The sequence below is a fragment of the Corylus avellana genome, chromosome 1, assembly GCF_965113065.1.
Source record: "Corylus avellana chromosome 1, dhCorAvel1.hap1.2, whole genome shotgun sequence".
Taxonomy (NCBI): Eukaryota; Viridiplantae; Streptophyta; class Magnoliopsida; order Fagales; family Betulaceae; genus Corylus; species Corylus avellana.
In genome coordinates this window covers 26246769-26302088 of record NC_142490.1, presented here as the reverse complement: position 1 = coordinate 26302088, position 55320 = coordinate 26246769, and the positions used below count along the sequence as shown (strand labels likewise).

Below are 55320 nucleotides of genomic sequence, written 5' to 3'. Positions count from 1 at the left end.
AAATACAATACTAGACGGGCGGTGCAAGTCGGGTGTACATAGGAGAATGCTCCCCCAAACTTGAATGGCAGACACTTGACCAGAGAAACACAACAAAAACAAAAACAAAATGGACAAACAAGATCAAATGACAAGGAAAATAATGAGGCTTGCCTCCCACAAGCGCTAAGTTTTAAGTCTTCAGCTAGACTCTCCACAATAGACGACAATCACTCTGAATAACTCGGATCCTCCTTCAATGTCGTCTCAATCTTCGTACTCCTCAACTCCAAGAATGGTTTTAATCTCTGTCCATTCACCTTGAAGGTGTTACCATTTCTTGGATCCTCAACATCAATGGCCCCATAAGGAAAAACTGACCGAATAATAATTGGGCCTGTCCATCGAGATTTCAACTTGCCCGGGAAAAGATGCAGCTCTAAATTATAAAGGAGGACCTGACCAGGTTCAAAAGATCGTCTCAAAATGCTCTGGTCATGAACCTTCTTCATCTGTACCTTGTACATGCTTGCACAATCATAAGCATCATTCTGTAGCTCCTTTAATTCATTGAGTTGGAGTTTCCTTTGTGTGCCAGCCTTCAAAAGATTGAAGTTAGTTGCTTGATGGCCGAATATGTTCTATGCTCCAACTCCACGGGAAGATGACATGCCTTCCCGTTCACAAGCCGATAGGGTGACATCCCAATCGGGGTCTTGAAAGCTATTTGATACGCCCACAGTGCATCACTCAATTCCAGAGACCAATCTTTTCTATTGGAGTTCACTGTCTTCACCAAAATTCTCTTGATCTCATAATTTGAAATCTCCACTTGTCCACTTGTCTGTGGATGATAAGGGTTGGCAACCTTATGCGTGATGAAATACTTCTTCATCAGCTGCTCAAATATTCGATTGCAAAAATGCTTACCTCCATCACTTATTATCGCTCGAGGGGTACCAAAACAAGCAAAAATAGTGTCCTTCAAAAATTGGACCACAACTCTGTGGTCATTGATCTTGTACACAACCGCCTCCACCCACTTGGACACATAGTCCACATCAATCAAGATGTACAGATAGCCCAAGGAGTTTGGAAAAGGTCTCATGAAATCAATGCCCCACACGTGAAAAATCTCAACAATCATAATGTGGTTGAGGGGCATCATATTCCTCCTAGAAATACTCCCTAGCTTCTGGCAACGCTCACAAGATGTGCAATATGCATGAGCGTCTCGGAAAAGGGTAGGCCAATAGAATCCACACTGCAAAATCTTTGCAGCGATCTTCTTAGCACTAAAATGGCCTCCACAAGGATGATCATGGCAAAAGGAGATGACATTGGATTGGTCATGTTCAAGTATACACCTCCTAATGATCTGATCGGAACAATACTTGAACTGGTAAGGATCGTCCCAAAAAAACTGTTTCACCATGGACAAAAATTTGGACCTATCTTGTCGCCCCCACTGTGAAGGCAGTTTGCAGGTGACGAGATAGTTCACTATGTCAGCAAACAATGGTGCTGGATTATGAGCAATGTGCATCAATTGCTCATTAGGGAAGATCTCCGAAATGGGTCTGGCATCGTCGGTGTAATCCACAGTCAACATAGATAAATGATCCTTCACCACTTTTTTAGAACCCTTCTTGTCCCGAATTTCTATGTCGAACTCTTGAAGTAGCAAAACCCATCGGATGAGACGAGATTTAGCATCTTTTTTGGAAAAAAGATACTTCAATGCTGCGTGATTTGAATTGATGATGCCTTTAGATCCTAACAATTAGGATCTAAACTTGTCCAGTGCAAAAATGACTGCCAACAACTCCTTCTCTGTGGCGAAGTAATTGAGTTGTGCATCGTTCAGAGTCTTGCTCGCATAGTAGATAAAATGGGGGAGTCTATCGACACACTACCCTAAAACAGCTTCGACTACATAATCCGAAGCATCACACATGATCTCAAATGGTACATCCCAATTGGGTAGCTGAATAATGGATGTGGACGTCACAATTCTCTTCAGATCCCTAAATACTATCTTGCAGTCCTTCTCAAATACAAATGGGTCATCCTTCACCAACAATTTGCACAAGGGCCTGGCGATCTTGCTGAAGTCCTGGATGAATCGCCTGTAAAATCCTTCATGGCCCAGAAAAGGGCGAACCCCCTTTACCGTACGTGGGGGTGGAAGGTTGGAAATCAGATCCACCTTCACTTTGTCAACCTCAATCCCCCGATGAGATATGACGTGCCCCAATATGATGCCTTGTTTCACCATAAAATGGCATTTCTCCTAATTGAGCACCAGGTTCTTCTCCTTGCACTATACTAATACCAAAGTCAAACAGTGCAAACATTCATCAAAGGATGAACCAACGACAGAGATGTAACGCCTCAAATTCTAGAGGTAGAGCGACTGGGAGCAATTGTAACATATTTTTAATAAAAAAAATAAAAAAAAATTCTCCTACCATATGTTCACCACAAAAACATAAAATCACCAGAGTACTGTAAACTCTCATTATAAAATCATAAACACATAATGTGCTAGTATTCAATAATCTTATAAGCAATAAAGTTACACCGTCTATGCTTATCCAAAGCCGTCTAGTCTATAGAATGGAGTCCCAGACACTTCTACTACTACTGCTACTGCTCCTGCTAGTCCATAAAGTAGCGATAGGATCTTTAACAACTAAGAGGCCCACCGGTACCCATGTCTTCAGTACTATGATATATAAAGCAATCTGAAAAAGATGTATAAAGAGAAGGGGTGAGTTCGACAACTCAGTAAGTAGCCACAACACCAAGATGCTATAAAACATGCTATGTAGATTTCTATGTCAAAATCTCTGTCATGCACAATAATAATTTGTGCTGAATAACATAATTGACAAAATAAGCATGATAGTTGCAACATGAGTAAGCATTTCCTTTTATTTTCCTTTCAAAAATAATTGTTTTACCCTTTGACCCGACGCCACAATTTTACCGTGAGCAGCGCACGTTGGCTTGTCCCGAAGGACCTATATGCTCATCCTGTCGTCACAGGGGAGAGCTACCAGGTTGGGAACTTCCCTAGGTGAAGGCCACCTAGCCGGTAGCACACACCTTCTCGTAATAGTCCTTCGGTGTGCTTGCCATGCTACCCTATGCGGTACCGATCGTCACTATAATCGTGTCTCGGGTTAAACATTTATAATCATGAATGCACATATAACATTTCATATGATCTGTAAACTCATCTGTAACTGTACACTATGCCATGAATGCACATATAACATTTCATATAATGTGTAAACTCATCCGTGCCATGAACTTTGAGAACTCTTTTCATTCATAATTGTAGTCATGCATAAATCATGAAATATGGTAACTGTATCAAAATTCTTAAACAATGACATATGAATAAATAAAACTTGTCATTAAAATATGGAAGGAAGTGCAATTGAACATCATGTAAGTGAATCCTTTATAAAATCCCCAACATTTTATTTCAAGGATTTATAATAAAATTTGTTGAGGTTTTTGGTGTTGTGTCCCCTTACCTGGCATTGCATGCCCTTATTTTGAATCCGCATCCAAATCACAATTCCTTGGAGAATTCTTATGTTATTTTAGTTTATTTTATTTTCCTTCTTCCTCCTCTTTCTTTCTTCTCTCTTTCCTCTCTTTTCTTTTCTCTTTCTCCTCTCTTTCCTTTCTTTTCTACCTCTTTCTTTCTTCTCTTCTTCCGGTTCTCTCCCTCATCTCGCGCTCACTTGAGCTGTGAGCAATTGAGAGGGTTTGCTCTCCTTAAATACCCACCGTATGTGGGACATTTTCCCTTGAAAGCTTGCCACATGTTTGTCCCACATGCATCCAATTCCTTCTTAACCACAAGACAAGTGTCCACCAAGTGTCCCACATGCATTCAATTCCCTCTAAACCACAAGACAAGTGTCCACCAAGAAAGCCATAGAAGCACATGTTACTTTAAGTGTCAGCCAAGGAAACGATACAGACATGTTGTATAACACTTGTAGCTATAGGTGTCAACAAAGTAACTAAAGTTGGTCTCCATGCAACTTATCATGTAAGGCATGTGTTATCTTGAGCTTTGATGACTTGTCAAACAAACTCCTCAAGCATTTACATTAAAACTGATCATAAAAAATCTACAATTAATCCTCAATAAACCTAAACCTTTTTACTAACATATACCAAAAAAATCGTGGCTTACAGACATCATTAACACATCCAATTAATTTCCCAAATCGCAGGTACTTCAACTATTCTGCAGCTTGACCTATTAAACTTGGAAAAATCATAACTCTTTCAATTTAACTCCAAATGACACAAACTTTGGCTTGAAATTTTCCTCATTCAAAGATGCACAACATATCCAAAAATCATAGCAACCCATAACTGTTTGGTACCTCATCATTATATAAGATCTTAAAACAGTTTTATTTAAAGTCACTCATTGAATTTTCGGAGTCCAAAACAATGTGACTTTTCTTTCAATAACCCATTAAAATTATAACTAGCAATTTTCCATCATCTTTCACATTAAGTCTATTCACCTAACTCCATAGAAATCTTAATAAAATTGCAAATCCTTCTTATCCTTGATATTAAGATCACCTTTATTCTAGGTATAAATTTCGAGGTATTACAAGAGAAGTCCTCCATGAAAATCTCCAAGAAACGCTCCACTGCTGAAAAGTAGCGGGTGCATTGCATAACCTAAAGGGCATGCAACAGTAGGCGAATGTCCCAAAAGGATAGGTAAACGTTGTCTTCTCCTAATCTTCGGGGTCGACAGGGACGTGGTTATATCCAGACTAACCATCCAAGAAGCAATAGTATTCATACCTAGCCAAGCGCTCCACCATTTGATCAACAAATGGAAGTGGGAAATGATCCTTCCTGGTGGCAGCATTCAGCTTGCGGTAGTCTATACATACTCTCTATCCTAACTGAATACGAGTTGGGACCAACTCGTCATCCTTGTTCTTGACTACCGTCAATCTAAGCCGCTTGGGCATGACATGAATCGGGCTCACCCACTTGCTATCAGAGATTGGATAAATGATCCTTGCATCCAACAACTTTATATCACTTCAGTCCTCACAACCTCTTGCATAGCTAAGTTTAGCCTTCTGTATGGCTCCCTTGATGGCTTGGCATTCTCCTCCAAATGTATCTTGTGCATCAACACCGAGGGGCTGATCCCTTTGATATCCGTAATAGTCCAACTGATAGCTTCCTTGTGCCCTTTTAAAACTTCCAACAACTTCACTTCTTAAGCATCAACCAAGTCTGAAGCTACAATCACAGGCAAATAATCTGTTGGACGTAGGAACTTATACTTAAGATTGTCCGGTAGAGGATTAAGTTCCTTTTTGGGGGGAGTAGGTACTGCTATCTCCTCCTTCTCACTATAAACCAGAGGAGCAGCCTCCAAAATCGCATCTGCTTGCTCAAGCAACTTGTCCAAGTCCAAATCCTGTCCAAACTGAGCAAAGCATGCCTCCAGGGGGTCGTCCATGCTTGATTCTTCAATAGACTCCTCAATGATCTCCTCTATTAAGCATACCTGTTGCACTTCATCGTATTCCAACGGTTGCTTTTTGATATGAAAAATATGCAACTCCACTGTCATATTTTCGAAGGAAATCTTCATCACCCCCATCGTACAATTGATCAGGGCGTTACCCGTAGCTAGGAATGGTCGCCTTAAGATTACCGGTATTTGAATCCTAACATTCGGAACCGGCTCTGTGTCTAGCAGAATGAAATCCACGGGGAAATAAAATTTATCAACCTTAATCAAGACATCCTCGATTATTCCCCGTGAAACCTTCACCGACTTGTTAGCCAATTGGAGTATCATTGATGTGGGCTTGAATTCCCCTAACCCCAATTGCAAGTAGACTGAGTAGGGCAAAAGATTCACACTTGCTCCAAGATTCGATAATGACCTCTCAATACTATTGACTCTTGTCATGCAAGAAATAGTAGGACACCCAGGGTCCTTGTACTTGAAGAGAAACTTGCATTGCAAAATTGAGATAACATGCTCGATCAGGAACGTGTTCTTTGGGACATTAGTCTTCTTCTTGACAGTTATCAAGTCCTTCAAGAACTTGGCATATGATGGTACTTGATGGATAGCATCCCAAAATGGGATGTTGATCTGGATTTGCTTGAATACCTCCAGAATGTCCTTAAACTTCCCTCCTTTCTTGGGTGCTTGTAATCTCTTAGGATAAGGCGCTTTAGGTACAAACGACCTAGGAAGATCCTCAATAGTGGGTGTGGCTGTAGATGGCTCAGCATCTCTCTTCTCCTTGTTGCCACTATTTTCCCCTTTCAGCACAGCAGGGTCTTCTTCTGGCTCAATCACTTGATTGTCAACTTGTCTCCCTGACCTCAGTGTGACAATCGATTGCACCTACTCTTGCCCGCGTGCAAGATTTGTAGAATTTCCAACCATAAATTCTCCCTTTGGGTTGGGCACGGGCTGACTATGGAAGTTTCCCTTATCTCTCTCACCTAGGTCATTGGCTATCTAATCAATCTGCACCTCCATCTTGGCAATCGCCTGGGTGTTGACCATGGTGGCATTCTTCACTTCATTTATGGCTTGGCTGTTGGTCACAACAGAGTTTTTGAGCTCTTGTATGGTTTGATTGTTTGATTGTATGAATGCCTTCATTATCTTTTCCAGCGATGATTGTAATGAGGATGTAGAAGGTTGCGCTGGATGAGCCAAGCGACCATGATTTTGAGCTGGTGGAGGAAATCTAGGAGGATATTGATTCTGGGCATCATGCCTTGATTTATTGGTTGGCTCTGCTTCCATGAAAAATTAGGGTGGTTCCGCCACCCTGGATTGTAGGTCCCCGAATAGGGTCCGCTCGCTTACTTTTTAAAGTCGTTGAAATCGTTCACTTGTTCCATTGGGCACTCGAAGATGGACAATTTTGTGCTAAATACATAGGACTAGCACAGAAGGAGCAACTATCAACATTAAATGTGTTGGCAGCATGGATGGACTGACCCACAATGAGGGCCTCGACCTTCTTGGTGAGCGCATCTATCTTCATATTCAACTCAGTGTCTCCTCTTAACTCATAGATGCCTCCTTTCTTGGGGATACAGGCAAATTTATCCTGACAACTCAAAAAATCTCACTGTCGTGAGCTGTCGGACAACTTGTCCAATGCCTTGTATGCTTCATCCCCCATCAAACTTAAGAATGCCCCCCCATTTATTGACTCGATCATACTACGATTGGATTGGGTCAATCCTTGGTAGAAAAATTGAACCAGTCTCCACTTCTCATATCCATGTGGAGGGCATCTTATCAACAACTCCTTAAATCTCTCCCAACTCTCCGAAACTTTCTCGTCCTCCTCCTGAGTGAAGGAACTTATCTCCTTTATGCATTCATTGACCTTTGACATTGGGAAAAACTTGTTGTAGAACTTGCTTAACAAGCTTTCCTAAGATGTAATGGATCTGGGCGTGTTGGGATCCAACCATGTCCTGGCTTTATCGTGCAGAAAGAAAGGAAATAGTCTGAGGTGGACAGAATTTTCAGAAAAATTTTGAAATTTGAAAATGGGGCACATGTCCTTGAATTTCTTTACATGACTGTAAGGATTTTCAAGTTCTAGGCCATGGGATGATGGTAGGAGTTGGATGACATGTGGCTTCAAATCAAAATGGGTGGCATTGGTTGGTGGCAACACTATACATGAATGGGAATTAGTCGCAATGGGTGCGAACAAATTGCCATAAGAAAATAACTAGTAGAAAAATAAAATCAATTTAAACAAAAAATCAATTCTCACAAACAAACAACTCCCTAGCAACGGCGCCAAAATTTGATGTACAAATTTAAGTGTACTCACAAGCGCACTAGTCGTTTGCAATAAAGTGTGTGCAAGTCCGAGGTCGAACCACAAGGAGTTGTGTAGCAAAAACCAATCTTCTAATTTAGATTAACCCAATTTCAACCTAGTTCCAAATTTTTAAATTGTGTCGGGCAAAATAAAATAAACAAGGTGATTTAAAAACAATTAATGGAAAAGCACTAAAGTTTTTCGAATTATCCTCGCCAAATCAAACAACATATTCTTGCATTTTATGCATACACCCGACAAACAATTGGTTTTATACATTATTCAAATTTTGTAAACATGCATATTAAATCATTCGATGAATCCAACTGTTAAACGAATCACAACGAATATAAAATTGAGATCAAATCATCCACTGTATCCGTAGATCATAATGGATATATGTCTCAATCAAATGAAATTAATCAAGCAATTGAATTAAATTTGAATAACAATTTTATTAAACATCGAATTGTATACATAAAATGACATGAATATGAATGTTTATCAATGACGAGGCTTCATCTTCAACCTTAGTTGAAGGTTTTAGCCTCACATGATAACAAAAATCATAACAAAATGAATTGACATAATGAAAAAAAAATGTAAAACTTACAATGGAAAACGAAGCAAAGGCTTTAGAATGACAAAAAGGTCAAAATTTAGCTCTAAATGGCGCCTCCCCACATCGGGTTACAAGAAAAATATGCTATAAATAATAAAACTAGGGCTTCGGCGCTGCAAGGTCAGCGTGAGTGCACTCGATCGCACTCGGGTCTTCAGGGCTTTAACGGCGCAGCACTTAAGTGCCGCGTTCTAGGGCTGATGTGGATGTGCGCTCGAACATGCCGTGCATGGGCTCGAGCGTAGGTGTGCTCGATCGTGGCTCTGTGCACTCTATCGCACTTCTAAGGATCTTTAATATCTTTGCTTATTTCCACCCTCAAATCGCAGTTTTCTCTCAACAACCTGCAACACACCAAAACACCAAAACTAACAAAAAAACATCAAAAAATAACAAAGCTAAGAGCTTAACAAATGCAAATTAAGGGGTCCAAATATACAGTATTTGGCACTCATCAAGGACCTAGTCCACGAGTTTTGCACTAACATTCACATGAGGTGTGGCGGCTCTTTTCATACTTGGCTCAGAGGCAAGCCGATTATAGAGACCCCACTCTAATTAGCTGCATCACTGGGCACCACGAGTGCGCGACCCAGGGTACCCTTACCCAGTTGACGGCCTTCCCATTCGTGCTCAGTTGGTAGAGCATTTCTCCAACGAGTGTCCCCACCTATTGGAAATGGAGGGAGAAGGAGGTTTCCAAATGAGTGACCTCAAGGGCGACAACGATCGGTGCATCTACCGCATCATGGTCAGTGGGATATTTCCGTTGGTGAGCCTCACATCCATCACCATTGAGCGAGCTCACTGCCTTTTTGCACTTTTGACCGAGACCCCCATCGATTTCAGCTCCTTGGTCACGACAATGATGATGGGAGTATGGTTAGCGGAACAAATCACTGCCCTGTCGTATGAAGCCTTAGTCACTCGGATCGCCGAGCACGCCAGAGTGTCTACTAGAGGTCTGAAGGAGCTACCGCCATCCAAGGGAATTATAACCTTGCGATTCCTCAGTGCAAGTAACGTTCATCTCCGAGAGGCTAAGCAGGAGCAGAGACCACCACGACCATAGAGGGCGGCCCGAGCTGATGGAGCACCCTCATCTACCATTCAAGCCGAGCATCTGGACTGTATGGAGAGCACGGTCCGAGAGGTACAGCAGTCCCATAAGGAGTAGCACATGGCACGAGCAGAGGACCAAGCTATTCTCGTACAACTTTGAGACCAATTTATGGGATCCCTTGACATCAGAGACTACGGCATCCACAGTCAGAGCATCAACCGGGGGAGAGGGAGCCCGAGTGTGAGGGTCACACTTGGTTGACAATCCCGCTCATAGAGTACCTTTTGTTCGTAATGGTCACCTTCTTTTCGGCTGTTTTTCTAAGTCCACCTTGGTGGTGGCAATTTTGTATGTCTTGGTTACATTATAAGTCCACCTTGGTGGTAGCAATTTTGTATGTCTTGGTTACATTATAAGTCCACCTTGGTGGTGGCAATTTCGATGCACTGTTTTACTATGCTTATTTATATGTGCGATTGTTTCTTTTACTTCTGCGGATTTAATTATGCATGCCAAAGACCGTGTGTTTCGTTTTAAACCTTTAAATTGTTTTTTTGAAAACCCTCTCTACTAAGAGGATCTTGTTTATAACTAAAAGCAAATTTCGAGGACGAAAGTCTTATAAGGAGGGGAAAGGGCAATACCTCGATAAAAATAATACTTTTTACTAAGAGATTTTCTACAAGGAATGGTTAAAGTCCCGGTTTTATAACAAAGAATCTAAGCCTATACCTATAACCTAAACCTCCTTAGACGTTTTGAAGCACAAAACCGAGCTTAACCCTTTCTGATCGAACGTACACTCCTGTTTTTAGTAGAGGACGTACGTAGGGGGACCACCGTACGTACGCCTGCAAATAGTACAAGGGCGTACGATGGGGGACCACTGGACGTACACTACTTTTTGGAAAACCATTGGATAATACGTGTACGTATGATGCACCCTTTGGACCGTTGAGTAAACCGGACGTATGCACCAATAGTACCGAACGTCCACTACTTTTCAGGGGGTTGGTAGCACCCACAGCGCTACCAACATATTTCTCGCCTCTAGGCCCTCTGAAACCCCTTGAGTCAATATCTTTGTGGGTTTTGTGATTTGAGAAGAAAGGAAGCATTTGTGTGCGTTCTTGACAATTTCCAAGGTAACCCCTTGCCCGTTATATGCTTTCACTACTATTTTTATTGCATTATGAAATGTTGTAAGTTTTCAAAAGATGATATGTTAAGCTTTTTACTCTTTTCCTTACAAAACAAGAAATATTTTCAAAATAGTTTCGAAAGCTTCTTTGATTCATTGTATTGCATGACTTTGAGTTTTCTTACATTTCATGTGTTTATTTCTTAGTCTTGAAGGGGATATAGTAGCCTATAGATTTTATAGAAGCCTTAAAACACAATTTGGTGCTTTAGATGGATGGCCTAGCTCACTAACCGGACGTACACCCTCTAGCCCAGACGTATAGTCTGAAGGCCCGGTACCGGCCATTAAGCCCCACTCGTGTGCATTTTAGAGCCTAGCAATCCTTTTGTTAGATTAAGCTTAGTATTTTACATTTAAGAGTCCTCTCATGCGTATATCATACTCGTGGTCAATCAACTGTCATATCCCATGATTTTAAGGAAAAAGGTTCGTAAGTGTTTACTTACCTCGTACACTCACTTAAATCCTCTGACATCACTAAATCCTACTATAACGCAATACGAAAGGATTGCGTAACTACTTGGTAACTGCTTTATTAACTGATTAATAAGATGCATCATATGACATGGTACACCGGTACATGCGGTATAATGGCCATAGTCTTACGATATAAAATTCATTCTATGATCAAATGTGTGTGTTGTTATATGGGCCTCGGATCCAATGGTTGTTTCGTGGCCGGCGCAGCCTTAATAGGTGGTCATTATAGGAAAGATATCATTAGCGGTGTGGACCACCCAAGGTCGGACTCGGTTGTGCCGCTAGTGTTATGTACAGTAGTGTACAATGGCTAGGGCACCGGCATTGTATTACAGGTCCCTCGGGACGGCGCCAACCTTGCTGAGAAGAGGTAATATTTCGAGTAGACCATACATGAGAGTTATGACCTATAAAAGCATTATTCTTTCTGCATTAATATACTTAGGTGACTGCCGCCGGTAGTACACCATTCTTTTGTTAACCAAAATACTATTTTATGGTGTATTAACGAAGACAGTGCCTTCTTTGGAAAGATTACTAAAACTGCATGTTTATTTATGCTTAACTGGACTCATATCATACCTAATTATGAGGTTTACTTTCTAAGTCATTAGACTTATGCTCTTATTACCTTTCTAGGAAATATGTTGCTAGAACCCAAGGGTGGTAGGGCTGCCACTATAGACTTGTTTTAAAGATTATCAGGTGTTTTTATTTTTGTTATTAGTCGCTTCATGCCTTTGATTTCAAGGAATATACTTGTCCTTTGATGATTTAATAGTTTCTTAGATTTTATTTCACATTCCTATGCATTAACTTTGATAATGCTTAGAGGGGCGATTTCTCAGTTAGCCACAAGTTGGTTTAACTGGGGTAATTACCAGTAATCCTGCTAGGCTGGCCAAGGTTAATTTTGGGGGCGTTACATGTACGCATTGCATGTGGGATTGCTGATGAAATTATTTTGTCACTAAATTTGGCAATTTAATACCCAACAAACTTCTATGTAAAGATGTTAGAACTTTAACCAAATAAATATCTTCTTTCTTCATAGCATGTATAGATCAAGTATATGAGAGTAACATACCTCCAATGATTGAGGATAAACTTATTGAGAAATCTAAAGACAATGTACAATGGCTATTTTGAATTAAATTAATGTATTATTTACTGTCACAATTCTCATACATTACATAATTGGTTATGTAACTCTCATGCATTACTCTCATAATTCTCATATATTATATATTGATTATGTAAATTTTCTAATTCTTATATGTTACGTTTGTTAAAAAAAAAAAAAAAAACAAAAAATTCCATATGTTACATATTGATTATGTAACTCACATAGTTAACATAAGTTACATATTCACTATTTAATTATTGTATTCATGGCCTCATTTAACTGTAAATAGGCCATTATGTCAAAAAAAAAAAAAAAAAAAAACAATAAAATAAATAGCCCATTTTATTGTACTGTTTCTATTAAGTGAGGGAAATACGTAGTTAAGAAAAAGCTTTAACGTGTAGACTTAGGCCATAGGTCAAACACCTTAATTTGTGTCTTTCTTTCAAGCTCTCACTTTTTATATTTTTATATAATTTAACAAAGCTCTCCATCTCATGTGTGTGGACGAGACTAGTACCTTAATTATATTTTTCACTATTGACATAATGAAGTCTAATAGATCACCTTCACTTATATATAGAGGGTAAATGCTTCTTTAAAGTGTTTACAAATATTGGCCTAGCCCATTCTAAAAAACTAAATGATTATTCCAATCCATACGAAAGGAAATAAATACAACAAAAGATCCTATTTCACAGCACAAAACTCCTGCCAACTCTGCTCCATCACCTTTTGTACTAAAAATAACTCCATTTTTCCTAGATTCACCCTTACGCACGAAACATCTTCAAAATGCTCAAGAGAATAAGCTTATACGAAGAAGATATTCAGCATTAGCATTGTTGAAGTAGTTTTTGGCATGATGAATTCAAGGGAATCCAAGTCTTCGAGCTACGCCTTTCTGTAAGCCTTTTAGTAAATCTGCAAAATCAAAGCACGCGTTAAGAGGATGCGCCGAGTGTTGGCTAGCGGTTCCACCTCCGATGCTTAAGTCAGTATGTGTATTAGTTTAGTATGCGTATTTGCGGTCCCTCATACCTTCGGAGTGAGGCCTTTTATAGTTGAGCATGCGGAGATGGTTATGATGGCCTGGCAGAGGATCTGGGATTTGGGCGTAACAGCCGGAAAGGTTAATGTTTGTGTTCCCTTTCTTTATGACCGGTGGGAGGCTGTTACATACGTTGATCCGAGGAGGGTCTGTATTTGCAAGGTGTCTTTAAGAGTAGGATCATAACCGTCTTGGTGGTCTTGCTATGCGTGACTTGTCTACGTGGCCGAGCCTTATCCCTGATATGATAGGTGTATCCAGACGTTAAGCGCGGGAGGTTCACTGTGACCCCATACCTGGACTTTGGCTGTCCGAGTGCGTAGGGAACAACGTCGTATCCGATGCTTTACATTGGGTGTATTTAGTGAGCCCATTTGGATGTACCGGGCTTTCTTGGGCTTGTGGGCCTTTGACCCGTGGACTTGGGCGATGGGTTTATGTGTAACAGTTACCCCCCGAATTCCTTCTGCCGAGACTTCGGGAGGAGAGAATTCAAACTCTTGATCTTCTGGTGGTGTTCTTTTTCGAAGGTGGACCATTCAAGTGTCTTTCCCTGCTTGGTTCCCTATAGCTGTTTCTTGGCGTCTTAATCATTTATGGAACCTGACATTCGCACGTTCTGGATATTCCGAGATTTGTTGCAATCTTACGATTTTCAAATCTTTTGTCTTTATCCACATAAATGCGCCGTTGCTCGTCCATGTGTTATGCTGGGTGTGATTCAAAAACTGATGAAACGGATTTCGATGGGCAAACGGTGTCTATGGTTGCATTTTTTGAAGCGAAAGTTGGCTTGAGTCTCTTCGGTTCAGGCGTGACTGCAGGCTCATGATGTTCTTGCATTAAATGCCTTGCGCCTTGTCCGAGATTTCTTTTCCTATAAAGATTTCGCCATCAATCTTCATTGTTTAAGCCTTCTAGATTTCCATCCGTTTCTCAGGTCTTAGAGTATTTGATTTTCCCAGTGGCCATGACTTCTCAGAAACTTCCAGTACAAGTTGACGAAATCGCTGTGAGCAATCATCGGAGATTCCTCTGACCCACCGCTCAGGCGGCGGCTCTTCAGCCAGAGTGCGTCCAGTTGGTGAAGGATCTCTTTCATCCTTGTGCCTAGACTTTGCGCGCCGGCAGAGATCCTAATTCTCGGTGGAGGATGAGAGGGTGCTCCACCAAAACTACGACACACCCTCTTCGGTTTCGTTGCATTTTCCAGATGACTCCACCGAAATGGTTGGTGGTCCTGGGAAATTTGTGTTCATGAACATATGTTCATGGTGGGAGTTCGTCTGCCTTTCTCTCCCATAGTGAGGGAAATGTTGTCCTTCTAGGGGGTGGCCCTATGCAACTTATGCCGAATGACTGGAGTTATTTCATGGCTACCCTCATGTTGTGGCCTTCTGTATTCCCGAGAAAAACCCTATCGATCCCCGAATTCCTCAACATATTTGGGCCTCATTTTTACCCCACTTCTAAGACGGTTGCTTTTATGGTTTGTGAGAAGAACCAATTTATCACGCTCGGGAGGAATATTTTTTTTACATATACGGGACTTGGGAGGCGTAGACATCGGAGGCTCTGCCCTTGCAGCATTCCGTTCCCCGGGAATATTGAGTTTCCTGAGAGAGCTGTAGGTGTTTTTAGTTTTTCTTCTTTTCTTCTTTATCTTGCTTCACACGTCCTTACTTTCCTTTTTACTGCAGGGAAGGAATGTGCTGTACTAAGCCCAGAGCAGCAAGGCCTGGTCAACTACATCCTGGAGTATTCTCAGCTTCCCAAGAATGCAGATCAGATGCTTTTTTGGCAACATCGTTAATGATAACACTCTTCGGGAGCGCCTGGAGTACCAAATTCTAGTGGATAAGGTTATCTGGGATCGTTAGGGGAACCCTAAGAGACCAAATCCAACTGGTGACAAGATGGCTTCGAAGTCACCTACTCGGCCTCCGAGCAAGAAGAGTCGAGCGCACAAGAATGTCTCCTCTTCGGGTAAGCCGGCTGAAACTGCGGTGTCTGCTTCAAAAGATTCGGGTCTGGCTTCTAAGCCATCGGGTTCCCATACTCTGGGCCAAATTTCATCGGCTTCAGAGTCTGCAACGGATCCGTCGGTGTTGAAGAGGAAGGCTGATAGAGGTAAGGCACCTCTAGAGCCGCTTTCGAAGAAAGGACGTGCGGACAAGTCAAGGGACCTCCTGGATATATTGTCTTCCGTTTGGTCTAGTTTAGTACCGATTACTTTTGGTCCTCCTATCGGTTCAAACGAGGCTTTAGAGCCCATTTCTGCAATGGAAGCTACTCCCCTCCACATAGTTCCCTTGGAAGGGCGACCTTGGGAGCCGGGAGAGCCAGTGGCCACTTGTCGTGAGACCCGCATTGCATTTTCTTCCGAGGATAGGCTTCTAGACCCTTTGGTTGGGTTCTCCGATCAGCCCCCTGTGTATCGAGGATAGCCACTTTGGGGGCATTCTGGAAGGAGTTTTCTAATTATCAGATCCTTGGCCTCGGGTTTGGTAGGAAACCCATTGTCGGCAGTCACCAGGTTGCTTCAAGCGGATTACACCCATGGGGAGGGTCGGCTGACTCCAGAGATGTTCGTGGACAAGCTGATCCATTGTCACTATTTAGGTAAGTTTTTTTTTTTTTTTTTTTTTTGAGTGCCTTTACTGTTTCTGACGTGATTTCCTTTCCTGTAGAGCTCCACTCTTATCGTGAGTTGGTATAAAGAGTTCCAGGAGGGCCAGTGGGAGTATGCTGATGAGAGAGTTGAGCTGCGAGGCTTAGTTCAAAAGTTGAGCAAGCAACAAAGGGCCTCTAGTTCTCAGGACCCTAGTTCCAAGGTGGAGAATCTCCGTCGTCTATTAGCAAGGACGGAGGATGAGCTTTTAGCAACCCAACAGGGGCTTAGTGAATCAAAATTGGCCAATGTTCGTCTTTAGACGCACCTCGACATTGCTGACCGGGACGGCCAGGAGTTGGCAATGATTTGGAAGCTTCCTGAGCCAAGTGTGATCGGTTTCGCCAAGGGTACCGCTATTGGAAGGCCAAAGCAGTTCGTTATCTTGCGAAGTTGTCATTTGTTCCTTGCCTTCGGGACTTGTTGTGGGCCCGCAAATTTCATTGGGGTTTTGAGAATCATCGGTACCTCACCATCTGTAGAGATTAGTTTGGCATCGACCCCACCACAGTGGAGTCAAATTTTTTGGTGGTGCCAGCTGCTGCTGTTGACAAAATGGTTGATATAGGCAGGGAGTTGATTCCTGATGCCTAGGAAGTCAATGTGCATGGGTTCCGTTCGGAAGCTAATTTACCCCCCGAGCCTTTTGGTCCCGAGATCCTTGTAGATGACGATACCAATGAATCCCATACTTAAACATTTTTGTTTGTTTTGTATAAGGACTTTTGCTCTTATTTGAGTTCTTGTTGGTCTTCTTGATATTTTTGGGTTGCTTTGAATGCATATCTAAACTTTTTTTGATCTTTCAATATGTTTAGATGCTTTGATATTTTCGTGCACCTTTAAATGCCCATGTTGTTGTATTCTGCGGTCGGGTGTCCTACCCCCCATGGCCGAGGATTAGAATGTATTGTGAACCTCGGTCTTTGAATTCTCCGTTAGTCTTTTGGTATCTGTCGTTTCAGGTTTTGGAGTTCATCATTATTACAGGCACGGCCTTCAATGGCAGGACACGTGGTGCGTCACTGTTTGGGTTTCCTAGGCGATTCTGCGCGGGATGTCTCTTTGCATTTAAAGGTGACCTTTCATTTTCCAAGGGCTTGCGCACTATAAATAACCCTTTGGGATGAAGGAAATTTCATTCAACTGACTGCGCTTCTTTCTCTTTGTTGTGCAAATTTATTTAACTCGCAAGTGCACGAATCAATTGTAGTTTAATGGATTGCAAGTGCGAGGTCGATCCCACAGAGAATTGTATTTTTGAAAGAGCAATTTATATCTAAACTAATTAAATCCTAATCTAGTTCCAAAAGGGTTTTGATTTTTGAGTTTTGAAAATTAAAGGATAAACATAAACTAAATAAAATAAGTAAATCTAAGAATAAAGGTACTAAGGTTTTGGAATTCACACTCACCAAATCATAACAACATACTTTATGTTCATCAATATTAATCCGAAGTTCTCACAAATTAAATCATAGATATGTTTTACTATGCTTCAAAGAATTAATCAAAACCATCCCATGTATCCATTCATTGACCAAATCATAAAAGGAATCCAAATTCAATTGAAACACCAGATGTATCAGTAGAACAAATCACAAGGGATATCCAATTTTTATGAGTTAAAAGCCAAGCAATCAATCATATGAAATTATCTCAAATCATCACATGTATCCTTGAATCACAAGAGATATCCAAGAATCACTCCATACAATTGATTAGAAGTAAAACAATTGAAATATAAAACCCGATAAAATCAGAATAATAAAAACTTACATAAAAGTATTGATGTTCTTCATCGGTGAGGCTTTATCCCCAACCTTAGTTGGGAATTTAGCTCCACATAAAAATAAAATCTAAACCTAAACCTAAACCTAAAGAAAAACTAAACAAAAGAATTTTGCTCTCTGGGATTGTGTATCTTTTCTTGAATGCAAAGAAGTCTATTTATAGGCTTAGGGAAGTCCTAGAAGCCCAAGTAAACCTAGATAATTCGGAGGTCTGTTTCCCAGTTAAAATAGAAGTCTGAAATCGGAATTGGATTTGTCCAGATTTGTGTCCTTTAATTGCGGGGCGATTTTGGCATAGAAAATTTCAGAATTACGAAAATCCTATTTCACAATAAATTGTAGTATTTTGAGCTAGCTTTCTAATGCCATTGGAATCACTTCAATCCAATATTTGAACAGAAAGTTATGGTCGAAATACTAAGATATGTGCAGAATCTGAATTTGAATCCGATCCGAAATCTTATTCAATCTGAACTTGAATCTGATTTAACCTTTTCTTGGATTTGGTTAGACTTAACCACACAATCTAGGTCTTCTCAAAGTATGCTTTCTTCCAAACTTTGTATTTTTCCCATTAAAGCTGCAGTTTTTCTTCAATGACCTACAAAATACTAAAAACACAAAACTAACACAAAATATTAAATAACGACACAACTAAAGGATTAACTAATGTAAATAAAGGGGTCCAAATATGCAATATTTGGCACTGATCAAACACCCCCAAACTTACATTTTGCTAGTCCCTTAGCAAAACAAAACAAAAAATAAAATGAAAGCAAGAAACATAAATCCTCTTTCATGGGAGAGACGATTGCATTTAGCATATGCAACAAGCCTTTTAAACCCCTAGGCATCCCTAGTGGACGAGTGAAGTCTCGTGAAGGCTTAACAGGAATGATACCCACAAACATTGTGCACTATGTTGTTAACAAGAAAGAAATTTCACATAAACCTTGGTTCTTATTCATGAGCAAACTTAAAAAGACAAACACCATCATAACAGTCAAAAGGAAATCCAAAATCAAATTACTCATAAATGGACAATTGAGACCTCATATGTTCTAAAAAGTGTAAAGTGTAATTAGCATACAATCATGAAGCTTTCTGCTTAAACTCAAGACAAGTTCCATAAAATTTGAAAGAATCCCTAACAAATGAAACAACCGAGGCAAGATATGCATTTTTTTTTTTTTTAATAGGCTTTGCAATGTCAAACTCCCTTAAGCTTTCTAATTGACTCATGTAACAAGTGTTAGGCCAATGACTCCCATGCCAGGTGGCTTTAGGGCACTAGATGTAGAACATCTCTAAGGGCTTATTAACTTAAGTCAAAAAGGCTACGAAGTCAGATTAGCCATATCATAAATCAACACTGAACTTCACACCTTTTGACGCGAACACTCAATGCTTAACGAGGCAAGAGGTCCGGTTACTCAGTGAAAAACTCAACATGATCTTTATTTTCTTTTTCCTTCTCTTATTTATTTTTTTATTTTTTTATATATATATCTTGCAAGCCAATGGTTATTCATCAATAGGTCATCCAACAAATCTCAAAGAGAACAAGCTTAAGCTCAAACATCATACCTCACAGAAAACATGTTAATGTGCCCATAAAAATTTATTTCAAAACAAATGAAATCTCTTTTACCCAAAAATAAGTCAAAGGACTCAGACTTCTAATGACATAATGATGATGTTCAACCCTTTAAGCAAGCTAATGGAATGCAAATCACAGTTATAGTTTAACTCAAACTTGACAACAACATAGCACAAATTTTTTTTTTCTTTTCAAATTTTTTAACACAAAATGATAAATAAAAATAAACAAATAAGAACAAAAATAAATAGACAAAGTGTTTTTCCATAACCCCAAACTTGAATTACACATTGCCCTCAATGTGTAGTATAGAAATAGATTACCGGAAGTAAGGAAATCGGAGTGTGAACAAGGCTAGGGCATCCCCCAAACTTAAACACCAAAACACCTGTCAACAAAAACTAACAGCAATATATATATTTTTTTCACAGAACAAAACATCAAAAGATTAATTGCTGTTAGAAACAAAAACAAATAAAAAGAAATGCAATATAATGAAAAAGGAAAGAAAGAATTTGTGGAGTGAAGTGCAGAAAATAAACTGGAAGAGAAAACTTTACAGCGCTTTCCCCGATCATGCGGATGTCCAACCAATCCCTTCCACCCCTTCTTCTTCAAAACTTCATACCCCTCTGGAAGGAGATTTCGCCATCTTTTGTAGACTAGCTTGCTTCGAAGGATCTTCTTAGGAAAATGGTTCCTAGATTTGTGTGCTTGTGTGCACAAGTCCTTGAGTATCTTGACATAAGATGACTCTTTGAGACATTCAGGCGATGAAGCTTTGGGCTCTTGATATGTCTCAAGAGGAACAGTGATGCAGGCAGGAGCTTCAGTACTCATTTCCATGTCACTGGGCAGATTATGATCCATTGGGGGCTCACTATTTTCAGGGTGCTCAACTTGCTCAGGGTGCTCAACTTGCTCAGAGTGCTCAACTTGCTCATCTTTCTCTTCCTCTTCTTTGTTATCCACAATTTCCTCACTCTCAAGTGTGATGGTGACTTGGGCATGCTCATGATAAGAATTTTCGGAATCATCATCATCAATCATATAGTGCCTTTCAGCCATCAGCTGACTTTGAAGTTCTTCTTCCTCTATTCTGTTGAAGTCAGCAACAAGATGACCGATTTGTCCTTCTATCTTGGTCATGGCCTGCTTAAGTTCTTGTATGTCTCTGCCATTAGCCATGTTGGAATTCCTTAGCTCCTGTACAGCTTGATTGGTAAAACCTTTTAGCTCTTGTATAGTTTGAGAGTTGGAATTCTTGAGCTCTTGTATAGCTTGAGAGTTGGACTGGTCGACTTTTTCTATTAATGTTTTCATCATGTCTTCCAGTGATGACTGTGGTGCAGGTTGTGGCTCTTGAGTGGTAGACTGATAAATAGGAGGTTGAGCTTGATGATCGAACTGCGGATATTCTAAATGGCGCAATTCATCAAATTGGTGAGCATAATTTCCTGTAGCTTGAGCTGACCATGAGAAATTAGATTGGTTGCTCCAGTCCGGGTTATAACAATTAAAATTTGAATCAAACCCCAGGCTAGAGAAACTGGTGTTCATTTGTTCATATGAAAAGTTAGATCTAGCTGCTCTGATTTGGTCTAATTTGTCCCGTAAGTCATCGAGCTTAGCTCACAGATCTGGACAATTGTTTTCCTCATGATAAGGATTGAAACAATATGAACATGGTTTATGTGGGTAAAAATTTTGAAGGTAGTTAGTAGGAGCTGGTGTCCTATAACTAGGAGAGGCATTAAAATCATTAAAATGAAAATTCATACTTCCCCCTCACTTTTTAACATGCAAATATCCCACATAAAACATTAACCATTTTTATTTTTTATTTTTTTAAAATAATAATAAAAAACAACTAACTAACTAAAAAAAATAAAACTAAAATTTAAAAACTTACAAAAATGACCAAAAATAAATTTTTGGCAAAAATCTACAGAACTGCTGCAGTTGCTGCTTTTGCTGTAGGGCTGCGCAGAAGGTGCTGCGGCAAAACTGTAAAACAAGCCAAAACAAAACAAAAAAAACAACAAGAAAAATCTTTTTTTTTTTTTAATTTTAATTTTAATTTTTATTAGTAATACGAATAAAACAAAACAAATTGCAGAAAAATAAAATCCTAATTATAACTAGTAGAAGAATAAAACTAATTTAGAAATAAATTGGTTTAAAAAATTAAACAATTCCTCGGCAACGGCGCCAAAAACTTGTTGTGCAAATTTATTTAACTCGCAAGTGCACGAATCAATTGTAGTTTAATGGATTGCAAGTGCGAGGTCGATCCCACAGAGAACTGTATTTTTGCAAGAGCAATTTATATCTAAACTAATTAAATCCTAATCTAGTTCCAAAAGGGTTTTGATTTTTGAGTTTTGAAAATTAAAGGATAAACATAAACTAAATAAAATAAGTAAATCTAAGAATAAAGGTACTAAGGTTTGGGAATTCACACTCACCAAATCATAACAACATACTTTATGTTCATCAATATTAATCCGAAGTTCTCACAAATTAAATCATAGATATGTTTTACTATGCTTCAAAGAATTAATCAAAACCATCCCATGTATCCATTCATTGACCAAATCACAAAAGGAATCCAAATTCAATTGAAACACCAGATGTATCAGTAGAACAAATCACAAGGGATATCCAATTTTTATGAGTTAAAAGCCAAACAATCAATCATATGAAATTATCTCAAATCATCACATGTATCCTTGAATCACAAGAGATATCCAAGAATCACTCCATACAATTGATTAGAAGTAAAACAATTGAAATATAAAACCTAATAAAATCAGAATAATAAAAACTTACATAAAAGTGTTGATATTCTTCATCAGTGAGGCTTTATCCCCAACCTTAGTTGGGAATTTAGCTCCACATAAAAATAAAATCTAAACCTAAACCTAAACCTAAAGAAAAACTAAACAAAAGAATTTTGCTCTCTGGGATTGTGTATTTTTTCTTGAATGCAAAGAAGTCTATTTATAGGCTTAGGGAAGTCCTAGAAGCCCAAGTAAACCTAGATAATTCGGAGGTCTGTCTCCCAGTTAAAATAGAAGTCTGAAATCGGAATAGGATTCGTCCAGATTTGTGTCCTTTAATTGCGGGGCGATTTTGGCATAGAAACTTTCAGAATTACGAAAATCCTATTTCACAATAAATTGTAGTATTTTGAGCTAGCTTTCTAATGCCGTTGGAATCAATTTGAATCCAATATTTGAGCGGAGAGTTATGGTCAAAATACTAAGATATGTGCAGAATCTGAATTTGAATCCGATCCGAAATCTTATTCAATCTGAACTTGAATCTGATTTAACCTTTTCTTGGATTTGGTTAGACTTAACCACACAATCTAGGTCTTCTCAAAGTATGCTTTCTTCCAAACTTTGCATTTTTCCCTTTAAAGCTGCAGTTTTTCTTCAATGACCTACAAAATACTAAAAACACAAAACTAACACAAAATATTAAATAACGACACAACTAAAGGATTAACTAATGTAAATAAAGGGGTCCAAATATGCAATATTTGGCACTTATCACTCTTCAATTTCTTTCCTCATGGCTTCTATTTCTTCATCTGGGAGTTTGCCTGAGACAGTGTCATCGGTTGCTTCTGCCTCCTTTTCGTTTCCCGGGGGTGTGGCATCTTCATCCTTCCTGGCAACTGAGCGGCCTCATTCTCGTGCTCTTGGCTATTTTGAGGCAGAAATTGCCGAATGACGCTTGCTATTGGAGGCACGGGAGCAATGCTTGGCGGATCGCACCAGTTGGCGAAGTTGATGGCTGACATTGAAGTGAAGGATTACCAGATAGCCTAGAAAGACCGGCAGCTGGAGTCACGAGATCGATGGATTGCGGATTTGGAGGCTTATCTCATTACTATTCACGAGAAAAGACGGGAGAAAGCCTCTGATTTTTACTTTGCCACCCAACTGTTTCTGAAGGAGGAAGAGAAGTACCAGAGACTTCGCAGGAAATACCGGTTCTGAAAGGCTAGGGCTCTTGAGAAAAATGGTCCACCCTTCAATATAAACGGCAATGGCCCTTTCGGGGTTTTAGTTTTCTTGTTCTTCATATTCCTGGGTGATTGCTCAAATGTGATTTGTACAACGTCAATTTGGATGTAGAGTACCAGATCGAACCCAGATGTGATGTCTTTGATGTAGTTAGATAAACAAGTAGCCAACTGTCCATTGTAACTTGACCTTTCATGCAATTGTTTTGACTTGATCTTTTTGTAATTGAATCTTCTTGTGATGTAAAGTCTTAAATGAAATGGTTACCTTTGACTCATTTGCTATGTTGTGCTGTGTCGTTTTGGTTTTGTTTGTTTGTTTATTTTGCCGTGCTTGAATATCTCAGGTTTGATGAATCCTCGGTTTTCCTGGTTGAGAGCCTAGTCGGATTTTGCTAAGGGTTTACTCCTTGGTTCCCGAAGTGGGGATTTTTTTTGCTGAGGGTTTACTCCCTTGTGCCCAAAGTGGGAGATTTTTTTTGCTGAGGGTTTACTCCTTATTTCCCGAGATGGGAGATTTTTTTTTGTTGAGGGTTTACTCCCAAGTTCCCGAGATGAGAGATTTTTTTTTGCTAAGAGTTTACTCTCTAGTTCCCGAAGTGGAGGATTTTTTTTTCGTTAAGGGTTTTCTCTCTTGTTCCAAGGCGAGGAAATTTTTTTTCGTTAAGGATTTTCTCCCTTATTCCGAGGCGATGAAATTTTTCTTTTCGTTAAGGGTTTTCTCCCTTATTCCGGAGATTACTGTAAGACAGGGAGTTTATCACCGGGCCCAATGGTCGTTTTGACCAAGGGTTCTCCGACGCTCAAATGAGTTGCTATAAATTGATCTTTATAAATAATCCAGAATTACAAGAAATGAATGCAATGGAAAATTTACTGATAATATTTTTTTAGATGCTCAGCATTCCAGGGTCTCGGCAGTGGCTTTCCTTCTGCATCTTGTAGGTAATAGGCTCCTTGTCTATGGCTTCGAATGACTTTGTATGGTCCCTCCCATGTTGGTCTGAGATTTCCTGCTGCTGGATCTGGGGTGGCTATGTTGACCTTCCGGAGGACCCAGTCCCCAATCTTGAACTGTCTTGGCTTGACCTTTTTGTTGAGATATGTGGCTGTTCTTTGTGGATAGGCTGCCATCATTGCCTAAGCATCATCACTTTTTTCTTAGAGCAAATCCAAACTTAGCTTTATTCTTTCTTCGTTCATCTCGGGGTTATAATGCTTCACTCAAAAACCGATCGAGCCAACTTCAACTGAGATGACTGCCTTAGATCTGAATGCCAAGGAAGAAGGGATTTCTCTAGTTGGTGTTCGGGTGGTTGTTCTGTATGACCATAACACTTCTGGAAGGATCTCTACCCATGCTCCTTTCTTGTCTTCTAGTTTCTTCTTCAGAGTTTTCCTTAGAGTCTTATTTGTGACTTCTACCTGACCGTTGCCCTGAGGATGTCCGAGAGACGAGAAATAATTTCTGATATGGAGTTTGGCGCACCAACTTCGGAAAGGTTCGCAATCGAATTGTTTCCCGTTGTCAATTACAAAAGCATGCTGGATACTGGACCGACTAACAATTGCTTTCCAAAGGAAATTCCTTATATTTCCTGTGGTTATGGTGGCCAATGCTTCTGCCTTTGCCCACTTGGTGAAGTAATCAATAGCCACCATGACGAACCGACATTCTCCTTTTCCGGTTTGGGAGTGGGCCCACTAAGTTGACCCCCCATTGTGCGAAGGGCCACGAGGCCGAAACCGGGCTTAATTCTTCGGGTGGATTGGCTAGCATTCTGTCAAAGCGTTGGCATTTGTCGCAATGCTTTATCATTTCATGGGAATCTCGGTTCATTCCCGGCCAATAATATCCTGCTCGGATTGCTTTATGGGCTAACATTCTCCCTCCCAAGTGGCTGCCACACACCCCCTCGTGAATTTCTCTGAGCACGTATGCAGCCTCGTCTTTGGATAGACATTTGAGTAGAGGAAGGGTGTAACCCCTTCGATACAAAACACCATCAACTTGCATGTATTGTGCTGCTTGGATGCAGATCTTCTGCGCTAGTTTATTATCGGATGACAGCTTGCCTTCCTTGAGAAATTGTAGGATGTCGCGACCCCAATCTAGATACTATTCTTTCTCCTCAATGCACGCTACTTGATTTGTTTGGCCAATTGAAGGTTCGGTCAGCTCCTGGACTAGGCAATCAACTATTATGACTTCTTCCTCGGCAGTGGAGCCCATACGAGCTAAGGTGTCTGCTTGCGAGTTTTCTTCTCTGGGACCTTTGTAAAGGTTATCTTGTCGAAAGATTCCATGATCTCCTTCAGCTTCGCCAAATATTTCTTCATTTTGCTTCCCCGAGCCTCGTATTCTTCTCGAACATGTCTGACTACTACCTGGGAATCGCTTCTGACCTCAAAGGTTTTCACTCCCATTTCCCTCGCCATGTTCATATCGAGAATCATGGCCTCATATTCAGCCTCATTGTTGGTGGTGCTCAATTTTAGTTGTACAGCTGCTTCACATTTTTCGCGATTGGGTCCCTTGAGTACAACTCTGATCCCGCTACATTTTCGAGTTGAGGACTGGTCTACAGATGTTACCCATGTCTCTCCCGGATTGGTTCCTTCTTCTTCGGAGACGTCATAAAATTCGGCCAAAAAATCGATTATCACTTGCCCTTTCAGGGATGTTCTCGGATGGAATTCTATGTCGAATTCTCTGAGTTCTATGGCCCAATTGACTAATCTCCCTGACAAATCTGGCTTTTGCAGGATTTTTCGTAAGGGATACTCAGTCAACACCTTGATTGTATGAGCCTGAAAGTGTGGCCTCAACCTCTAGGCTGATGTGACCAAAGCGAATGCTAACTTCTCGATCTGCAGGTATCGTCCCTCGGCACCGTGCAGGGCTTTGCTGACGAAGTAGGCAGGCTTTTGTACTCCTTGCTCTTCTCGGATTAAAGCCGAGCTTACAGCTGATGGTGACACCGCTAAATATAGGTATAAAGCTTCCCCTTCAACCAGTTGGCTCAGTAGCAGTGGGCTGACTAGGTATTCTTTCAATTCCTAGAAAGCTTTGTCGCATTATGGACTCCAGGAGAAGGATTTCTTCAGGATTTTGGAGAAAGGAAGACACTTGTCAGTTGAGCGAGAGACGAACCGATTCAGTGCCGCTATTCTACCTATCAGCTGCTTTGTGCTTGGAGGCGCTTGCAGGTCCAGGATCGCCTTAATTTTTTTGTGGTTAGCTTCAATTCCCCTTCAGGAGACGATGAACCCAAGAAACTTGCCCGAAGCTACTCTGGATGCACACTTGAAGGGATTGAGCTTCATCCCAGAGTGCCTTATCGTATCAAACGCCTCAGCTAGGTCCGCTACGTGATTGACTGCCCGTATGCTTTTCACCAACATATCGTCTACATACACCTCTATGTTTCGCCCAATCTATTGTCGAAACATTTTGATGACCAACCATTAGTATGTAGCTCCCGCATTTTTTTGTCCGAACGGCTTGACTCGGTAGCAATATAGATTTGTGTCGGTCATGAAAGCTGTTTTTTATTGGTCGGACTCATGCACGGAAATATGGTTATATCCCAAGAATGCATCCATAAAGCTTAGCAGCTCATGTCCCGAAGTTGAGTCTAGAAGCTGGTCTATTTGAGGCAAGGGATAGTTGTCTTTGGGGCACGCTTTGTTGAGATCTGTGAAATTAACACACATCCTCCATTTCCCATTTGACTTTTTCACCAGCACAATATTTGCCAACCAAGTGGTGTTGGATTTCCTTGATGAATCCGGCTTCACGTAATTTCCCAACTTCTTCAGCGATGGCTCTACTTTTTTCAGCCGAATATCATCTTCGCTTCTGCTGTACCAGCTTGAAATTAGGGTCGGCGTTTAGCTTGTGCACCATGACTGAAGGTGCTATCCCAGGCATATCGTCATGACTCCAGGCGAATAGATTGCAGTTACTGTGGAGGAAGGACTTGAGTTCTTTCTTTGTGGTTGGGTCTAGTTGGGACCCAATCTTGATAACTCTGTCAGCTTCGCTGACTAAGAATTCCTCAAGATCTTCGACTAGTTCACCGCCCTTTAATTGCTATCTTTCCTCCTTGCTAGCGTTCCTCGGGGTTGGGGTTTTCGGGCATTCTTTCATAGAAATGTTGTAACACTGTCAAGCTGCAAGTTGATCACCCTTAATTTCCCCGACTCCATGATTCGTCGAGAATTTTACCTTGAGATGCGGGGTTGATGTGATGGCTCTTAGTTCATTGAGAGCCGTCCTCCCGACAATGGCATTATACGCGGAAGGTTGGTTGACCAACAGAAAACGTACCATTATGGTTGCCTATCTTGGATATGACTCGGTTGTGACCAGTAGCTCAATTGATCCGATCGGCTGTATTTGTTCCCCTGTGAATCCCATTACGGGGCAATTGGTTGGGACGATTTTCTCCTATCCCAGATTCAGCTTCTTAAATGCAGATCAATACAGGATGTCTGCCGAGCTCCCATTGTCCACCAAGATGAGATGGACATTATGATTTGCCACTATTAGGGTGATAACCAAAGCGTCTGTCTGGGGGTACGAGACACCCTGGTAATCCGCGTCCGAGAATCCAATCACCATCTCGGTTCTTCGGTACTACTTCACGGGCCTTCCGACAGTGTAGACTTCGTGAGAGCCTTCCAGTTGTCAAGCGTAAGCCTTCCTCGCTCTCCCTGATTCTCCTCCTCCTACGAATCCACCAATTTTGGTGCAGATTTCTGGGAGGTTAGCTTGATGTTGGGGCTCATGGGTTGGGCGCACTGGCCTTCCTCTGTGCTCTTCCCGAGGATACCTATTCCAGTTTCTGCGGTTGGAGCTTCTGCTTTGGTACCGTTCTTACGGCTTTTGATCCTTGGGAGGATGGTAGTTTATTTCTCGGACGTAGTTTTCCCGAGGTGGAGCCACTCTCCGATGTTCTCCCAAGAATCGCACAAGTTTACCATTTTGGATAAACTTTTCAATGAAGTGCCACAAGGAGATGTGGCCTTCTATGTAATGCCTGTTCATCTCGTGGAACTCGCAATAACGATCTGAGTTCTGATTCTACGGGGCCCCGGGAGGTCTTTGATATTCTGGATCCTTCTTGATCTCCATCACAACCTCAGAAATGTTAGCATTGAGTGGAGTGAAGTTGTGATTATTAAACTTCTTCTTGAAATGCTTTGGGGCGTCAAACCCCTGTGGATCTTTCCTCTTCTTTTCTTCCAGCTTCTTAGGAGTCTTCCGGGCCGACCTCATTGCCTTCAAAGTCTCCTCTTCATTAATAAACTCCTCTACTTTGTCCAGTAGCTCCTGGAGGGTGTTTGGCTGCCTTCTCGCGATTTTCCTCGCCGCGGGCTCCTCGGGCGAGATTCCGTTGTAGACAGCTAAGAAGATTACATCGTCCATGGGATCTTCCACTTTCAATTTTTCGGTGTTAAACCGAATCATGAATTCCTTTAAACTCTCCCCTTCTCGTTGGTGGAGTGTCAATAGGTACCCGGACGGTTTCTTCCTTTCTTTAGAACCCAGGAAATGGGTGAGAAAAATCTGAGCTAGATCCTCGAAGGTAGCCACAGAATTAGGTGTCAAGCTTCGGAACCATTACCTAGCGTTTCCCAAGAGCGTAGTCGGGAAAGCTCTGCATGCTATCTCGTCGGGAATGGCTTGTAGCATCAGATGCATCCGATAGTTCTCCAGATGCTCAGTTGGATCTTCGACCCTATTATAGCTCAGAATTTGTGGTGTTTTGAACTTGTGGGGGAGTGGATGATCGATTACCTATTTGGTGAAGGGTGTTTCTGTCCCAGCGAAAAGCTTGCTCACCACTACAGTCTTGTACTTTTCTTTCTTCTCCATGGCTTCCAACTTGGTTTTAAGCTCTGCCAATGCTTTGTCTACCTTCCCTTGCGGGGCCATGATTGGTAATTGTTTCGTCGTTTTGCGGGAGTTTTCACCTTTGCGAGTATGACTGCGTGAGGGAGGGCAACTCTCGCCCTTATGGCTGTGACCGTCAAGGTGGAGGTTCTGGTCATCGGAGTGATGATCGTGATTTCTTTGCCCATCTGACTGTTCATCCTAATTAACTTGGGATGGAGACGAAAATCGAAATCGCAGCTCCTCATTTTGATAGATCAGAAGCGCCATTTGTGCTTCAAGAGAAGCAATGCATTCCTTGTTGCTGGCATTCTGATGCGCCGATAGGGGCCTTTGACTATCTTGTGCCGGTGGTTCTTCGGTGCGAGCTCGGCTTCTTGACCTTGTATTCACCATTGCTACTGATATTTGTTTTCGTAAGAATGAATAGTCATTCCCACAGACAACGCCAAACTGTTGAAGCAATTTTTGGCACGATGAATTCAAGGGAATCCAAGTCTCCGAGCTACGCCATTCGTGGTTCGCTTTTCTGTAAGCCTTTTAGTAAATCTACAAAATCAAAGCACGCATTAAGAGGATGTGCCGGGTGTTGGCCAGCGGTTCCTCCTCCGATGCTTAAGTCAGTATGTGTATTAGTTTAGTATGCATATTTGCGGTCCCTCATACCTTCGGAGTGAGGACTTTTATAGTTGAGCATGCGGAGGTGGTTATGATGGTTGGGCGGGGGATCTGGGATTTGGGCATAACTGCCGAAAGGGTTAATGTTTGTGTTCCCTTTCTTTATGACCGGTGGGAGGGTGTTACATACGTTGATCCGAGGAGGGCCTGTATTTGCGAGGTGTTTTTAAGAGTAGGAGCAAAGTGAGGCCCCACAGGATCTACATCGGGAAAAAGGCAAGGAAGTGAGCACTACTACGGCTTCTTCACCATCAACTCTTATTCCCGAGACGCCATATGAGCCCTGAGCACTTATTCCAGGTAATATGAAATCTTCACTTTTAGGAACATATGACACTCTCCCGATTATTATTGCTTATAACTTACCAAGAGGCCAGGAGAGTAATCTGCAAGAACAAAAAGAGACCATCGAAGTAGAAAAATTCCCTGAGTATTCTCCTCATTTTAATTCAATTCGTGATTCCCTTCCAGATGAGAAACCGTTTGAGAATACTCAGAGATATCTACCTCGATCTGCGGATATTATGATATACCTTTCTATAGGTAAAATTCATTCTCTTTGGTCAAAGAGAAGAAAAGATTAGTGCTTGAAATTTAGACTTAAAGGTCAAAGAACACTGAGCGCATCAAGGATGTGGATTCCGTCGATTTGGCGGATCCCATATATTTCGACTAGATGAGTCAGCTTCTTAGGTTCAAGCGCAAGCCCTGTGCACTTGAACTTCACTTCACCAGGGTACATGATCTCTATCCAGGTTTATTTTATCCATTGTTGCTTCATTATTTGATTATATTTTTACAACAATGTATGCACTTGATTGGTATTTGGTTGGAGTATCACATTTTTTTAGGACATGTGTTTTTGCATTCTGATATGCCCACATCTGCTCATTCAGGTATCCCTATACTCTTGATCTTATTCTTTAGTTCTATACATATATTGGGGACAATGTATGATTCAAGTTTGGGGGTATGGAAAAACAAAACACAGTCCATTTTTGTTGTTATGTCATTCTTAAGCAAATGGTTGAGCTTTGATTTTGGTTTATTTCATTGATAGGCTTAAAGTTATGAACATATGATCATATGACTTAGGGATTTTAAGTCTTGTTACTTACTTTTGGCAACATGAGATGTTTCTTGTTTCAATTTAAATCTATCTTGAGCACACTAGCACATGTCTGTGAGGTATGAACTTTGAGACCAATTATGTTTGTTTTCAATGTCTTGAATTCTATTGGGTTGCATATTGGATGAACAACATTGGCATGCTATATAAAAAAAATTAAAAAAAAAAAAAATCAAGTTTGAATTTTTCGCTGAGTAACCGGACCTCTTACCTCATTAAGCAATGAGTGTTCGCGTCAAAAAGTGAAATTTTTGGGTTGATTAATAAAATGGCTAGCTTAGCTTCGCAGCCTTTTTGACTCGAGTTAGTAAGTCCTTAGGGGTGTCTTTACACCTAGTGCCCTAAAGCCATTTGGTTTGGGAGACATTGGCCTAACACTTGATACATGGGTCAACTAGAAAGATTAAGGGAGCTAAGCATTGCAAAAAAAAAAAAGTATGCCTTGGTTGTTTCATTTGATATGAAGTCCGATGAATTTTGAGATGTTGATTCCTTCATATTGGAATTATTTTGAAGCCTCATGATTATGTGTTAGTTTACTTTGCACTAATTGAAATTTGTGTATCTCAATCTGCCATTTGTAAGTGATTTGACTTGTAAATTCCTCGGAATTTTGAAGATGGAGGTTATAATTTTAAACTTGCAAATGAATGAGAACCATTATTTTTGTGACGCTTTATCCTTTTGAATGACATAATGATGACAATGTTTATGGGTATCATTCCTGGAAAACCCTCACGAGACTTCACTCGTCCTCTAGGGAATGCCTAGGGGTTTAAAAAGCTTGTTGCATATACTAAATTCAATTGTACATCCCACGAAATATGGATTTATCTTTTTATTTTTCAGTTTATTTTCAGTTTTGTATTGCTAAGGGACTAGAAATATGTAGGTTTGGGGGTGTGATAAGCGTCGAATGTTGCACATTCAAGCCCCTTAATTTGCATATGTTAATTTCTTAGCGTTGTTATTTGTTTGATTTTGTTTTGTTTTTATGTTTCAGGGCTTTAAATGACAAATACTAGAAAAACCATTGATTTTGGGCTTAAAATGAAATTTACTGTAGCATCACTGTAGCACTTATTGTAGTTGGTTACTGTAGCAATTACTGTAGCTACAGTGCGCTTGAGCGCACACGGGCGGCAAAGACAAAAACAACTCCGAAATTGGTAAGGAAAGTTTTTTTAGGTCTCCCAATCCGACTGGGAGACTGAATTACAAAATTTATGGGATTCCTAGGGCTTCTAGGGTTCTCCTAATCCCTATAAATAGGCCTCTAAGCATTGAGAAAGAAACGCACCGCTTCCTAGAGCTAGAAATCATAAATTTGTCTTTGGAGCTTTGAAGATTATGAGCGGCTAAACCCCTTCGTGGGGTGTCGATGTAACCCTATCTAAACACAATGGTTTGATTGTATTTAGGTTCTAGATTTTCAATTTATGCATGTTGATTGTATAACTATGAGAATTGCTACCTTTTGATTCTCTTCATAATTATTAAATGCAATTGTTCTTAAATTCCAAAATCAATATTTGTGAAATTCTTCTCTTGTCTTAGAAAGTATTTTACTTTTGTTGATCTCAAATCATTCTTGTTTTCTGTGATTATGAGGATAATGGTTATACAATGAATTTAATTGACATATGATCAATAGGATTTTATAGGCCTTGGCTAGGGAAGACAGATTGTACTATACCCTAGTTTAGTGTAATTTAGGTAGACATTCTGTGCCAACCGAAGATGGGTTACACTTATTCATTGATTGTATGTATCATGTTAAAGAATTTGATAATTTACACCTAGGGAAGACAAGTCGTACCGCATCTTAGTGGTTAGGTGGACGATCCGTGCCAACCGAAGATAGATTATGCTTATTCTTTAAGAAGATAGTTTCTTGTTTATTTATAACATGCATAGAATGAATTTCTGGGATTAATTATGATTAGCAATTGTTGTGCGGATAGAGGTGAAGTCAACACCCCACATTCTCTCTCTTATTTTAAATCTCTTTTATTTTCATGCACCTTAGTTGTAAAGAAAATCAAATCAATTTTCTTTTTAATTAAATTAACTTTGATCTTTCGAATTTGATAATAAAACCCCTGCAGTCTTTGAGGTTCAACACCCTCAATATAGCCCTATCCTACAGGATTCGTCCTATTGCGAGTAGTAATTTTATAATTAATATTTTTGGTCACAAAAATACCACATCAGCAGCCATTAACCAAAATTGAGAACCTCATATAGAAATGCAAGAGTAGAACTACCTTTTCCATTTTGTCACCAAAACCAAATATGCACACCATATAAATCATATAGTCCCAATTTACATGACGGAAAAAATACAGTTTACCCCCTGAAGTATCCACGCATTTGCGCTTTGGTGCCCAATGTTTAAAAAGTGATGAAATACCCCCACAATGTATCTGACGTTGGCAAAAAAAAATCATCCGTTTATGAAATTTGTCTAATTGGATGGAAACCAAGTCACGTGTGTGGCACATGACATTTTTTAACCAAAACTTTCAAAAATGACATCGGAGGGTAAAGTGTAAACATAAATGATTTCGGGGGTAAAGTGTAAAAGGCTTATGTAAAAAAAAAAAAAAAAAAAAAAAAAAAAAAAAAAAAAAAAAAACTTAAAACAAAGGTCTATATTACAAAAGAAAAAAGACATTAAAAAAAAAATAAAAACTATACTAAACTAAACCTAAAACATAAAACAAAAGGTTTTTTTTTTTAAAAAAAAAAAAAAAAAAAAAAAGTGGGGGATGGCTCAGCCATCCTCTTTGGCCAAGCCACCCCCAGACTGACCAAATGAGGACGTCTAGGCCATCCCCAAACCCATTTGGGGTGGTTTCGGCCACCCCATTCGGATATATGAGGTGGTTGGACCACTCCCTTAAGACACATGGGTGGTTCGGTACCTCATACTAGCCGAATGGGGATAGCCAAGCCACTCCCTTTGCGAAATCGATGGGGTCGAACCACTCCCAAATGGCTGGGCTACCCCCAACCTTTTTTTTTTTAATTGATTTTTTATTTTGCATATAAACGTTCTGTTTTTAGGTTTAGCTTAGTTTAGTATTTTTAGTATTTTTTTTTTTGTTAATTTATATATATATTTTTTATTTTGAATATAAACCTTTTGTTTTAAGTTTTAGGTTTAGTGTTTTTATTTTTTATTTTATTTTTTTATGTTTGTATTTATGTTTACACTTTACCCCCGAAGTCATTTATGTTTACACTTTACCCCCGATGGCATTTTCGAAAGTTTCGGTTGAAAAATGTCATGTGCCATGCATGTGACTTGGTTTCCATCTAAATAGACGAATTTGATGGACGGATGGTGTTTTTTGCCAACGTCAGATACATTGTGAGGGTCTCTCGTCACTTTTTAAACATTAAGTCCAAAACATAAATGCGTGAATACTTTAGGGGAGTAAAGTAAATTTTCCCCTTACATGATCATAGGACTTTTCATTGCCTAGCTTACCCCTAGATTCTGACTTTTAATCCTGCTATCAAAAGATTCATCAGCAATAAGATTGAATTAAGAATGTCTCCCTGGAATTGTGTAATTAGTGTAAGGGTAAAAAAAATTCTTAAATTTACATTTCATGGAAATCTTAAAATTACACTCATGCTTCTATAGTTCTATATAATTGCATGCAGTGTCAAATTTAACATAACTTTTCCTCCCAAGGCGATTACACTTTAGAAACAAGGGAAAATTACAGTTTACCCCCCTAAAGTTGTCAGCGATTTGCAATTCGACCTCCAAAGTTTCAATTTTTGCAATCCACCCCCCTAAAGTTTCAATTTTTTTCAATTCAGGCATTCCGTCAGTCAAAGCGGCTTTGACTGACGGAACAGTGATCACGTGCGACGCACGTGATCACTTCTGACCTTTTTCTACCGAAAATGCCCCCATCACTTCTAACCTTTTTCTACCCAAAATGCCCTCCATCCCACAGACTCTCACTCCTCTGTTTGCCGAGAACGACGACGAGCATGTCAGAGATCACCTTTGATCTTAACGCTGGCCGGCCGATTCCGAAGAGAAAGGTTGAGATTTAATCATCGTTTGGATGCAGAGAAACTGAGAGAAAAGATAATTTCGAGTGCTTTGGTTGTGGAAGTTTTTTTTTTTTTTTTTTTGACTTTGAATTCATTGGAAAATGAAAATTTTATTTTGGGTGAGCCAGTTGATCGGTAGGGAAAAAAAGGAACAGATAGGTAGTGAAAATAAGGAAAGAGATCGGTAGTATATAAAATTTGTAAATGGATTGAGTTTTTTTTTTTAAAAAAAAAAATCTTTGTTTGGTTACTGAGAATCCGGTGGAAAGGAAGGAGCGAATGAAAACTGAAAATTATTCAGTCCTATCCTTTTGCTGTGGTTCATGTGGAAATTTGAATTCTCGTTTGAAATTTTATAGATACAATGAGGTTCTCACAACCCACAAGAAAAACCAGAAAGAATTTGAAAACACACAAAATCAAAAATTTATTGCGGTTATTAGCTTGGCACCAAGAAGAATATGAACAAATATCATTATATCAACAACAATTCTTCATTATAATAATCCTATCACTGTATCAACAACAACAATCTCAACCTCCCTGAAATCAACCGCCGTCTTACATAAACTTCAGAATCATGAATATCAGATGAAAATAAAAAAGGAAAATATATATATATATATGATCTACTAAAGTAGATCGGTATTGCCCATATAATGAAAGCAGATCTTGGTCCATGGAGTCCCAAGAAGGTAAGAACTCCAACTTGTCTGATGCTTCTTCGGCCAAATATGATATACAAGTGGGACCTGCACTTTGAGCAACCTGTGCGAAAAACCAGGGGATTGGGGGCATTTTGGTCCCCAAAATGCCAACAGTGATCACGTGATTACTGTTCCGTCAGTCAAAGTGGTTTTGACTGACGGAATGGCTGAATTGAAAAAAAAATGAAACTTTGAGAGGGTGGATTGCAAAAATTGAAACTTTGGAGGTCGAATTGCAAATCGCTGACAACTTTGAGGGGGTAAACTGTAATTTTCCCTAGAAACAAAGTATCCTATGAAGAAATTAAAAGCATGTCCAAAAATTGTCCCAAAGCATGTCAATTTCTTACATTAGTTTCTGAAATTGGACATGAAACCTCACAAAAAGATAAAAATTGAAAATGAGATCTAGCTAGAGTAACACCTTGATCACCATATGTTTTAGCAATACTAACAAGAATTTCCCAAGCCTGAATCAAAACCTCATTAACCAAAGCTGTAACATATCGGTCCCATATTAGGAAGATGAGAAGAAGCCCACATAGAGTGGGTGGCTTATAAAGATAGCCATGGGTGTTAAGTCCCACATTATCTAGTTACTAGGTGAAACTGTGCTTTATAATGAATTCTAGGAAAACTCTAAATTGACTAGTTCTTTTGGGGTAATAGCGTAGATGCGAGTGTTTTTTCCTGAATTTAAAATGGGGAGTTTGTAACATACCGGTCCCATATTGGGAAGATGAGAAGAAGTCCACATAAAGTGAGTCGTTTATAAAGATTGTCATGGGTGCTAAGTCACACATTGCATAGTTCCTAGGTGAAACTGAGCTTTATAATAAATTTTAAAGAAGCTCTAAACTGACTAGTCCTTTTGGGATAATAGTGCAGATATGACTAGCGCTTTTTCTTGGGTCATTACAAAAGCTTTGTAATTTCTTTTTCTTTTTTGATAAGTTTCAAACATATTCTTAGGAGTACTGAGATTCAATACAATAAGTTTCAAACATACATGGTCCTCCATCAACAACCTTAGCAGAACATTTAACTAGGCAGAGTGTGACTGATGGGCTTGGTTGCCTCCTACTGGGCTTGATCAAAGTTCTAGAGGATTGCCCTCAGACACCTTTGTTATGGTATGGTCACATGATTGATTGAAAGATCAGCATCCACATGGGAAAAGAAAAAAGAAAAGCATATCAACGTGATGAGATTGAAGAAAGAGTTGCAACAATAGAAAAGCATGGCAGAGAAACTAAGAGAGAGCTCAAAACAGGGATATTATTTGAAGTTAAAACAAGTACATCTTGAATGATAGGTCTATAACATGCAATGCATGTAACAAAAGACACAAAATTAAAATCCATCTTAAATTAAATAACGGTTTTAAAAGCCATCTATGAACATAGAAAAATAAGTGTAAAACAATGGAAGCCTCTACCACATTACTAGAATTGATATTATTTTTTAAAGCCCTGAATTGGTTGGCGTGTACAAGTGTAAGGAAAGTGTTTTTCTCTTTCAATATATATATATGACCGTAAAAATAAATAAATAAAATAAAATGATAATTAAATTATGCCTCTAAAATTAAAAAATATTAGCAAACTGAAAAAGAAAATGGTTAACTTTACAAAAGCACCGTGAACTTACATGTTTTTTAAGAAGACTCTCTCAAAGTTTAAAAACTCACAATTTCATCATTCGAACTTTTAATTTGATTCAATGTACAACTTTTATCCGTTTTTTGTGTTAACCCCTAATGGAGGCTATGAAAAATACCAAAATACCCTCAATGTATTGTTTTTTTAAAAAAAAAAAAACAAAAAAAAAAAACAAATTAATGTGAAATTAAAGATAAATTTAGTATTTTATAAAAATTTCAGAGGTATAAAGGTCATTTCATCCATTTTAACGTTGGTTTAATGCCAAACCGTAATGGAGGGGGATAAGTTGCATCAAATTAAAAGTTCAAGAGATGAAATTGAGAGTTTTGAGACTTTAGAAAGCCTTCTCAAAAACGCGTAAAAGTTTAAGAGCGCTTATAAAGTTTCAAAATAATAATAATAACAATAATAATAATAAAGGATTTTAAGGTGGAAATGACCATTGAATTGGGACCCTCTCAAATCTTGCTCCCTATGAAGTAAAATTCGAACTCCGCCACTAGAAGGTGGTGTAATGAATTGAAAAATATCATCACCATTTCCAGAATGATATAAAGCTCCAACCTTCCGGAATCAGGAAAAGAAATACGTATCTTTCCCTTGTAACAAATCCTGTATATGATTTATTAATTACTCTTCATTTTTCTTTTTTAATTTGATTTCTCAAAGTTATGTTAAATTTGCTGGGTCCATTACAAAAAAAAAATCCAATTAGTGACATTTGGAATAGTGATATTTTTGCAAAACATCACTAAAATACGGTGTTTTACTGTTCAAACATCCATATTCATAAAATAGTGACATCTAAATAATGTTACTATTCATGCATTGCCAGTCACGTGTGAACGGCGACACATGAACAGTAATACTATTCACATGTTGCTTTTCGAGCGTGTTAATAGTATGTTATTATTCAAACGTCTCTAATTTTGAAAATATTGACGCTCAAAGTTTGCGTTTATAACAATCACCCACACTCAAAAACTTAAAAAAATTTCCCCTTTCACCCACACACATATAACTAATTTTTTATTTTTTTAAAAAATAAAATAAAAGAAAAAAAAAAAACTGGAGCCACCCCAGAGGTAAAAATTCAAATAAATTAATAGTTTCTCTTTATACTATGAAAAATATATATATTTTTACCAAATATATATATCTTTCAAAAAACTGGAGCCAACCGGCAACCACCCCTCTTTTTTTTAATTTATTTGAATTTTTTTTTTTAAAAAAAAAAAAAAGAGAAAATTAATTTGAAAGATATATATATTTGGTAAAAATTATTATTTTTTAATTTTTTTAAAGAGTAGTGACATTTAAACAGTGCAAAGCATCACCTTTCAAAAATGTGACACGCACTATTCACATGTGTGAATAGTGTCAATGTCACATTCTAGAAGGTGACGTGCACTATTCACACATCACCTTTGGAATGGTGACAATGTGAGCAAAAATGTCACCTTGTTGTGACATTTTCACTGTTCAAACGTCTCCAATTTTTATTCTAGTCATTTTGTTTAAGGACATTTGCAAAATATTGCTATTTGAATGTTACTAATTCAATAATGGCATTTTGTGGACTTAAAATATCGCCTTCCACATGTCCTTATTTTGACAAATTTTTGTAGTAGTCCTTCCTCAGGTCTGAAGGATGACCAAACCCAGCCTAATCATACTTCCAAATCTATAAAAAGGATAAAAATTTGTTAAGCTGAGTAAAAAAGGAAAAAAAAAAATTAAAACTTCACACATGCCTCCGTAAACTTTCATTCGTTTGAAGATCCCTTAAAATTTAAAAACTCTCAATTCACCATCGAACTTTTAATTTGATGCAATATACTTTATCCGTTAGGGTTTGATGTTAAATAGACGTTAAAAATAGATGAAATGACTTTTATATCCCTAAACTTTTATAAAATTCTAAATTTACCCTAAATTTCACATTAAAATTTTTTTAAAAAAAAAAAACAAAAACAAAAAGTTGATGGTATTTTGGTATTTTTCATAGCCTCTATTATGATTTAATGCCAAATCATAATGGAAGATAATAGATTGCATCAAATTAGAAGTTCGATGAGTGAAATTGAGAGTTGCTGAACTTTTATGGGTCTTTTCAAAACCCATAAAAATTCAGGGTACCTTTGTAAAAAAATTAAAAAAAAAATAAAAAGTCTATTTGGTAAGAATAATTGTTCATCTTTTTTCTTTGATTTGGGTTTTGTTGCTGTTGAATGAAAGGCGGTGGTGGAATACTGCATTATCATCAACTTGCTGTTGAATGAAAGGCGGTGGTGGAATACTGCATTATCTTGTCGTTGGGTTGCGATTCTCAAAACACTTGAATCACATATTGGTGGAATGGTGGGCTGCAATGCATCATATCATCAATTCAGTGGACAATAAATTCTGGACAAATAATTCGGTGGTGGGAAACTACAAACCATTCACGCGTGAATATCGACGTGTGAATAGTGCTAATGTTCAAACATCCTTATTTATGCATAGGGCTATTAAGTGAGTGAAGCGTCTCACGAGCAAGTTCGGGCTCGGCTCGTATAAGCTTGGCTCGTGCTCGTCGAATATTAAATGAAGCCTTTCATGAACACAAATCCTAGCTTGAATATTAAACGAGACAAGCTCGGCTTGACTCGACTAAACTCGTTAGCAAGCTCGTATAAGGCTCGCCTTGCTTATTAAACTCAGCTCGTATATTTTTTATTAAGTAACAAATAACAATATATAGTCAACATTACTCATTTACTCAATAATAACAAATATATTATATACCTTTGTTTTTTGTTATTTATGCATATGTGTATATATATTATATATATGTGTATATTAATATAAACACATATAAGAAATATATATATATATATATATATATATATATATATATATATGGTAAATAATAAAAAATATATGATATTATCATTAATCATTTTATCATATGATATAATCATATAGTACAACCGTATAGGTTATTATGTCATTTAATACAAATATTATAATTAGATAGTTTATACTTTGGAAATTGGAATCGTATACGGTATATCACATAATCATTGATCATTATATAATCATATGGTATATCTGCATAAATTATTGTGTTATTTAATCAATACATTATAATTATATATTTTATTCTTATAAAACATATATGATATATCACATGATCTTAGATCTAAGATAATATTAATATTAATTGTGAGATAATATGATCATAAAATTTAAATATGAGTGTATGACCATTAGATCATTATGAATTTCTTACTTAGAGTTTGAGTATTACTATTAGATTAAATGATTAATAATTAAGTAACTAATGTGTTTCTTATAATTTATACATTATAATCACAATTTACGGTAAGTAAAAACTGAAGAATTTGAATTTAAATCATATATCATGAATCGTGATAATAAGAACATATATAATATAAGTTTATAAATTATAACAATTAACATTGACTCATTACCTTTATAAATTAGATAATGATACAATCATATGACTATACAAGTATATAAATGTTTACATATAAGATACAATATATATTAATATTGACATTATATACTTGACTCGTGTTAAGCATTAACATTTTAATATATTAACTAAATAATACTATATGTAATATGAATATATAATGGTAGACTATTAGTGTGTGTGAGTGTGATATAAAGCATTTGACATTATCACTTAAAAAACACTTAATCTAAAATAAGAAGAAAAAAAAAGCGATTGAAAAAACAAAATTTTTAAATCGCAATTATTAAAATAGAAATATCAAACTGACCCTAAATAATACTGAATAACACAATTTTTATTCCTAATTCCCAAATTTTGAATTTTGAATTGTTGATTGAATTTAATTGTGGCCGTCCAATTTAATTGAATTTAATCTTGGATGTTGGATTTAATCAATGGAACCAGTCTCACCATCAAATGCACACATAGGATTAAAACCCTAAATACTATAAATTAATCTCTAAGAAAAAAAAAACCTAAACCTAAATCGTAATAGCCGTCTCTTTCTCACTCATACAGCCCCTGTCCCTTCCTGACTTCCTCACACAGACGACACTTTCCTTTCACCTGGCCTCTTGCCTCTCGTTGTCTCACCCCTCGCCGTCTCACCTCTCGTCTCTCACAGTATGCCTCGATTGCCTCTCAATCGAGCTCGAGCTCGAGCTCGAACAGGGTTCCAACCCTATCGAGCTGAGCTCAAGCAGTGAAGTCAAACTCGACTCGAGCTCGAGTCTGAGCCAAAAACAAACGAGCCGAGCCTGGACAGCCCAAGCTCAGCTCGTTTACACCCCTATTTACGCATGAATATAGATGTGTAAACAGTAACACTAATCATCTATCCCTATTCACATGTGAATTGGGACGTTTAAATAGTAAAACGCCTCAAATTACTAACATTTTCCAAAAACATCCCTATTCCAAATGTTACTAATTGCGCTTTTTTTGTAGTGTTGCATCAAATATTGTAGAGTATGAAGAGATTAAATATTGTATCCCCTTTTTCAAATTTAAAATTATTAAAAGTGATAAAATAACCTTTATACTGATTATTTTTTATAAAATTCTAAATTTACCCTCAATTTTCAAATTAAAAATCAAGATTTGAAGGGTAATTTGGTCTTTTTAGTAATGTCCTTAGGGGTTAACAATTGAATTTGATGGAGAGGGTAAACTGAATCAAATTGAATGTTTATGAGGTTAAATTGAGAGTTTTTAAAATTTAGTGGAGTCTTCGCAATACACGTGGTAGTTTAGAGGTTTAAAGTGAAATTTCCTTAAAAAAATAAAAATAAATAAATAAATAAAATAAAAAAAGAAGAGAAAAAGAGAGGGTAAAGAAAAAACGAGGAAGAAAAATATTGTAGAGCAATAACATTACTATGTTATTGAAAGATTACTAGGATCGAGTTCTACCTCTAAGAGTCAAATAAACAAAGCATTGAACTAAGTCATATAACAAAAATAAAACATTCACAGCGGAATTAAAACAACATCACAAACACAACACAAAGTGTGTTTACGAAGTGTAAAACCCTTTGAATAAGTCAAAGGTAAAAACCACTCCGGAGCAGCCAAACTCGAGAAATCTCTATATGAAGATTCAGAGTTACAGAATAGACGATAATCACAACCTTGAAGACTTCTAGACTTAGTAAGAACAACAAGCTTCCCAACTTGTCTCCATCCTAACCATCTTCACGAAGTACATTTCCTCACCAACCCTTCGGTACACTTCTTCCTTCAAGTAACTAAGGCAACAATCTTTGTGTACGTAAATGAACAGGCAACAAGCCAAACAAGAATAAAGGACTACCCGAAGCTTTATCGCGTTATTTTTTGAACAAACAACTCTCGAAACATAGCGCTCATAGAGAACTATTGAGACTTGTACATAGAAATTATTTTCCAAAAAGACAACAGTGAACAGTGACAGGAAAATCCTTTTATAGGGAAAGCATTTTACTCTTCATGTCCTAACAAGATACATTTTTCGTTAAGACGGAATGAAAAAAATCATAGATCTAAGAATTCCACATCCTAATAAGAAAGCAGTTCTGTTATGACCGGAAGAACAAATGTCACCTATTCGTCATATGTCCCGTCCTGACACACCATCTGACGAGAAAACAGGGAGTTCAACATTGATCTCGTTTTATGTCCCATCCTGACAAGGTTCTTGATGAGGCAACAATAGCTTCAGCTTCAATCCCGTTACATCCCCGTCCTGATGCAACTCCTGACGAGGAAACAGTAACTCCACGTTACATGTTCCGTCTTGACGCAACTCCTGACGAGAATATAGTAACTCCCCTTTACATGTTTCGTCTTGACGGCACTCCTGTCGAGAAAACAATAACTCCTTGTTACATGTCTCGTCCAGACGGCACTCCTGACGAGGAAGCAGTAGGATCTTCACATAGTTCCACTATATGTCCCGTTCTGATGGGGTTCGTGATGGGAAAACAGAAAGTTCTTCAACAACCCCGAAAGCCTAAGTGCTATTCTCCAAAGTTTTAAACAAAAAAGAAATACAAGAAATATCATTGAATAAAGCCAAACTAAAACCTAACAATTTGCCCCTTTGGCCATTCAGTGACAAAACCCTAAACAAGGTTTAAAATTTTACACAAATAATAAAACCAACTAAACACAAAGAACACACCATGTGCAACCCTTCCAGACCAAAGTGCTAGGTCATGGAATACTTCATCAAATGACCATCGTTGCACTAATCCAAAAACAATCAAGACCACACACTATCTTGATTCTGAAACATCTCACACAAAAGGCATTATTGCACCATATTCAATATTTCAACGAAAAACCAAGCAAAACTAGGAATCCATAATTTGAATAAATTTAAATCATTGCTTAGGAATGAAACTCATTGTTCATTTTCTCTCTATAAATAGAGAGCACTCTTATGTATTCAATCACTCAATAAAAAAAGAAAGATTAAATAGAGAGCAAAAGAAAGATGTGAGACTAACATAAGAGGAGGCCAATAGCCAAATCCTCTCCACACTTAATCAACGTAGGACAAATCGATATCTCCACCACTGTGTACTAAGCTTTAAAACTTGTGTACATCAACGAATAGCTTAAAATCTAGGGTTGTAATCGAGCCGAGCTGAGCCGAGTCAAGCTTTAAGATTTCATGACTGGCTCATTTACGAAGATGCATATTCGAGCTGAGCTCGAGTTCAAGCCAAGCTATGAAATGTGTGTTCAAGACTGACTCGTTAGAAGCTCGAGTTCAAACTTGAGCTTGTTGAAAATGCTATTCGAGCTGAGTAGGGCTCACCTCAAACTCAAGCTACCCTATTAAATTCTTTAATGTTTGATTGAAGCAGAGTTCAAGCCCAAATTTTAAGACAACATCTAGACATTTATCTATAGTATAAATATAAAATACGTAACTATATAAGACATATTATACAATATAGCATATAACTATAATTTATGAGTAGCAAATTAATAATATATATTATTGTATATAACTAGATAATAGAAACTATAGTATATGTATAATGTGAGCAAGTTATAAATACAGTATACTATGTATCACTAATTAACCATAGAGCAAGTATAATATATAATTATACTTGAAAAAAAAAAGAAGAAGAAGAAGCTAGTAGCAAATATATATATATATGAACGAGATAACGAGTCGGGCAAACAAGCCGGTCAAGCTTTAAACCAGCTGAGTTCGTGAGCTACTATCTAGTTTTCTCGAGCAAATCGGTTATGTATCATTTACTAATCAAGCGAGTTTCTATAGTAACGAGCAGGTTAATTTGTATAGTATCAAGCTCGATTTCGAGTCGAGTTAAACCGACTAAATATCGAGTAGGTTTTCGAATGGACTGATTTATTTACAGCCTAGCCTAAACCAAACAGTTGTCTCCAATCTACGTCAAATCAAGGTTAATGGTTTCTCTTGTCAAATCCTGTCAGCACTAGCTAAATTTTTCCTTCAGTTTCTGAGCAATTTCATTCATAAAAGAGGTATTTTAAGAATAGAGCATATTTAGTAGGCCTACAAAGCTATATTTTTTATGAGTTGATTTGGTGAAAAGTGTCAAAACTCAAAAGGAACTTCTCACCAATTTGTCGAAAAAAATTTGAACCACCAGAAGCCTTAACTACATACGAGCATTCCCAATGGAAGAGCTAAATGTTACTTTTATCGAAAATAGCTCTTCAAATGTTTAAAAAACCACCGACATTGGATTAGCCAAAAGAAAACGTAAAATAGATATTTGATTTGAAGAGCTAAAAAAAAAGCTAAATGTAGCAGCACTTTTCAAGGGAGCTATTTTATTTTTCATTGTTTCTCTCACCTATTTTCTCTTTTTCCCAAATCTTTTCCTACTTTTTCTCTGCATGTTCTCTTTTTCCCAAAATTTTTCCAATTTTTCTTCTCACATATTCTCTTTTTCCCAAAACTTTTGAGAAGCGATTTTACATAAACATATAGCTCCTCCATTGGGAATGCTCTAAGGGAAACTCTACTTATCTGGATAAGCAAAACAAGAAAGCAAACTCAAACCAACCCATCATCCTAAATCATTTAATCAACCAATTCCAAGGCAAATAAGTGGTTAATACTTCCATTTGATTATGTTTTCTTTTCACGTGTTGATTAATTCGTGGTTTGGATTGCACGTTACAATGGTAATTTTAAAAGTCACTATGTAGAACATTAGTTTACCAATTTCCAAAATATTAAGAAAAAATCATAAAGAAAATCAGTTGTTTTTTTAGATATATTTTTTTTTTCAATCATGGCTCATAATTAGGAAAAGAGAGAAGAAACAAATAATTCAAATATGGTAAAGATTATTACAAAGAAACATTTCATAATTTCACTAAACTAACAAATATTGCCACAAAACAACCGAATACAATTTCAGCTGAATTGTGCTAAAAACACCAATCACACAACTGTATTCTCTGCATGACGATTAAACTCCCTTTCCCTATGCCTTCTTAGGAAGAGTTGGGATGCTCTGCTGATTCCTGAAGAAATTGTCTGGATCAACAGCAGTCTTAACCTTCACCAACCTATCAAAGTTGGCATTGAAGTACTTTGCCCCATAAACCTGTCCTTCTGCATAGCTGTTCTTCCCTTGGTGATTGATGCCAATATCCAGGTCTCTGTAGTTCAGAAATGCACTTCTTGGATTCTTGGACACAAATGGAGTCAAGTAATCGTGAAGCTTCCTTATCTGGGTTGTGTAGTTCTTGTCTAACTCATATCCTGGTTCTTTCCAATTCACGGAGTACTGAATCTTGAACAAATTTCCGGCTCGGTGTGGAAATGGCGTCGCAGAAGCAGGGATTTGGCTCATTTTCCCACCATATGGATTGAAAACCAAACCTGTTTTCCCAAGCTCAATCATCCTCTTCCATATAAATTCCAACCCATCTTTGGAAATTGGTTGCTGCACATAATCTGACTTCCTCCTCGTGAAATCTGCCGTGTCGGGATGTCGGTCGAGCAGCCAATTGGGTGTTGTGTTGTTGTCCTTGATTCCCCACCAAAGAACAGAGCCAATCCAATCCTTTTCCAAGACATCTCCTTTCTTCACACCCAATTCAGGAAATTCCTTGTTCAGCAAGGTAATTAGTTGGTCGGCGTTTCCGAGAAACTGCGCGATGATTGTGATTCTGATGGTTTTCTCACCCTTCTTCGTTTTCGAGCTCGAAGGTTGAACGAGCATCCTCATGAAAAGGTTTTCGTCTATGGTGGGAGCCACATGCTGCCACTTGTAAACAATGTCGGTCGCGTTCTCTTCCAAGTACTTTTCCACCCGGAAAACCGTTACCTTTTCCGGCACCGGAACCAACGCAATTTTGTACGCAATTACGACTCCGAAGCTGGCTGCTCCTCCTCCTCTAATGGCCCAGAAAAGATCTTCCCCCATTGAATTCTTGTCGAGAATTTTACCGTTAGCATTGACTATCTTCGCGTCCAGAACATGATCCACCGTTAACCCATGTTTACGCAGCATGTTACCGTACCCGCCGCCGCCGAGGTGCCCGCCGACACCGACGGTGGGGCAAACGCCGCCGGGGAAGCCAAGTACTTTGCTTTTCTCCCAGATTCCATAATAAAGTTCTCCGAGCGTGGCGCCGGCTGAAACCCAAGCAGATTGTTCTTGAATGTTGACATCGATGGACCGCAGATTGGACATGTCGAGCATGATAAACGGCACGTCGGAGATGTACGACACGCCTTCGTAGTCGTGGCCACCGCTTCGGATTTTGAGCTGCATTCCGATGTTCTTGGCGCAAATCACGGCGGCTTGGACGTGGGTTTCATCCGTTGGGGTTACAATGATGACGGGTTTCGGCGTGGAGGAGGTGTTGAAGCGGGCATTTCTGATGTAGGCGCGCAGCACAGATGAGTAGGAAGGGTTGCCTTGAGCATAGACCAGCTTAGATACTTGGGCTGGCTGGTTGCTTAGCTTTGACAGGCATTGAAGAAAGGTGTCATGGACTGAAACAGAGGCTGCCGATGAAGCAGAGATTTGAAGAAGAAGAAGAATAAACAGAGGAATCATGACAGCAAGATACAAAAGGATTTATCAAGAGAGATGCCTTTCTCACTGCTGTGTTTTCAAGTTTGTTCTCTCCATGGGGTTTATATAGAGACAAGTGGTTTAGGTTCGGTTCGCTGTGCAGGCCATTAACTACGGAGAACGGCTATTTTTCTTACCCTTTTCGTTTCCTTTTTCTCTTTTTTTCGGAGAGAGTTTCTAGGGTACCAAACACCCCCAAGTTCTGACTATTTGAATGGTTTAGGGGACAAGGAAAGGAACCCCAGAGGTTATCTTAATGTTGGTCTTTCGGGAAGTCCGATCCTAACATTTTATTGGATATTATGAAATCCGCTGCAAACCATCTCCTATTTATGGTCATAGATTTAGGGGTCGGAAATTGGTACAAGATCCCCTCCAATTCTCTACCGTTAGCAATTTAGGTAGATAATGTGAGAGATTTCATATACAAGTCACTTATCTGTATAAATAGTCACATAGTCTCAAAATTAGTTTGAACGAATGAATTTTATTTGAATTTTCTCACATTTTTTGTCCAATTTACTAACAATTCGGGCAAATAATTGATGTAATCCTCGAAGCTCCAAATTCACTAACTTAGATACTTGTAGCTAGGGGTGGGCAAAAACCCGCCCGACCCGCCCCGAAAAAGCCGGATTTTAAGTTATTTTTCGCGGGTACGGGTGGTTTTTTCCCAAACCCGGGCGGGGCGGGGCGGGTTACGGGTTATAACAGATTTTTCCCGGATACCTGACCCGACCCGACCCGCATTAATCAAATAAAATTAAAAACCCTACCTTTCTCCAGCCGCCTCCCCCTTGCCTCTTTTTTTTTTTTTTTTTTTATTTCCTTCTCCTCTCTTCTCTCAGTCTCGCCTCTCTCTCTGCTGTCTCGCCTCTCTTCCTCTCTCTCGTCTCTCTTCCTCTCCCTCGTACGACTCTTCTCTCATCTGCGCCGCCGCTCAACCTCTGCCGATCAAGGTTTTTTTCTTCTCTAGACCTCTTTCATGAATGGGGATCCAAGAGATCTCTTCTTTCATTATCTTAATCTGAAGATGCTGGGTTAATCTCGGGGTTTAGCAACTTCTGATTGTTGGGTTGTTTGTTTAGAAGGAAAATAGATGATAAATCTGCAGAAGAAATGAAAATGGAGGAGAAGAAAGAAACCCGCCCAACCCGCCCCGATCTACCCCAACCCGTGCGGATTTTGTTCCTTGTGCCAGACACCCAGGTTGAAATTTTCCAACCCGCAGGGTGCAGGTTCAGGTAGGAAAACTGCAGAAATCCGTGCCGAACCGACCCGTGCCCACCCCTACTTGTAGCCCTACACCGCTGCCCTTCTAAAAATAACTCAAGTTTTTGCTGTCATCTTAGTGATAAATTTAACAACTACATGGAATTCAAAATTGTCCACATAAAGGAGGCATTCATTCTTGAAAAACTAAAGAGAAATGCTATGAGTACTAAATCATTTATGAAAAAATGGATATCAAAATGATGTGAAGCTTATTCATTGGAGATGGTAAAAACAATTAATAAAATATATATATATATATATATATATATATATATATATATATAATAAGTCCCTGAATCAACCCTCCAAAATTTATAACTCCTTCAGTTTTTTTTTTTTTTTTTTTTTTTTTTTTGAAAATTTACTCATTGGGTCAATTGAAAATTTTTAACAGCCATTAGGGCCACTCAAAACACACCATTTTACCTGATTAAAATATTAATCTTTTATAAATTTAATTTTAAAAAAAAATTAAAAAAATTGAAGGGTGGCCAGGGGTGGTGCTGCCACCCCTAGCCAACACCCAACCCCTTTGGGGTGGCCTGCGGGACATCCCAAACCGCCCATGGGGTGGCTCGAGCCACCCCATGGGTGGTGTGAAGTGGTTCGTGGCCCCCCTCCACCCATGGGGTGGCCCCAGGCCACTCCTCCACCCATGGGGTGGCTGGCGGCCACCCCATTGGGGGTTTGCGGGCCACCCCAAACCACCCAACGGATGGCTCAAGCCATCCGTTGGGTGGTTTGGGGTGGCCCACATGCCACCCCATAGGGGTTGGGGGGTGATCCTTCAATTTTTTTTTATTTTCTTTGTTATTTTTTAGATTTAATTTTTTAAATTAAATTAATAAAAAAAATTAATATTTTAATCAAGTAAAATAATGCGTTTTGAGTGTCCTTAACGGCTGTTAAAAAATTTAACTGAAGCACTTGAATCACATATTGGTGGAATGGTGGGCTGCAATGCATCATATCATCAACTCAGTGGACAATCAATTCTAGACAAATAATTCAGTGGTGGGAAACTACAAACCATTAACGCGTGAATAGTGTTACTGTTAAAACATCTCTATTTATGCATGAATATGGATGTGTAAACAGTAATACTATTCACATGTCCTTATTCACGCGTGAATTGGGACGTTTGATCAGTAAAGCTCAAATTAGTAACGTTTTTCAAAGACATCCATATTTCAAACGTTATTAATTAGGCTTTTTTTATAGTGTTACATCAAATATTGTAGAGTATGAAGAGATTAAATTAATTTAAAGAAAAAAAGAAAGAAAATTGAAACTTCACTTAAGACTCCCTGAAAACTATCATGCATTTTGAAAATACCCCCATAAATTTCAAAAAATCTCAATTTCACTTTTGAACTTTCAATTTAATGTAATGTATCCACTTTTTCGAGTATAAAATTATTAAAAGTGATAAAATGACTTTTATTCTCCTAATTTTTTTTTATAAAATTCCAAATTTACCCTTAATTTTCAAATTAAAAAACCATATGTGATGGGTAATTTGGTCTTTTTAGTAATTTCCGTTAGGGGTTAATAGTTGAATTTGACGGAGGGGGTAAATTGAATCAAATTGAAAGTTTATGAGGTTAAATTGAGAGCTTTTAAAATTTAGTGGGGTCTTCGCAAAATGCGTGGTAGTTTAGAGGTTTAAAGTGAAATTTCTAAAAAGAAAAAACAAAAGGAATAAGTAAAAAAAAATGAGAAAAAGAGAGGGTAAGGAGAAAACGAAGAAAAAAAATATTGTAGAGCAATAACATTACTATGTTATTAAAAGATTAATAGGATCGAGTTCTACCTCTAATAGCCAAATAAACAAAGCATGGAACTAAGCCATATAACAAAAATTAAAAGAACACCACAAACACAACACAAAGTTTGTTTACGAAGTGTAAAACCCTTTAAACTCATTAAATGTAAAAACTACTCTAGGGCAGCAAATCCGGGAAATCAATGTATGAAGATTCAGAGTTACAAATTAGACAATACTCACAACCTTGAGGACTTCTAAACTTAGTAAGAACAACAAACTTCTCAGCTTGTCTCCATCCTAACCAACTTCACGGAGTGCATTTCCTTATCTACCCTTGGGTAAACTTCTTTCTTCAAGTAACCAATGCAACAATATTCTTGTAGGTAAATGAATAGGCAACACGCCAAACAAGAACAAAGGACAGCCCAAAACTTTATCACGTCCTTTCTTGAATAAATAACTCTCGACGAGACACAACGCTCGTAGAGAACTATTGAGACTTTCATAGATAAAATATTTTCCAAAAAGTCTACAGTGAACAGTAACAGGAAAATCCTTTTATAAGAAAAGCTTTTTACTCTTCCTGTCCTAACGGAATACATTTCTCATTAAGACGGAATGAACAAAATCATAGATCTGAGAATTCCACACCCTAACGAGAAAGCAGTTTCGTTATGATGAGAAGAACAAATGTCACCTATTCGTCACATGCCCCGTCCTGACGTACCAACAGGGAGCCCAAAAATTGGTCCCCTTTTATGTCCCGTCTGGACAAGGAAACAGTAGCTTCAGCTTCAATCCTGGAACATCCCCATCCTAATGCAACTCCTAACGAGAAAACAGTAACTTCCCGTTACATGTCCCATCTTGACGCAATTCTTGATGAGAAAACAGTAACTCTCCCCTTTACATATCTAGTCCCGACAACACTGCTGACAAGGAAACAGTAACTCCTTGTTACATGTCTTGTCCTGACGGACCTCTTAGCAAGGAAACAATAGGCTTTTCACACAGTTCTGCTACATGTCCCGTTCTAACGGGGTTCGTGAAGGGAAAACAGAAAGTTCTTCAACAACACTTGAAAGCCTAAGTGCTATTCCCCAAATTTTTAAACAAAATAGAAATATAAGAAATATCATTGAATAAGGCCAAACTAAAACCTAACAATTTGCCCATTTAGCCATTCAATGACAAAACCCTAAACAAGGTTTAAAACTTTAAACAAACAACAAAACCAACTAAACACACGAACACACCATGTGCAACCCTTCCGGACCAAAGTGCTAAGTCATGGAACACTTCACCAAATGACCATCATTGCACTAATCCAAAAACAATCAGGACCACACACTATCCTGATTTTGAAACATTTCACCCAAAATGCATTATTACACCATATTCAATACTTCAATGAAAAACAAAGCAAAACTAGGCATCCATAATTTGCATAAATTTAAACCATTGCTTAGGAATGAAACTCATTGTTCATTTTCTCTCTATAAATAGAGAGCACTCGTATGTATTCAATCACCCAATAAAAAAAGAAAGATTAAATATTAATAGAGAGCAAAAGCAAGTGCGAGACTAACAGAAGAGGAGGCCAATAGCCAAATCCTCTCCACACTTGAGCAATACATGACAAACCCCACATATGCTCTAACAGAGCGAAACATGGAGTCATCTGGATAGGACTCGACTAGCGAATATTATTGGAACAGCTGAAGTAAGAAGTCCCCAAGTGAGTGAATTTATTGGGGCGGTCACCTTAATTAAACCCTTTTGGTCTTTCCTAAATGACACATCCTCAATTCCTGCCCCCCTCCCCCCATCTCATTGAAGCAAAATTGGAAATAAATAAGGAAAGAAATTTTAATTTTTTTTTCTTTGTAATAATAAAAAAAATTATTTGTTAACGTGAAAAAAAAAAAAAAAAAAAAAAAAAAAAAAGAGTCACCAAACGGGCCAGGCCTATTTCCACCACTGTGTACTAAGCTTTAAAACTCGTATACATCAGCCAATAGCTTAAAGAGCCTTAAACCATACAGTTGTCTCGAATCTAAGTCGAATCAAGGTTAATGGTTTCTCTTGTCAAATCCTGTCAGCACTAGCTAAATTTTTCCTACAGTTTCTGAGCAACTTCCTTCATAAAAGAAGTATTTTAAGAGTACAGCATATTTAGTAGGCCCACAAAGCTATATTTTTGATGAGTTAATTTGGTGAAAAGTGTCAAAACTCAAAAGGAACTTCTCACCAATTTGGTGAAAAAAATTTATAACCACCAGAAGCCTTAACTACTTAAGGGAAAGTCTAGTTAGCAGGATAAGCAAAACAAGAAAGCAAACTCAAACAAACCCATCATCCTAAATCCTCTAATCATCCAATTCCAAGGCAAATAAGTGGTTTATACTTCCATTTGATTATGTTTTATTTTCACGTGTTGATTTATTCGTGGTTTGGATTGCACGTTACAACGGTAATTTTAAAAGTTACAACGTAGAACATTAGTTTACCAATTTTCAAAATATTAAGAAAAAATCATAAAGAAAATCAGTTGTTTTTTAGATTCTTTTTTTTTTTTTTTTTTCAATCATGGCTCATAATTAGGAAAAGAGAGAAGAAACAAATAATTCAAATATGATAAAGATTATTACAAAGAAACATTTCATAATTTCACTAAACTAACAAATATTGCCACAAAACAACCGAATACAATTTCAGCTGAATTGTGCTAAAATCGCCAATCACACAACAATATTCTCTGCATGACGATTAAACTCCCTTTCCCTATGCCTTCTTAGGAAGAGTTGGGATGCTCTGCTGATTCCTGAAGAAATTGTCTGGATCAACAGCAGTCTTAACCTTCACCAACCTATCAAAGTTGGCATTGAAGTACTTTGCCCCATAAACCTGTCCTTCTGCATAGCTGTTCTTCCCTTGGTGATTGATGCCAATATCCAGGTCTCTGTAGTTCAGAAATGCACTTCTTGGGTTCTTGGACACAAATGGAGTCAAGTAATCGTGAAGCTTCCTTATCTGGGTTGTGTAGTTCTTGTCTAACTCATATCCTGGTTCTTCCCAATTCACGGAGTACTGAACCTTGAACAAATTTCCGGCTCGGTGTGGAAATGGCGTCGCAGAAGCAGGGATTTGGCTCATTTTCCCACCATATGGATTGAAAACCAAGCCTGTTTTCCCAAGCTCAATCATCCTCTTCCATATAAATTCCAACCCATCTTTGGAAATTGGTTGCTGCACATAATCTGACTTCCTCCTCGTGAAATCTGCCGTGTCGGGATGTCGGTCGAGCAGCCAATTGGGTGTTGTGTTGTTGTCCTTGATTCCCCACCAAAGAACAGAGCCAATCCAATCCTTTTCCAAGACATCTCCTTTCTTCACACCCAATTCAGGAAATTCCTTGTTCAGCAAGGTCATTAGTTGGTCGGCGTTTCCGAGAAACTGCGCGATGATTGTGATTCTGATGGTTTTCTCACCCTTCTTCGTTTTCGAGCTCGAAGGTTGAACGAGCATCCTCATGAAAAGGTTTTCGTCTATGGTGGGAGCCACATGCTGCCACTTGTAAACAATGTCGGTCGCGTTCTCTTCCAAGTACTTTTCCACCCGGAAAACCGTTACCTTTTCCGGCACCGGAACCAACGCAATTTTGTACGCAATTACGACTCCGAAGCTGGCTGCTCCTCCTCCTCTAATGGCCCAGAAAAGATCTTCCCCCATTGAATTCTTGTCGAGAATTTTACCGTTAGCATTGACTATCTTCGCGTCCAGAACATGATCCACCGTTAACCCATGTTTACGCAGCATGTTACCGTACCCGCCGCCGCCGAGGTGCCCGCCGACACCGACGGTGGGGCAAACGCCGCCGGGGAAGCCAAGTACTTTGCTTTTCTCCCAGATTCCATAATAAAGTTCTCCGAGCGTGGCGCCGGCTGAAACCCAAGCAGATTGTTCTTGAATGTTGACATCGATGGACCGCAGATTGGACATGTCGAGCATGATAAACGGCACGTCGGAGATGTACGACACGCCTTCGTAGTCGTGGCCACCGCTTCGGATTTTGAGCTGCATTCCGATGTTCTTGGCGCAAATCACGGCGGCTTGGACGTGGGTTTCATCCGTTGGGGTTACAATGATGACGGGTTTCGGCGTGGAGGAGGTGTTGAAGCGGGCATTTCTGATGTAGGCGCGCAGCACAGATGAGTAGGAAGGGTTGCCTTGAGCATAGACTAGCTTAGATACTTGGGCTGGCTGGTTGCTTTGCTTTGACAGGCATTGAAGAAAGGTGTCATGGACTGAAACAGAGGCTGCCGATGAAGCAGAGATTTGAAGAAGAAGAAGAATAAACAGAGGAATCATGACAGCAAGATACAAAAGGATTTATCAAGAGAGGTGCTTTTCTCACTGCTGTGTTTTCAAGTTTGTTCTCTCCATGGGGTTTATATAAAGACAATTGGTTTAGGGTCGGTTCCGTG

At 38.7% G+C, this 55320-nt stretch overlaps 3 protein-coding genes and 2 pseudogenes across 3 annotated transcripts; all 5 read right to left on the bottom strand.

Annotated features, from left to right (window-relative positions):
- Positions 1-5266: 5266 nt before the first annotated feature.
- Positions 5267-6583, bottom strand: LOC148588193 (uncharacterized). Its single transcript, XM_088514648.1, has 2 exons — positions 6551-6583; positions 5267-6418 (listed from the first exon to the last, which is right to left on the bottom strand). The coding sequence occupies exons 1-2, from the start codon at positions 6581-6583 to the stop codon at positions 5267-5269; spliced, it is 1185 nt and encodes a 394-aa protein (XP_088370774.1).
- Positions 6584-23070: 16487 nt separating this feature from the next.
- On the bottom strand, positions 23071-25182 carry LOC148588192 (uncharacterized). The gene is made up of 2 exons (XM_088514643.1): positions 24753-25182; positions 23071-23288 (listed from the first exon to the last, which is right to left on the bottom strand). The coding sequence occupies exons 1-2, from the start codon at positions 25180-25182 to the stop codon at positions 23071-23073; spliced, it is 648 nt and encodes a 215-aa protein (XP_088370769.1).
- A 576-nt stretch (positions 25183-25758) lies between these two features.
- Positions 25759-27454, bottom strand: LOC148588191 (uncharacterized). Its single transcript, XM_088514642.1, has 2 exons — positions 27392-27454; positions 25759-26331 (listed from the first exon to the last, which is right to left on the bottom strand). Exons 1-2 carry the CDS (start codon positions 27452-27454, stop codon positions 25759-25761), a joined length of 636 nt encoding a protein of 211 aa, XP_088370768.1.
- Positions 27455-46080: 18626 nt separating this feature from the next.
- Positions 46081-47802, bottom strand: LOC132171748 (berberine bridge enzyme-like 21 pseudogene; annotated as a pseudogene).
- Positions 47803-53544: 5742 nt separating this feature from the next.
- On the bottom strand, positions 53545-55240 carry LOC132171954 (berberine bridge enzyme-like 21 pseudogene; annotated as a pseudogene).
- Between the last annotated feature and the right edge of the window lie 80 nt (positions 55241-55320).

What these genes read in the sequence shown, in the direction of transcription:
- LOC148588193 (XM_088514648.1), bottom strand. Translation starts at nt 6,583, where the DNA reads ATGGTCAACACCCAGGCGATTGCCAAGATGGAG. An exon ending in AGGCGATTGCCAAGATGGAG is followed by an intron (nt 6,419 to 6,550) that starts GTGCAGATTGAT and finishes GGGCAAGAGTAG; the next exon opens with GTGCAATCGATTGTCACACT.
- LOC148588192 (XM_088514643.1), bottom strand. Translation starts at nt 25,182, where the DNA reads ATGGTGGCTATTGATTACTTCACCAAGTGGGCAAAGGCAGAAGCATTG. An exon ending in AGTTGAAGTTGGCTCGATCG is followed by an intron (nt 23,289 to 24,752) that starts GTTTTTGAGTGA and finishes CTTCAATGTCAG; the next exon opens with CCATCAACTTCGCCAACTGG.
- LOC148588191 (XM_088514642.1), bottom strand. Translation starts at nt 27,454, where the DNA reads ATGCCTGGGATAGCACCTTCAGTCATGGTGCACAAGCTAAACGCCGAC. An exon ending in CCGACCCTAATTTCAAGCTG is followed by an intron (nt 26,332 to 27,391) that starts GTACAGCAGAAG and finishes CCACACTTTCAG; the next exon opens with GCTCATACAATCAAGGTGTT.